Below are 72,089 nucleotides of genomic sequence, written 5' to 3'. Positions count from 1 at the left end.
CCTTCCTTTGTATCCCCAGTGCTTAGCACAATGCCTGGCATATAGTAGACATTAAAGGTTTGTTGACTGACTGTGAAAGTCATATAACCTCATCTATAAAATGAAGGATTGAACTGGATGGCTTTTCAACTCTAAATCTATGATATCCCAGGTCCTTGTAAGATAGCTAACTGGTTACATCAAGCATTTATTAAGTATTTACTATATATGCCAACACTGTACTATGCACTGGGGACTTAAATAAAATAAGAGAGTCTCTGCCCTCAAGAAACTTACGCTTTAATAGAGAAAGACAACTTAGAACTTAGGTAACTAGAAAGGGAGAGTTGGTGCACATAGGAGGCATCGGTGCAGTGATAACTGGGAAAGGGTGTGGAGACTGGGTTCCAGACAAGGTGAGGAGAACTAATAACTAAAATTTGAGGTTAGAGTAAATTGTCAAAACATAAGTTGGAAGAAGATATTGTCTATGAGAAAATGAGGGAGAGATGAAAGAAAATAGAAAGAGGAGAGAAAAGCAAAATCCAAACTGTTTAATGCTTAACAGAGCCTGGCACATAGTAGGTTTTCAGTAAATGCTGGTTGACCTGACTTTCTCATCACCAACCTGGCTACAGATTTCATAGTTAATTTAGCTGGAAGAGATAAGTCTGTTTAAACAGTGCAGGCTGATTAGATCTCCACCCAAACTGTGGCTGTTTGTCTCCATTACCACTATAAATTACTTGGTCCAATTCAACTGTGTCTCTGCTCTGTGGAATATACAAGAGTTAAAAACTGTGTGTAGTTTCTCCAGGGCAAAGCAGCCACACTACAGACATTTATTGTAACATCATAAATAGAATGTTTTCACTTCAGGTGGAAAAGTGGGAAAACTCACCAGAAGAAAACATGACTAAAGCATAGCTAACATATCTAAAACTATTTCTCTTTTATGAGAAGCTTCAGGGAGTCTGACAGTTATTAATGTCTTTTCCTCACCCAACTTTCCCAACAAAGTAGGATAAGCTACATGACAAAATGTCTCTCTTCCCTTGGTGAGAGTTACATCTGACTCTCTGAATATGGATTTAACTTAAAAAAACCACATTGGGAAACTGTAGAATTCAGAAATTCCCTTGGGGACACCTGAGTAAGAAGTTCAGGAAATTCACTACAAGGAACAAATAGAGATGAGTTATCAAAGCGAGCCTGGGGAAGTAAGCAACTCTGGGAGAAACTGGATCACAGATTTGGTCCAGGCTTGGCCAGCCATTTATTTCTATTCTGCAAATGAGTTGAAGGCTAAAGATGTCCCTCAGACAGGAAAGAAGAGCTTTTTGGGCAGGCCAACAGGAGGCAGGATCTTTGAAAGAGGAAGAAACCCAAGTTTCTTCTGGCTGGTGGAGGAAGGTGATGAGATGCAGATAGGCTCTGGAGAAAAGTAGCATTTATCTTCAAATTCACATGGCAGTTGGGGAACAAAGCCAATATGCAAACTTTGAACAATAGCAAAGAAGTCAGATTTTACGGAAAAGAAGAAAGAACCTTGACAATGGCCCAGTGAATATCCTTCAGAGAAATCAAACAGGATAGAGAAAACCAGGTTAGGGGACAGAACTGGACTTCCAGGGGGATGTGAACTATCGAGCTGAACAGGATGAGTAGGGAAGTCTGCTCTGTACATCTGGCTTCTAACAAACTGCTGCCTTCACAAAGTAGAAGAGCTTCATAGCTGATCTAACTTTTCTGGCTTTTTTTTTTACCCTAATTCATCTTCAAATCTGTGTTCGCCTTTGCTCCCATACTTTACATCACAGACTTGGATTTAGAAGATCTGGTTTCAATTCCCAGGTCTAACCCTGGTCAAGTCACTTACCCTCAGTTTCTTCATCTGAAAAAAATGGAACAGTACTTCCATTCCTTAATCTGAATTTGAATCATTACTCAATGAATTAATTACATTACTTATGTCACAGTTTAAGGAAAGCACTTTATTAAACTTTAAAGGACTGTACGAAAGTGATTTTCTCAGCCTTCACTCCTTGCCTGGCTCTGCTGATTCCTTTTGATACTATGACATTATCATTCTATCATTTCTGATTTTATGTGACCATTTATTTTGTCCCATATTTTTCATCCCTGCTCCTGATTCAGATATCCAGATCTGTTCTGAGAGGATGAGCTCAGACATTACCCTCATCTGGCTATCACTGTTCAAAAACAGCAGTCAGTTCAGAATGGCCTGAATCCTGGGGTACAGCCAGTAGGACAAGGCTGTAAGAGTAAGCAAAGTAGATTTTTTGTTAGTATTTTTTGGAGTTTGGTTTTCCAGGATCCATGGCCATAACAATCTCTTATTCCCAGGTGTTAGATATGAGTTCTATGGTTCAAAACATCTGGGCCAGGTATGGCCTGTTTAGATTGTAAAGGCCAGGACCCTGGTGGGGTGGAGTATAAGTATAAAGCAAGTGGGCACTGGTCAGTGAGTGGGGAACCTTTAGGGTTGAAATGCACAAACTAGTATGCTGTGTGTGCCTTGATCGGCCCCCATCGAGGCTCGGGGGGAATCTGTATTTGCCTCAACTGGCCCCCACTGAGGCTTGAAAGGACTTTTCCCTGGCCTCTGTGAGAAGGGTGATAAGGAAATGCCATAGGAGTTGGTGCTCAGCAACCCTTGTGAGAAAGTTAGATAGAATAAAATCTGTACTGTTTAATTAACCCCTTTGAAGCTGTCTTTCCTTTATAAAAGCAGATCAAAGAACCTGTGCTGGTAGGCCATCCTGGGTATGCTAGGATGCTTGCTAATACAAAGGCCCACAGAAGTGCTGAGAAGTACAGTAGAATCTGGAACTGGATGAGGGGTCCACACCTACATTGGGAGATGGATTCTGGAAGATAATGAGAATTCTACCAGACCTGGTTCCAACATAAACACTATTTACTCTAAATGTGTTCAGTATCTTTGCTTGACATCCAGACCAATGTAGAAATCTGCTCTCAGCAGAGATCTTCCATTTTTTAACTTCTTTTACCTCATATACAATCCCTGTTATGTGTTTGTAGCTTTTCCCCCTTAATTTCTTAATGAAATTAATCATTTTTGATCTCTAAGCCACCTGCAAGTTAATCATATTGAGGGAATAGATGTTTCCACATAGAGATCGGTGTAGCTAGATAGAAGAAGCCCTCATGGCCATAAAATTGAAGATTTAGAACTATGATGGACCCTAGAGGTTCTCAACTGTATTGGGCAGTGGAAAGAAAACTGGGTTTAGAGTCAGAGAACCCAGGTTCAAATCCTACCTCCAATGCCTCCTACATGTCTGAATTTGCACAAGTCACTTATGAACAACAAAAAGGTTGAGATTTTTTGTTTGTTTTTTAATCTTCTGGGGAGAAAAGGAGAGGATCAAAGCAAGGATAAGACTGTGCTCAGGGTGAATGGAACAGTGATAATGGATAAAGAAGAGATGGTAGTTTTTCAGCTTCTATTCTCTACCAAGGAGAATAATCTTTGAATTGGAAAGATCAAAAATGTTTTAACAGACTAGAACTTTGAGCTGAATTTAATGACATGAAATTTAAGAGGGATAAATGTAAAGTCTGACATTGGTACAAAAAATACACTTTACCAGTACAAGATGAGAGATAACGAATTTGATTCTAATTCATTTGAAAAAGATCTGGAGGTATTAGTGGACTACTTTCCACTAATATTTTAGGATGTGATATGGTAAGCCCCCCAAAGGAATATGATCTTGGGCTGAATTAAGAAAAATCTCATATCAAATAAGATCACATAACAACAACAGCTAGGATTTATATTGCATTCTAAGGTTTTTAAGTGTCATTCTCACCATTTTTGTTGTGCTTAGAGAACCGTACCACTTTTATATTCATCCTTACATGTTACTACCATGCACACACTCTATATGCCAGCCAAACTAACCACTTGATGTTTCTCATACAACATATTCCATCTCTGCCCTTGCACAGACTGTCCCCTATACTTGAAATGCACTTCCTCCAAACCTTTGTCTCTTATACCTAGTTTCCTTCAAGTTTCACATTAAGTGGCACCTCTTACATTTGGTTTTTCCTCATCTAGTGCTTTTCCCTTCTGAAATAAACATGTGTGTGTGTGTATGTGTGTGTGTGTGTGTGTGTGTGTGTGTGTACTTTCTACATATAGACTATAATTTCTTTGAGGATAGTTCCAATCCTGTTTTTTGTCTTTGTATCACCCACTGCCTAACACAGTGTCTGTACCACAGTAGGCATCGAATAGATGCTTTTAATAGATTGTTGATTTGTTGATCCTCGTTTATTTGACCATGTTTTTTGCATTGTCTTTATTTGCCTTTTAAAAATCTAATTTAGTCAGGAAATATGCTGTGTATTCATATTGTTTCTTTTCTTTTCTTTTAAAATTTCCCTTTTCTTTCACATTGAAACCGTGTCTTTGTGTCTTCAGAATTTCATTCTTGAGAACTTCCCATGCCTCCTAACATGACTTCTGCTATAGAGGTTTAGTCCATGGGCCTCAATAAGAAAGTGGTCCTTCATGGGAGCTCCTCTTGTTGCTTTCTCTACCTTTTGAAGAATAAAATTATTAAGGCAAATCCAGGAAATAGAAACTGCTTCACTTCAGGCAGAGGCCTCACAGATGTCTGGGTAAATAAAGTTACCCACCACCATTATATCTTGCTTCCATATCAGGCTTATGATGTATTTCTTCAACCCTCTTCATCTCTTTCCTTTATTTAGTCCAAGTGGTTTGTTGTATACTCAGATTGGCAAAACCATTTCTGTTTTTGTTTTTTACTTCTTTGATCTTCACTCAACTGCTTCCTCCTTCTGCTTTTTGGATTCCTTCACATCAACAAATCTTCTTAATATAGAATGTTACTCCCCCATCCCTTTTATCTATCTGTATCACTTAAATATGTGCAAGTCAAACATCACCCCATGATGTTAGTGGTCTTCTTAAAAAATGAAGGATGAATAAAATTTTTTTAATTATGTATACTTTCCCTAGAACCAAAGTCCAATCATATCCCTAGTCCTCATTAAATGAATGAATGAAGCATTTATTATGGAAATGGAAAAGGAAGACAGCTCAGCTTTCAAGGAGCTCATATTTTGATGGGAAAGACAACACATATGGGAGGTTTTGGCAGCAAGTCAGATGGAAAAGTTCCAAGGTCTTTAGGCTATATTGACATAGCAGATGATAATGCCTCTTCTTTAACAGTAATATCTGTGAAGTCACATTTGCTTCCTTGCAATAGGAATTTTAGTTGACCTAGTTTATCACCTATGCTTTAGGCATTTAGGTATAGACATCTGAGACAATGGATTTTATTGATGGTTCATTTATTGGATTTTTGTCTCCTTAGATTTACTGAGGATCTCCATTACTTTTCTTCTTCCTGCTTGGAAGTTACTCTCTTTATGCTACCTAGCTTCAAATATATACAAAGTTGGGTTTTTTTCATTCCTTCTCTCTTTCTCGTTTAAAGATATTTTGATTAGAATTGTTTGGCTCTGGACAAATGCATTTTACTAGCTGTTTTTAGATATATTCTATATCTGCCAAGAACCTATTATTCTATATTTTAAACCATGATCTAGAAATACTCTTCTACCTCAGATTATTTCCTTTCTTTATCAAATAAAAATAAGCTACTTTAGGTAAAAAGAGAAAGAAACAGAAGACGACACTTAAGAGTTAACAGAATCTCAAGTTAGGAGCCTAAGGCATGATAAATTAGGCTATTGGAGATTAAATGAGAATAAAGTCACTTTTTAATAATGTTGTGCTGGAGACTTTAAAAAAATCCATGAAAATTATTTGAGAGATAAATGAATTTGTTCTGATTGTCAGATTAAAATGAATTATAATGAATTAGTTTTTCATTTTTAATCCCTAAGGCAAATATTTATATATGCATTTCTAAAGTCAATTCTTTACCCAAATCCAAAGCATATTTTTAAGGTGACCGATAATAAAACAAGAAAGGAGGTTTTTTCTTTTTTTCCTCCAATAAGTCTGACAATTTAATTGGTTCATTTCTGCTTAGTGAAGTATTTTTCTTTTAACCTCTGAGCTTTAAAGAAAGAGTTCAAGGGGATGGGAAGGGAAATGAGTCAGGAAAGTTTTAGTACAAAGAATCGAATGAGGGAATTGGGGCATTGAGGTTTAGACATGAAGCAGATTAACTAGCTGTGTGAACTCATACAAATGACTTCATTTCCCAGGGCCTCCATTTACCTTGGCTTCAAAAAGAAGGGGTTCGACTATATCGCCTCCAACGTCCCTTTTGGCTTTTACATTCTATGATTCTCTAGGGTCTATTTCATCCATTTTGGTGTTTTGTAGGAAAATAGTACCCATCTCACAAGCACAGCTCTGAACCTCAGTGGTTACTGTTCTCCAACTTAGTGAACAGGCTGGACAGTTTTGCCTGCTTCATGGAATCTGAAGGGCCTTTAAAATCCCTAGCCTCCAAATATCGCCTACATTGGCACATGGAATTTGAGGCATATTCCATATCACTACTAGTAGCTTAGGAGGCTGATATTAAACTTTACCTGTCGTAGGTTGAAGCAATTAACCAATTAATAGACATTAACAGTTAAATGAAATTCATTTATAGAAGAACTAGCTAGACCTCTGGGAAGTGGATAAATCATAGACATGTTTTAATCTGAGGACAGCAGAAAGGGGAAGAAGCATTATGAAGAATAATTCCAATTGATATGTTTAGCATAAACGAAACTGCTTGCAAATTTAAAGTACATTTCTAATAGGCAAGTAGCATTGTAATGTAAGTAGTACATTTCTAATAGTTAAGTAATCAAGTTGGAAATTAATTGGGAGAAAGCAACATAAGACATGGAGTAATAAGAGAAATGAGAGAATTAGAAGGAAGAAACCACTGCTTGGGATAGATAAGATGGCAGTTAATAGTGACATAGAGAAGGCAGAGCTGCTAAATATATTTTTTTATTTTCCCTGTCAAGGAAAATGATCTTTGTTCCAGAAATGATAGAGTAAAAATGGCTAATAGATAGTTGATATCAAAGGGAAGTAAAGAGAGAAACTAATTGGTCTTGATAAATTCTAGTCATTGGCTCATCTGAACCACATCCTTGGGTACTCAAACAATGGGCAGATGTGATTACTGATAGATTGTCAATGATATCTGAAAGATTATGGAAAACAGCCAAAGTACTGTAGGACTAGAGAAGGGCAAATGTGTCTCAGTTTTTAAAAATGGGAAGCAAACAATGCTTGCAAGCTATAGGCTGAAAAGTTGGATAATTCCTGAGCAAATTCTAGAATAGCTCACTAAAAGAGATCGTTAGTAGATACCTTGAAAAGGAAGAAGTGGTTCAAAAATGCTAGCATAGCTTTATCAAGGGGACATCATGCCAGACTAATTTTACTTCCTTTTTTTGACAAGGTTAATAAAGTGATGGATCAGGGGAATACTGGGATATAATTTACCTAGATTTTAGCAAAGCATTTGATAAATTGTCTCATACTATTCATGTAGAAAAGATGAAGAGATACAGATTGGATGATAGTACAGTTAGATGTAGTGACACCTGGTTGGATGGCCCAACTAAAGGAATAACCTTGATGGTTCAATGCCAACTTCGCAAGAAGTCTTCAGTGGAGTGCCCATACTGCCTCACACTTTTACTACTATATTATTTCATTTAATGGCTTTACTTTGAACTAATTGGGCCTTCTGGCTGACTGGTATAAGTCATACCTGTGAGGACCCATTTCCTTAGATACAGACCTACATAGCACTTTGAACCTTTGTTTGGGTGATTCACAGTGGATATTGGGACAGTCCTTGTGCTTGCCAAGGGGAAGTATATATATATGAAGAATCATATATTCTATATATGAAGAAACCTCTGGAGAAGACTGATTACAGTCCATGAAAGCTCTGGTTTCTAGTAGTGGGCCATGGGTTATAATTTAAAATGAGGATAATACAAACACACTTCCCAGGGTTGTTGTGAGGGTCAATCGTGCTCATAATTGTAAAACATTGAGCACAGAGACCGACACATAGTAAGTACTATATGAATGTTAGCTAATAGCTATTATTAGTACTATATATATATGTACACATACATGTATATACAAGTTATCATCACTGTTACTAAAATATTAGCTGTACTTTCTACCCTTCAATACTTCTGTGATTTCACTGACATGGATACACCCTATACAAATACAGATCAAAACTCTTCTGTACCTTAGTAAATAATCTCATGAGTTGCTCGGCCAAAAAATTCACTTTTTAGCCAACCTTTTGGTGATGAGCTTCCTCTTCCTCACGTAGCTAGGTTAATTCCCAATAGAACATAAGCTTCTTCAAAGAAGGGATTGTTTCATTTTTGGCCTTTATAACCCCAATGCATAGCACAGGAGTTACTTAATAAATCCTTATTTATTGATTTATTCATCGGTCCTCAAATGATAGTCCTGCATGGTCAGATCACCATTTTAAACCTTTTCAACTTCAGTAGGCTTCCTGGACCTTGTGCTTCACAGCATAACTTTCAAGAATCCTAGATCACCTTCATGAAGCCTTGGAGTAGGACATTATTTTCCATGGTGAATGAAAAATAGGGTTATCAGAAATCAAATCACTTAGCCTCAGACAGTCTTCAAAAACGGTTGTGCTCAAAACATTCTCGCTAGCCACGAAATCTCTACTGATACTGTCTGTATTCACTAAGGAGCATTTCTCAGTCTGGTAGTCTTAAGGGACCAAATCCAGAGGCCATCTGATCAACTCCTTCCCCTTACAGAGGAGGAAACAGGCCCAGGGAGACTGAATGACTTTGCTAAGGTGACTTGGGCAGTGAAAGCATCAGAGAGAGGATTTGAACCTAAGGGCTCTGACTCCAGAGCCAGTCTCTGCCACTGTGCCTCATTCTTCAGATGCCTGTGTCATCTTAGTCACAATTGTTCAGTTGTTTCAGTTGTGTCTGACTCTCTGACTCCATTTGGGATTTTCTTGGCAAACATACTGGAGTGGTTTGCCATTCCATTCTCCAGGCCATTTGACAGATGAGGAAACTCAGGCAAACAAGGTGAATTGACTTGCCCAGGGTCACACAGCTAGTAAGCATCTGAGGCCAATTTGAAATCAGGTCCCCCACACTGTGACACTTACCTGCCCATCTTCATCTCAATAGCTTCATTTAAAAAAACCCTTTAGTTAGCTAACAGTACTTAATTTATTAAGTACTCTTACAATGTTCCAGACGCTGTGCTATGCACTAAGAAACAAAGAAAGGCAAAAACAAACAAAAACCAATCCTGGAAGGTAGGTATTGAAAATATTATTCTCATTTTACAGATGAAGGAACTGAGAGTCAAGAGACTTGTCCAGGACCCCCATGGGAGAAAGGTAGTTCAAAGGTAAGAAAAAAAAATTTCTTCCTATAGCAAACATATGCAGAGCTCCCTGAAGATATGAACAATCTCAGTGTCTTCCTTCCAAAATTATCTCCAATTTATGGTGTATATATCTTGTTGGCACATAGTGTCTACGTTGTCTCCCCCACTAGATTATGAGCTCCTTGAGAGCAGAGTTTGTTTGTTTGATTTTTGACATTCTTTGCATCCCCAGCACTCTTAGCACATAGTAGGTACTTAATAAACTCTAGTTGACTTAACAACTTAAATTGGAAGGACATGCCAAGATCTATTATGGCATAGTTTTTGTGATGTCTTTAAAGCCCCTTATCCAGTTTTCTATAGGTCCCTTGCCTAGTTTCCTTTTGTTTGAGCCTAATTTCTCTTACAGCCTATGAATGATAGGCCTTTTAATATGTGGTCTAGTGAATCAGTCAGGATTACACACTTTGACAGAAGGAAGGGATGTTCTTCCTTCTCTTCTGGACAAAGGTCAACTGTAAGACGGCTTAGGGTTATGTCTTCCCTTTGTGTCTCAGGCCTCCTGGCTCTGCAACAGAGCTGATAAGGAAATCATTCCATTTTTCCATGAACAAAAGCTACCCTGACCCACCGAGAGACCAAGCTTGGGTCTTTTTCCAGTTGACAACTTGATGTTATCACTTTAATGCTAACCCAGCCAGCAAAGGTTTTGTCCCTAGAGTGGTTCCTGTTGTAAGTTCTTGTCCTACCAAAGGTCATAGGTATGACCATACAGACTCCAGATGAATGAATGAATGTCATAGCATTATGTGTAACACAAAAGGGTTGTGGGTATGATCTGATTTATAGATACACAGTACAAAAGGGCTTCTGGGACCCAACTGGGGTCCTCCTGGAAAGCCAAAAGCAGGAGAATCACTAGGGCCCCTTGGCATGCATCAACTTCAGCTGCAGAATGGCAAAGACACCAACTAACGTTATTTCTTCCCTGGTTGGCAGGTAGAGAGGCAAAGTGAAAACAACCCTGGACTGGAAGCTCTGGCTCTACTGCTTATTAGCACTATGGCTATAGGCAAGTCACTTTACTTCTCTAAGACTCAGTTTCCTCATATGTAAAAAGGATGGCTCAGTGGATAGAGCACTGGGCTCGCAGTCAGGAAGACCTGAGTTCAAATTCAGCTTCAGACACTTACTAGCTATGTGTCCCTGGGCAAGTCCCTGTTTACTTTAATCCACTGGAGAAGAAAATGGCAAACCATTCCAGTATCTTTGCCAAGAAAACCCCATGGACAATATGGTTCATGTGGGGTCACAAAGTTGGACACTAGTGAAAATCAATAAAAGAGGGATAATGTTGCCTATCCTACAGATTCGTTGTTAAGATTAACTATGCCTTCTTTCACTGGCTTTTAAATCACCTGCAATCTGGCTTCTGATCTCATCATTCAAATGAAGTTGCCCTGTCCAAGGTTCACAATGACCTCGTAATTGCCAGATCTAATGGCTCCCCGCCCCCAATCATTGTCCTTTTAGACTCTATCTATAGTTTTAACACTATGGATCACCGTCTCCTCCTGGATTCTCTCTCCACTCTGTGTTTTCCAGACATCTTCTCCCCTGGTTCTCCTGTCTGACCACTCCTCATTCTCTTCCATTGCGTCTTCAGCCAGGTAACACTTATTAATCACCAACGTATCCTAAGGCTCTGTCCTGGAATCTGTTTTCACCTCCCTCTATACTACCTCCCTTAGTGACCTTGTCGTCTCCCATGGGTTCAATTCTCGTCTCTATGTCAATAATTCCCAGATCACTTTATCCAGTTCAAGTGTCCTTCATAAGTCTCAATCACACAACACCAACTGCCTTTTGGATATCCTAAACTAAACGTCCCAAGGTCATTGTGAACTTGACCTGTCCAAAACAGGACTCATTATCTCTTGCCCTAAACGCTCCCCTCTTCTGAACTTTCCTATTACTATCAAGGCACTACTATCTTCCTAGTTCCCCAGGTTCCCATCCTAGGCGTCATCCTCTATTCTTCACTCACATTCACTCTACACCTCTAACACTCTCTCCGTTCTTGTCATTTCTACTCTCACAACATCCCTCCTTGTATATGTTCTCTTCTCTCTACTTGAGTTGCCACCATCCTAGAACAATCCCTTATCACCTCTCACCTCCCTGCTTCAAGTCTCTCCCCACTCCTATTCATCCTTCTTTCATCTGCCAAAGGGATTTTCCTAAAACACAAGCCTATATCACTCTGCCCCATTAAGTAAAATCAAGTGTGTCACTATTACTTCTAGGATCAAATATGAAGTCTCTTTTCTAAAAAATTTAAATCCCTTCATAACTAGGCATGCTCTTACTTTCCAGTGTTACACGTTCTCCCACCATGTACTTTATGATCCAACCACACTGACCCATTTGTCTTTCCTAGAGCATAACACCCGATCTCCTCTCCCTAAGCCTTTGCAACGACCCTCCCTGAAATACATTTCCCCCTCATCGCAGACTCCTTGTCTTCCTTGAAGACTCAGCTTTCCATATTTCTCTAGCTCTGTCATAGTCCTAATTTCATAAGATTGTAGGCTCAGTTGAATTAGAAGGGGTCTTAGAGGTCATTGACTCCAACCCCTTCATTTTACAAATGAGGTAATTAAGTCCTGGAGAGATTAAGTGACCACTCTAGGATCATACTGCATCCTGGGCCATCACCAGTCATCTTGACTTTTGTTGTGCCACTGGACTCTGATGACTCTAGGGGAAAGAAAGAGGCTGATGACTTTGCACAGCTCTGCCTCAATGAAATGAATTCACTTCAAGTTAAGCCATCCCCCTCCTGATTTCATTGGTCCTCTTTGAGAAGGGAGGACCAACAACAATTCTTACCTTCTACATGGAGGCCTTTCCTGACCCCCTCCCCATCTCCCCTCTCAGATAATCTTCCATTACTCTATCTCTTCCTTGTAGGTACATATTTATTTGCATGTCATCTCTCCTACTGGAATGTGAGGTCCTTGAGGCAGCAATAGTGCAGTTGCCTTTCCTCATATCCCCAAAACAGCACATTTCCTGGCACATAATAAGCACTGAATAAATGCTTGCTGACCATCTGAAAGCATCTTTTAAAACAGAAAAACAATACAAAATGTATGATACTATCTATCTATCTATCTATATATATGTGTGTATGTGTATATATATATATATATATATATATATATATATATATATATATATATATATATATATATATATATATATATATATACATTTGTTATTGTTGTGCCTACATGAAGGTAGAAAATTGCCCTGGTGGAGATCATGTCAAGACAAAATAATGGAGATACCAGTAACTGACTCAGTCTTAGCAACTTTACCTTGATTACTCTTAAATATGATCCTGTTTTCCCTGTCATGCTCCAGGAAATATTTTGATTAATCAGAGGTAGAGGCCTCCAAGACTAATCACAAGTCCTTTATGTTACACTTTATCAACCCAGTACCCTCAGAAGATGAGAGACCCTTAATCTTTATTCAACTAAAAACACAAGATCAGTTGGTAAGGCTCAAATACCAAAGCAAAACAAACTAACAAAATATAAAAAAAACCAGTAATGTCGTGTGCTGCTTTCCTTTAGAACAGGGTATGTGCTCTGGATGAAGGTGGCCAAGTAGGTGCTTCTGGTTCATGGAATGGGACAAGGCTGGTGCTCTGAGGTAATCATCAATTGTAGTAAACTAATTGGATGAAATGACATCCTACATCCCACATTTCATATGGCAGCTATGCAGCACAGTGGATAGAGCACTGTTGGACCTGGAGACAGGAAGACCAGATTTCTAATCCATCCTTAGACATTTATCAGCTAATGTAACCCAGAGCCAGTCTCTTAACCTCTGTCTGTCTCAGTTTATACATTCTTAAAATGGGGATAATAATAGCACCCAGAGTTGTGAGGCTAAGATGAGATAATAGTTGTAAAGTGTTTTGCAAACTTTAAAACATTATAAAAATATTATTAATATAATTCACAGGTAATCCCAGCCCCTGTTCTAGTCTTAGAAAATTTTGGAATGTGGTTCCTTACTATCCTATAGCAGAAAAAGCAAAAATTTCCTGTGACTCCCTATTATTTAAGTACAAAATGCAAACTCCTCATTCTGTCCTTTAAGGCCCTCCATAGTCTAAACCCAATCTAACTTTTCAGACTTTTTCATATTTCATTTCTTTCAAGAATCCAACATTTCAGTCAAAATGGATGACTAGTTGTTCTCTGAGACCAACTCTCCATCCCAGTCTTTTTGCATCTGGATGTCATTCCTTGCCTAGGATGTTCTCCCTTTTCATCTCTACCTACTGGTTTCCTTATTTTCCCAGGCTCAGGTATCATCTTCTATATGAAACTCTCCCTGATGCACCCAGTTAGTACTTTCTCCCTTCTCAAATCAATTTGTTTATGAACCCCAAATCTCTCAGTAGAATACAAACTCCTTGAGGTCAGGGACTATTATTTTTTTCTGAGTATATACATCATACTGTCTTGCATTTAATAAATATTTGTTGAAATAGGTGTTCAACAAATCCTATTATATTAGAAGAAATAAGATGTGAGAACTTGTTAGTTCTTTTTTCTCTCCTCTTCACTGCTCAAGCCTCAGACACTCACTGTAACATAACCGTGGTATGCTTAGTCACACTGGTGGCCCTCAAGCCATTGGTTTTTTCCTATTCCCTCCCCACACCCATCCCTGTCCTGTCCTTCTTCTAAGATGCCTATATTTGGTGGGAAATGCCCAGATATAACTCAATGAAGGTAGATTTTCCAAACCCAAGGGGCAGCTTACTTCCCCAGTCAATTAACATGGACCACATAGCAATTTCATCCAATCATCATCTCAGGACCATCTTGTCTCTCCCTCTCTCCAGGGGGTGATAGAATAAGAGGTCCCAAGCCTCGGTTAGATCTGTGAGCCACAAATAGTCAATTATTCCTGATATGTACTTGAACGTTCCACAGCAAAAAGGCATCTTCTTTTTTAATATGGAAGATAAATGCTGCATTTCACACTAATGCTATCCTAACCTGTCCAGGAAAGTCAATGACTGGAAAGTCCAGACAAGGATGGGTCTCTCCCTCTTTCCCTTTACCTGACTGTCCTGTTGTTTTTCTTGGCATTACTTCACATACACATACAAAGTGATATGCATGTACACGTGTATGTATATATATATGAAGGGATGTACTGGAGACAACTTGAACTAACTTGAAAGCTGAATGTTAAATTTATCATGTGAGCATTTATACCCCAGAAACTGGCAAATACTACAAACCAGGCCCTAGTTTTGTTTAGTTTTGTTGATTGCCTAGACTTAAGAAAGTAGAGAAGATGTTAATAATGCACATTGAACTTAAAAGTGTATCATGTATGCAGTTCCTTCCCCCCCAAACACAAAGAGCTGGTTGTTAAACATTTGCTAGCACTCCCTTGTCTTTATGTATGTGTGTGTGTGAATAGATTGATAGATTCAATCCTGGCAGGTTCTACCAATCTACTACCAATCTAGAAAGATTTTAGGTCATGTCCTTGCTGAACGAAATTTAGGAAGCCTTCTTCCTAGAATGCTGTCTGACTTCCAGCTAATTCTATAGATACATACATTTATGGATATGTATGTGTATATGTGCATGTACAGATATACGTATACCTATGTGTGTGTATGCATATGTAGTCACAGCAATTCAAGCAACCTAAGGCAATGAGAGGCTTGGGATCTACGTCGGCAGAGCAAGTACCTATATAAAACTGTCATTCTTTTAGAATAACTATGTAAAAGAACTTTGTAAAATGCTATGCAAAACCAAGATACTATTCTCTAGAATCAGTGGGAAGAGTCCTGTACTTGTTTAAAGACCTGTATATGACCTTCATCAAGGTATATGACTTTAAAGACCTAGCTGTGTGACCTTAATCAAGTCACTTAAGACTGAGCTACAGTTGCTTCATCTGTAAGATGGGGAATGATACCTGATCTTCCCGCCTCATGGGGCCTTAAGGCAGGTTCAAATGAGGTAACATGAGAAAGAACTCAGTGCCAAGAGCTACATGTATAGGAGGCATTATTAGCATTATCATTATTAGTTCCAAACCTATAATCAAAGAACATCTATTAGCGAGTTAATTACTAACAGATTTGTTTGTAATTCTCTTATGAAAGATAATTTATGAATTTGCTTTGGTAAGAACTGTCATATTATTAAAATGTTGTGAGAGCCTAGGCCCTGGCTAAGAAATATATTACGTGCAATCACATACCTCTCTGAACTTTTCAAACACATTATGTCCTTACAGGTCCTAATGATGATGCCAAACTAAGGAGAACCCAGTTCAAACAAATTCTTTGGCTTTATATTAGCTAATAGTTGTTTCCCGTTTTAGCTAAGTCAAAATCTATACCCAAAAAAGTCTACCCCAAATGAAGTAGAAATTGACAAGTTAAAAGGAAATTATCTTCCTCATCAGATTGTTGATAGATGGGGCAGGGGCACCCATTTCTGTGATAAATGACTCTAAAGACCAGCTTGGATTTTTGTTTACCTTTAAAATGTAACAGGACAAATGGTCTGTGATTCTGTGATGGGACAATTAAAGGTGACTCTGCATTCTGAGGTCACCATTGCTCTTTTGTCAGATGTGTTCTATTTTAATTATTTTTAAAAAATATCATGGCATAGTAGATACAAGTAAATGCCAGACTTGGAGTAAGGAAGACTTAAATTCAAATTCCATCATTTATCTTTACTAGTTTTGTGATTATGAGCAGGTTACATAATTTCTTTCAGCCTCCATTTCCTTACTTGTAAAATGGAGACAAGGCAGTAGGGCTATCATAAGGCTTAAGTGAGATTATATATGTGAAACATTTTGTAAACTTTAAAGTCTTTTGAAAAATCAGCTATTATTATTACTATGTTAAAAAGTTGTGCAGTTAAGTCTACATATCCTTGCTAAGTTTTCTCTCCCCCAAAATATAAATAAGGTCAAAATAGCAATAAATAATACAGTCCATGCTTCAGGGCTAACATAGGAACTTGCCAACTCCATGTGTTCTATCGGTGATCGACAAGCCAATGTAGTCCAGGTATATACCTAGCCTACAGTATGGGTTACTCATCTTCTTATTTCTACTCATTGTCTTCCTAAATTCTGAAACAGCTTTTGATTTAATATCTTCATTATTATCATCCAGTGAGTAATACCAGTACTCAAAGCCAAACTGTGGAGCTGCCAAAATCCAAGAATCCCAACATGTGGCAAGTTTTCAAAGAATGAAGGGATTTCCACATAATGACCTTCCAGATTTTGTTCCCAAAAATAAGAATTGTGTACACACAATCTTGGGATGGATCTTCAATTGAGCTGATGCATTCCCTTTTTCTTTTTTGCCATCTTTGATTAGCCAAGAGTGATTTGTTTCCAAACATTCCTGCTCCATCACTGACAACCTGGAAACTAACGATTGCTACATGAGACTGGTTCCTGTGGGAAGCCACATTAAGACAATGGGCATCTTTCCAGAGACAACATAGAGAAAGGTTAGACTCCCTTTATAACTTGGCTTGGAGTTATGAACATCAAAGCTCTTCAGTGGGTTAACTTGCATTTCTTCAGCAAGCAAGGCAAGGGTGCCAACATGCAAACCCTACTTCTTTACAATCTGGTCTGTCTTCCAGCCTCCCTCTCATCTTGTTCTTATAATTGAGAAAGACTTGAATGCTTTGGTTCAGCTGATTTTGCAGGAGACCAGAAGAGATTATAACCCATAAAAATAGAGCATGGCAGATTCATCTCTGGAAATGACCCCTTCTAGATGGGCCTAGGGTATATAGATATGCATGTTAATGTGGAGGTATGTATGAGAGAGAAACAGATAGACAGATAGAAAAAGACAGGGAAACAGGGATAGAGAGTCAGAGACAGAGGGAGAAAGAGAAAAAGAGAGACAAAGACAGAAAAACAGCCAGAGGGGAGAGAGTGGGAGAGAAAACAATAGACACAAAGATACAGAGAGAGGGAGAGATACAGAAGGGAGAGAGACATACAGAGACAGAGAGAGAAAGGAGAGAAAAAAGAGAGACAACAAAGAGAGACAGAGGGGAGGGTGAGGAAGAGGAGAGGAGAGACAGAGACAGACAGATAGACAGAGACTGAAATAGAGAGACAGAGACAGAGAAAGAAAGGCAGAACAAATAGACAGAGGCAAAGAGACTGAAAGTAAGAGCCAGAGACACACAGAGATAAAGACAGAAGGAAATAGAGGGGAGAAAGAAAGAAGGAGGAGGGGAGAAGAAAGAAAAAGAGGGAGTGGGAGAGAAGAGAGGAGAAAGATAGAGAGTGGCAACAAAGGAAGGAAAGAGCTAAGAAGAGAGAGAAAGTAGAGAAAGAAAGGAGGGAGGGGGGAAATAAGGAGGAGAGAAGGAGAAAGAGTGAATATATATATATTATATATATTTATATATATGTATTTCAAAAGAAGGAAAAGGGCAGGAGGAGTCATATTCTGACTGAATTCCTTTTGTTCTCTCCCTGTAATTAAACAGGGGACATTAGCCTTGGTGTCTGTCTGAATGGCAGAATTCTGTCACATACCTTTCATGGTAATGAATTCCATTTTCCTTCCTAGAGCAAAGAAGGTGGAAAAGGGGGTAGGACAGTGCCTCTCGGGATGCTTGGAAAAGGGCTTTAGAGACTTCTAGAAGCATTATAGCAGCTCTTTTTGTGGTGGCAAAGAATTAGAAATCAAGGGGATGCTCATCAACTGGGGAATGGCTGACCAAGTTGTGGTATGTGAATGTAATGGAATATTATTGTACTATAAGACTTCATAATAATATGGAAAGACCTACATGATATGATGCTGAGTGAGGGGAGCAGAATCAGGAGAACATTATACATGATTACAGACCCATGGTATATGTGATGACTAACTTTGATAGACTTGGCTCTTCTCAGCAATACAAGGTTCGAAGACAGCTCCAAAAGACTCGTGATGGAAAAATCTATCCACATCCAGAGAAAGAATTACAGAGTCTGAATGTAGATCGAGGCAAACTATTTGCTTTCTCTTTTTTTTCTTTTTTTCTTCTTTTTTTGTTTTGTTTCTTCTTTCTCATGATTCATTCCATTGGTTATAATTCTTCTTTACAACTTGACTATTGTGCAAATAAGTTTAATGCAAAAGTATATGTGGAACCTATATCAGATTACAGGCCATGTTGGGGGGGGGGAGGGGGAGAAAATTTGGAACTCAAAAACTTGTGGAACTGAGTGTTGTAAATTAAAAATAAAAAATAAATTAAAAAAAAGTCAAAAGCCAAATACTGACAAGCAGGACCCCACCCTTGCATGGTTTCTTTCCACAAAACATAATAGGCTAGAATGGAGGGCAGGTGAGGGAATGGCAGCAGGGCAGGCAGGATAAAAAGGAGGTAGGTTCTAGTATGCTTTCTTCTAGGATTCATGAAAAACAAATAATGGATCCCAAATAAAGCACCACCACCCTCTTTGACAAAATCTAGGCAGACGAAGGAAAAGAAAGCCCAGAAGATGGGAGGTTGGAAGGAGAAGGCAGGGGGCATAAAAAAGAGACAATCTATAAAGAAGTATATCCTAAACTGTAAATCTGGACCAGGGAAGAATCACTGAATGGTGGTGGTGAGGGAACAGGCCTGATTGTTAATCCTCACTATGTTCTTCAGCCTTTGTACAAGAGGTGAGGAGCCAGGTGAATGGAGGCTGGGACTTTGGGGTGCCTAGGGAAAAGCAGGGCATAAATAGCATATCACAGTTCTGCCAGGGCCATATCATTTTTTTTCAATTCTAATCTGTATTCACAGTCAACAGGGCTTTAACTTTACAGCTGCAATGTTCTTGTTTCTTCTGCGGGTCCATTAACACTGTGCACACGCCACAGTCGATACCAATTCCACCCGGCACTTTTCTTCACTCACAGCTCCTTCTCCGTCTGCCATCCCCATTATTCTCCTGATATGATCCCTGTTTGCTTATAGCTTCAGTTTAAAAGCCTAGCACCCATGGCTTTAAAGGAAAAAAATAAAAACAAAAGCAGAATATAGAAACAAAAACAAACAGCAAAGAGGGAGGGAAACACACAGGAGGAAGAGACTGGTGGCAAAATTTTTCCTACAGACAGGTGTGTCTCCTGAATGTCTGAATGACATTGGGGGGAGGGATGGGCTTCAATTCCTTTCCTTCAAAGAAACCAGGGTAGGAAGGAGAACAGAAGAGATCCTGCACATGGCATGAGAAAACTATTCGCTTGGCAAGGGCCTCCCCCACCTCGAGTGAAAATGTGGTCTACGGCATCACACAGATGGGAGCTGTGGGCATCGACTCCAATTTATTAAGAAAGGTGTTTGAAACCAGAATGATGGAGAGTCTTCCCTTGCCACTTCGGTAGCCGTACTTCTCTAGGCTGGTAGTGACCAGAATTGGTGATTTTCCCATAAGAAAAAAAAAAAGACTATACTTCCGAGACAACAAGATCTCATTGTATTTGAATAATTGCTTAGAGGTTTTAGTGAGAGGTTTTATGCCTGGGATGAAGGAGGTGGGGTGAGACAGAACTCACACAGAGGCAGTGGAAAGAACCCTGGAATCAGAAGACCTAATTTCAAATAGTATTGGACAGTTAAATGGCAGTGGATAAAGCCCTGGACCTGGGTCAGAAAGATCTCATTTTAAATCTGGCCTCAGACACTTACTAGCTGTGTGACCTTGGACAGGTTTTAACCTCTGTTTGCCTTAGTTTCTTCAACTGTAAAATGGGGATAATAAAGGCACCTACGTTGTGGGATAACTGTGATGATCAAATGAAATATTTGCAAAGCGCTTAGCACGGTACTTGACACATAGTAGGTACTTAATAGATGCTAGTTCTTACTATTAATTATTCTTATTACCTCTGACTCTTTAATATCTGTGTGGCTTTGGACAAGCCACTTAGTCTGTTTCAGGAGAATGAACTAGGTGGTCTCTGAGGTTCCTCTCTAACCGAGATCTATGCATCTATGGCGAATGGGAAGGAAGTATAACTGTACAGCACAAGCTTTCTTTGGTATAGAAGGACTGAGGGCACCACAGGGAAAGAATGCACCCAAGACAACACTGTAGATGGTCTCTGGATTCTTGGAGCTGGGACAAAGTCTGAGCTGCTGCACTATCGTTGCAATGCCAGTGAGAAGTGGTTTAGCTTTGCTCCAAACTCCCTGGATTCAACAATATGGCAGTTCTCCCTTTCCTCATGCCAGCCCCAAGGGCATGACCTCTCATAGACTTGCTAACTTTCCAGTACAGGATGTCGGTCAACAAGTACCTACTATGTGCCAGGCACTACGCTAAGGGTTAAAGACACAAAGAAATACAAAACCAAACAATATAAGAAAACAGTCTCCCAGCTCTCAAGGAGTTCACAGTCTAATGGGATAAGCCCCCTTTACCTCGTCAGATGTTACTGGACTAGAGTAATTCATGGGCACTAAGTAAGATGGTGAGGGCAGAAGGGCAACTCTTGTTAGTCCCCCAGATCCATCCCCCACCTTGTCTCCATCAAGAAAAGTGATTCTTAGTTCTTCCCCTCAGCTACCCAGAAGCCTTTAACTACTTATCTGTTTGATAATGTCCACCTCCTCAGGGGGAGCATGCTGCTCTTGACTAGAATAAAAGTTTTAGTTATTAAAAACGCAGCTGGTGCTTATAGCCATGTCTGCATTTCTGAAATTAATTTGAAAATGATCCTTTTCTCTCTCCCTCTTTCTTCTGTTTCCCAATAACCCTTCTCACAGCCTTCTGTGTTATAGTTTTTCTAAGTAAAGTTTTCTTGGGATGACATTCATATATGACTGTGGTCAATAGATCAAAGATCCGCAATTTCTTCTGTGTCAGATCTCCTTCTATTACTTTTGTAAAGTTTATAAAACTCCAATAACTTACAATCGTAGATTTCAAGCTATAAGGGAACTTTGAAGACATCGAGTCGGACTGCCTTCTTTTGCTGGGACCTAGAGAGGTGAGGTTAACTTGTCCAAAGTCACACAGACATAACTAGAACTCAGGGCCTCTGCCTCCTAACGCTTGTGCCCCCTGCACCACTGTGCCTCCCTTAGTAGATTAAAAAAGTTTAGGTCTGAGGTTGAAAGGTAACACAGAGGCCATCTAGACCAATCCCCTCATTTCACAGATGATGAAAGTGCAGCACCTGGACAAGAGAATGAAAGTCTTTTGACTACGATCAGATATCAAGTTTCAGAAGAAGGACTTGAACCCAGGCCTTTGTGACTCCAAGTCTAGTGCTATATCCACTACACCCAGCTATCTCTTTACTTGATCAGTGAAGGAAATTTTCCATGCCACATCACAACTTGGTGATTCCCTTGTTGCTAGAACCACAGAAAGGAAGAACTAAGAATTTAGGCAGATAGGTGGCTCAGTGGATAGAATGCTGGGCCTGGAATCAGAAAGACTCATCTTTGTGATTTCAAATCTGGCCTCAGACACTTACTGATGGTGTGAGTCACTTAACCCTGTTTGCCTCAGTTTCCTCATCTGTAAAATGAGCTGAAAAAGGAAATGGCGAACCATTCCAGTACCTTTGCCAATAAAACTGGGATCACAAGTGTCAGGCACGACTGAAACACTATTGAACAACAATAAGAATTTAGTGATACCTTGAAGAGTTGTCCCTCTTTCTGCCTCCCCTAGTTGCCACTTTATTTTTTAATTTTTTTCCAATTAATGAAAATTGACTGTTTCTCTTTCCCATTTCCCTCCCCCACACCCACTGAAAAAGAAGGGAAAACAAAACCCTTGTAAAAAGTATGCATAATCAAGCAAAACAAATTTCCACATTGGCCATGCCCCCAAAATATGTCTCAGTCGCATGCTGAGACTGTCAACCCTCAGGAGTTGGGTAGCATGTTTCATCGTGGTCAAATCACCTTGGATGCCAGTGTTGGAGAGTCCTAAAATGGCAAGGGCAGCTGGTAATTGGGCTAAAATTTCCAAAATTGGGAGTCCCAGACTGGCCACACCAGCTTTCATCATCACTTTATACAAGTTGAAATCTGCATCTACATATGAAATAACGGCCTTCTGTTTTGTTTTGTTTTCTTTCAGAATTTGTGATTATTGTGTCCATTGTGGAAGTACAGGTGTTGTGCTCAATGAGCTAGAAAGTATTTGTGTTCTTGTAGGCGCTCTGTCTTCTGCAGTAGTGTGGGCTGGGGCTTCTCCTCTGAACACTTTTTCAACAAATCCCAATAAATTTCTCTGCTCTTGCAAAAAAAAATAAATAAATTTAAAAAAGCTTGACTGGGACATAAAGTAGGGGAAATAGAGTTTTGTCATAATGAAGAACAAACGTCATATATAATCATTGGCCTTTGAAGCTCCTCCCTCTTCCAATTAATCCTGTACCTTAAACAAGGTCATCCATGAAGCAGCAGCAACAAAGAGAAGCATAACTGAATAGGCTTCTCTTCTACTTCATCTTTCATATTTAGCTCTCTTCTCTGGGACAATTTCTTCTAATCATCACCATTACTTTGGTGGTAGCATATTGAATTTCTCCTAAGAATCACATTTCAGCTGTCTCCTTGCACTAACCCTATCTCCTTCAAAAAGTTTTTATATGTACCACCATTTGGAGTTCATGTTAGAATAATTAATTCAGATCTGAGAGAGGTTTCTTCACCATATACATTCCCTTACATGTTCATTTTCGAGATTCAAAATTAGACTCTGACCATAGGTACAGACTGTGAGGATATTAGAAGGGCTGGAGAGATAGTTGAAAGCGGATATCACAAAGACATTTAAAGGAAAAAGAAAGAAAGGTGTCATTGCTCTTCACTTCTCATTGTTGAGGTCATCAACAAATATTTACTGAGCATTAATTAGTGAGAGGGTACTATGTTAAGTATTAGGAGGGATAGCAAGAAGCATTAGACACAGATCCTGTCCTCAAGGAACTTAAGGTCTGTTTGAGATGAAATACAATAACACAGGAAGATAGCTAATGAGACATGGCAGTAAATGATCACTACCAGACATAAATGCTATAGGAATCCAGAGAGTCTTATACAAAGAATCATGCGCCCAAGAGACAATAGTTTTGAACTGGAGCCTGAAATCAAACCATAACTGTAGAATCTTGGTACCAGAACTCTACGGTGAGTACCACATTCTCCAAAGGGAAACTAGCTCATTAAACCCCTTGAGATGGAACACAACTCCAAACATACAGAGTTAATGTGCAGTACATTGCAACTTGACAAAAAGTTCTAAATTTATGCATTTGATATTTCAAAAGCTCTGCCTGTAGTTCAGGAACAAGGCATAGTGTAGAAAAGCTCCCTACAGCCTTGAACTCCAAAGCCATGTCCACCAATCAACGGCTATCAAGGGAGTTTTATTATCACTGAGCTATATTACAGCTGAGGAGGAAGAAAAATAAACAAATGGAGCAAATCTGAAACCAACTTGCATGTGGAATGAATAGTTCTAATCTTATTATTATCCATTATCTCCCCAGGGAAAGAGTTGGGATGTGCTTATTTCAACTATTCTCAAGGAAGAGGTCTGATGCCAGTGATCTTGAAAATTTTCCATGGTTCCCCACTGGCACTCAAAAAGCCCAAATTCCTGAGCCTGGCATTAGCGACCTCCACAGTATGACTCCAAACTACTTATCAAGATTTGTATCTCACAATTTCCTGTGATATATTCTATGGTTTAGCAATTCTGAACTAATCATAATCACTATCTTTGAACTCGTCCAACATTCTAGCACCTTTAGATCCTTGCTCACGCTCTTCTCCATGCCTAGAAGATCTATCTTCCTGATGCTCACCTAGCAAGATTTAGCTCAAATGGCACTTCCCCAGTGATACTTTCCAAATATTTCAAGCTGGAAGTGATCTCTTCAACCAAGTTCCTAAAACATTATACTCAGTCAATCATCCTGGTATACTGTAAAGAACACTGGAGCTAGCACCAGAAAGCCTGGATTTTCATCCTGAATCTAACATTTATTAGCTATGTGGCTATATTAAAGTGTGCATCTTTAAAAGTGTGCATCATCATCATTATCATAATATTTCTTAGATTATCATTCCTATTATGCTCTTTGCCCATGTCTAATCACTAGTGCTAAACTGTAGGCTTATTGAAAGGAAGCACCATGTTTTATTAACGCTTTTATTTTCTCTGGTACATCTACATGATAAACACTTAATTAAATAGTAATAATACTAGCACCTACTTTACAGGGTTGTTGTGAGGCTCAAATTTGGTAATTTTTGTAAAGCAAATAGCACAGTTTCTGGTACATAGTAGGTACTATATAAATGCTAGCAGTAGTAGTAGTGGGAGGAGAAGGATGAGGAGAGAGAGGGGAGGGGAAAGAGGAGGGGAGAGGGAGAGAGGGAGAGAGGGAGAGAGGGAGGGAGAGAATGTCAATGGACTAGGAAGATCTTTCCTGTCCATCAGAGCCGTGATACATCCTGAGTCACATAGAGTCCACTGGAGGGGCAACTTGCCTAAGGAGGAACTTGCTTAAAGGGGAGGCTTGCTTATGGGAAGCCTTCCTCACAGGAAAGCTTTCACACCTCTTGGTACTAAACCAATTAGGCACTGAATCAGGAGAGTTGTGATACCTTCCAGCTCTGAGAAGTGTACATATATTCTGAGGCTGGTATTTTGCTTTGGGGGCCTGCTCATGAGAAGAACCTTTTGATTTCCTAGACGGGACTCCCCCTCATCTCACGACCATTCAGATGTAGTGGTGCTCCCCAGATCTGGTGGTATGTGTAAGTGGTTGGATTACTTTGATGAGATAATTGGAGCCCTGTCTGTTGATCTTTGTGATAATTTCTCTGCTTGTATTTTCTCTATGTTCAGGGGTGCTGACCTTTCCCCTAAACTAGTGAATGTAATTAAAGTAAGATTGTTGACCACTTTAAAAAGTTGTCTTTCCTCTAAAAGCAGATCAAAGAACCTGTCCTAGCAGGCTACCCTGGTGTGCCAAGGTGCTTGCTGTTAGAGTGAGGAGTTGTCATTGTTATTTTAATATTAAATAAATCAAGTAACAAAGGACTAGTATAGTTTCATCAAGAATAGATCATTCTAGATTAGCCTTTAAGTATAAGCTTGAATGACTGAACCCCAAAAGTGGTTTCTCCAGGAATCTGCCACTACCTGTGTGTTAATTAAAACTTTTATCAGCAATTTGGATAAAGGCATAGATGGCATGCTTATCCACTTTGTAAATGACACAAAGCTAAAAGGGATAGCTATCAATTTAGATGACAGTCGGAATGCCGAAAGGTTTTGACAGGTAAGAATGTTAGGATGAATCTAATAAGATGAAATTAAATAGAAATGATCTTGGGTTCAAAAAATCATTTCAGCAATTCAATAAGAATTAATTATGTAATAAATTACAGGTACTATACCAGGCATTGGGGATACCAAGACAAAATTATAACAACTCCTGACCTCAACAACCTTATGTTCTACAGGGAATAAACACAGATAAGGAAATGTAAAATGTGTACAAAGTAGATACAAAGTATTTAGAGAGCAGGCCCTATTTAGGAAGTGGCTCTTCAGCTGAGCCTTGGAGGAAGATAGGGATTCCAAGAGGTTGAGACCATGAATGAAAGTTTTCATTGCAGTCATATGCAAAGGCAAGACAGAAACTAGCACACCCGGAGACTAGCAAGTAATCCAGTTTAGTTAGAATAGAGTATCTGAAGAGGAGTAAAATGAGACATTCTGCAAAGAAACGTTGGAACCAGATTGTTAAGGGCTTTATGTGCCAAACAGAGGGGTTTGTATTTTATCCTAGAGATAATAGAGAGCCACTCATGCTTTTTGAGCTGATAAGTAACATTATAAGACCTGTGCTTAAAGAATATTAATCTATGTGTTAAGCACACAATAGTTACTAAATATTCTTAGTTACTACAACAAAACAGTATAAACAACATGCTACTACCTGCACAGAATGCACAGAACAGAATAAACTTTGACCAATTCTAAATGTAAAAAAAAAATAATAATAATTTTGCAGTTCTATGGATAATGGATCGAAATGGGGAGAAACAGGAGAGAATTTTACAAGTCCAAGATGGGGGGAGGCATATTCAGAAAGTATATATATATATATATAATATATATATATATATATATATATACAGCATTTTTGCAGACCTTAAAGTGGTATAAAGTTGTTGTTGTCATCCAGAGCAGTTTGATTGCAATAGATAAGGTCAAAAAGCAGACCTGAGATTAGGCTAATTAACCTCCCAAGTTCCTTCATCTCTACTATTGAGGTAAAATTGTCAGAGAAAACGATAAAACCATCTTATAAGGTAGAGACCCAGTTCTCTCCACATAGTCATTGGATTGTTTATACAAATTTCCATTCACCAAATCACTGTCCCTGTACTCCCTGAAACTAATGTTTCAGAGTGCCAACTCTTAAACCAAGCATTTAATCATCCTGCTTAATTCCTGGAGCCACTGACCTTGTGGAATTGGCTGCTGCTATTTCTCAGACTTCATCTCCTTTGCTTTTTATTTTTTTCTAAAATAAAGGTCACAGACAGACATTCTCTTTTGCACACTTAGAGCTCTGGCCAAGGCTGGTTCCCAAATCTGATCTAGAAGCCAAACTTGAAAGTAAGCAACTGCATTCCTAGTGAAATACTGAACTGAAACATAAATGAGAAAATAAAGAAGATATGGGGGAATAAATATGGAGGTAGCATCTATGAGAAGGTTGAAAATATCAGTGTGGTCTTTATACTTCGAAAAAAATATCACAACCATCTATTGCAACATTGCAGGGACAAAATACAGACTGCTTGCCATGTTTGGTATAATTTCTTGCCTGAACAAAGATCTTCCAAAGGCTGCTAAATGCTCCCAACTCCAACCCCACCACCCCCCGCCCCAACACCCTCATACTAGTTACCTTCTTTTTATCACTTTGCCATCATCACTGATGAAAATGACCCATAATGCATCATTTAATTTTGACAATGAGCTACTGATGACAATTCTTTTAGAATGCCCCTCTAACCAGCTGTGTGCTCTTCTAACAGTCATGAAGTCTAGAAATCATATTTACTAGGCTTATTGATGAGCGTTTTATGAGGACAAAAATCAAAAGCCTTGCCAAAGTCAAGATTCATTATAACAATTGCTTCTTCTCAGGCACCAGGAGTGTTACTCTGTTGCAGAAGGAAATGAGACAGGTTCAATTTGTTCTTTGGAGAGGGAGAGTAATAGTAGAAGTAAAGGAAGGGAGTGAAAAGAAAAGATGGAGAAAAGACATTAAATTATGTGTTCCTGAAGGAAGGAGTAAAGTGAAAAGAGAAGAGGGAAAAAAGAGAAAAATAAAGTCATGGAAGGAGAAAACAAAGATGTAAAAATAAATAAATATTTCATTTGGCACCTCTTCCTCTCTCAGGGAAATATTCCTTGGTCATCAACCCATTAGCATCAATTCCCATTTACTGCAAGTCTACAGGGGGCACAGCATATTAGGCAAAAAGAGGTCTCGTTAAAGCCAAATCATCTCCACAAGCAGGGATTTATATCCTGTGTTCACTGCTCTGTCATTTCCACTTATAATTTAGCCACCTGGCTTTAAAGAATCATCCCTGCCTCTTGCCAAGACCCTTTCTCATTTATCACTGCTCAAGAGGCGGCGACCAGCCAGGATGGACGATGTGCAAAGGCCTGAAAAGGCAGTCGTTTCCACCAGGGATGGTTTTTCTAAGAAGTCATTGCATACCAGCAATATCTCTGCTTTCAGCAACCCACTTTTCTTATCAGATGATAGCTGTCCGGTCCATCACTCAAAATGTCCAAGAGCCAACTTCATATTTTCATGTGGGAAGAGTCAATTAAAAGTCAGTCACCAATGGCAAATTTACTGTCAGGAAATAAATAGAAAAAGAAGGGGAAAAAAAGAAGACAAAGAAAAAGGGCACGAGATGGGAGGGCTGTGTGATTGCCCACCTCTCACCTCAGGAGGACTGAATTGTACTAGTCAGAGAGAGAGAAAGAGAATGGAGAAAGTAGTGTGTGTGTGTGTGTGTATGTATGTGTGTGGGTGGGTGGGTGAGGGAGTGGGGTATGTGTGGAAATGAACATGATATAGAGAGAGTAATTGGTAGGGATATCAGAGAGAGAGAGAACACTGAGGCGAAGCTATTCTCAAAGATATTACCACCAGCACCCCAAAGTCAACAAGATTATTTCAAATATTTGGGATGATGTCTCACGATGTTTTAACCTGCTCCTCCTTGGTCAGCTCTTCACCCACCAATTTCACTTCATCATTGCCCAAGGCATCTGTTCTCTTTACAATAAATTGAATATGGCCTCTTTCCCGGCAGAGTAGGTGAGGGCAATGGAAGCAACAAAGATCCCAGAGCAACCAAGTCCTTTACACGGCATGCTCCTGGAAAGTCCATGCCTTTTCATAGCAGATGAACCAAATTAGGGGATTGAGCATGACCAATGTCAAAAGAAACAAAGCTCTCTCTGGACAGAAGGTCTTCCAGACACCGGTAGAAAAAGAATGTGGGTGGTGAAAAGAATCCCATGCCAAATACTGTGCTTGATGACCCAGATACAGGTATTCTGTTTTCTCTGGGATATGTGTCTAACAACTGTGAAGTAGGAAGAGGTTTGGTTCCCATCTTTCTTGTTCCTTGTCCTGTTCCAACCTGGGGGGTCATCTTTCCCAGGTACCCAGTGTGCTCAACCCCATATTAAAATATGCTTTCATATATACATATTCTTGTGTTTGTCCTTCGTTCTTGAAGAGGACCATGACATCAGGGAGATGATGACATGACTTGCAGTTGACTTGGATTTGAATGAGGGAGGGCTGTGCAAGGTCACCAGCCTCACTTTCTCCTCCAGAGCCATCTGGCCTGATATTCATTAGGATGACTGAAGACGGCCCAAGAGGCATTGTGAGACCCTTTCAGCCTAAGGTCTTTTCAGGTTCTCACTTTGAGTGAGGTAACCCCCATTCAGTGATAGGCCTCTTTAAGAATTTAATCAAGGGATGGGTCCTTTAATCAAAACTCAAAAAAAGAAAATTAAACTGGGAGGGGAAGATCCTCAGGGTTGCTGGCCAAAAGAGAAACAGTTACTATTTACATGTATGTATGTACATATGTATATGTGTATATGCATATGTATACATGTATGTATACATGTATGTAAACATGTTTTAAGCATTATAATACATTATATATTATGTATTCCATGCACATTGGGTATAAATGAAGCCCCTGATTTCAGACAGCAGTTCAAAGTGTTTCCTTTTCAAATGATATTTGTATTTTAACAGGGATACTGAAGCAAAAAGCAAAACAATCTGGAACTTTAGGCATCCTTAGTCAGAGAGAAGGGAAACTTGAGATCCTTCTTAGACCTTGAAATCAGTTGTATCATGCCATTCATTTACCAAATAAATGAAGCTACTCTTAAGGCCAGTTCTGTTTATATGTATGTTTGGACAAAACAATGGGCAGGAAAGAAAAGACTAACAGGAAGTAGCCCACACTTCTTTATACCTCTATGCTGCTCTGATCATCCGCCATCACCCTCTTCCTCCTCCCTTCCCCATGACCAGCAATGCCAATGTACCTGGCTCATGAAGCTAGTGGCTATTCTAGCCTTGACATCTGTACGTATCCCCAAGCTAACTTTAAGTGGCTCCCTCCCTGCTCATGCAGATGATCAAGAATCTGGATGTACGGACCACTTCTTTAAACATCTCTTTTTAAACAGATGTGTCGATAATGTAGGGTGTAGATAATGAGATTTTCCAGGCCATAAGTCCCTAACTGTGAATTAATTGCCTAGCTTATTTGCAATAAATAAAGGGGTTATTACATGTAAAAATCACAAGGGCCCACTGAGCTTTTGCGAAAAATGCTGAAGCTTGGGTGCATGGGCATACAACATGTGGCTCCTCGTGGTTGATCAGGTCTGGCAACAACACTTGCTTCACTTATTCCTGACTGCATTTAAAATACAAATGGGAGGCCCTGGGGCATGATGGAAAGTGCACTGATCTAGTTCAGGAAACTTTCGTTCCTATCCTGATTCTGCTACTGACTAGCTATGTGACTGTGAATGAGTCACTTAGCTTCTCTGGGCCTCAGTTTCTCCATCTGTAAGAAAAGAGGTTTAGATAGATAAGACTATCTCTAATGGTGTCTCAGTGACTTAAAAAAAAAAAGTCTGATTTTTCTGTCTGCTGATACTTAGCAACACTATGAATTTCAGTCACTTGGCCTAAGTATTTTTATGGACAAAAAGAGGCTTATCAAGAGTTACCAATACTCTCAACAACACTGTGAGGTAAAAACTGCAAGTATTTGGACTGAATCTGTCATTCCACTGTTATTGGGAATTCTGGGTAAGAAAACTCCCTCTCCCAATACAGACTGGCCCCTGTTCTGCAATTTATAGCCTTAGAGAGTTTCCTGGGAGCACTCAGAAGCTCAGTGACTTGTTCAGGGCCACACAGTTAATAGTCTTCGGTGGTACTTGAACCCAGGTGGCCCTGACTCTCTTTATCTACTGCACTAAGCTGCCTCCAAACCATAGACATTATCATCCTCATTTTAAAGTGGAGAAATAGGTTCAGAGAAGAATGAAGTAGCTCTCCCAGAGCCTGAAGGAAACAAAAGTGAGATTCAAACCCAGGTCCTCCTTACACTAAGTTCAGCATTCTTTCTGTTTGGTTAAAACACACAATGAGCCATTCAACCTAGAACTATTCTGGAGAAGAAAACACACCGATTAGGTCCCAAATGTACTACTAGATTCTACTCCAGACACATAAAGAGTTAGGAAATCAGAGAGCACATATACACGCCCCATAACAACCATATGTACAATTTTATAAACCTACAAGCCCAAGGGAGTCAAGCCCTGGGTGATGATGTGAATCCCACTAATCCCTGGTAAGTTCACTTAATGGAGAGTACCTAACAGCTGAATGGGCACAGAATCACCCACCAAATATTTCTGTCCAATTTATAGCTTACAGTAAGAAAACAGAATATCAGAAAAAGAAAAAAAAGATGGGGGGAGGAGAAGGAGGGGCAGAGGAGGTAAAGCACAAATTATTTCTTTCCCCCAATTTGCTTTCCATATTAGCCTTGTTTTTCAGGTATCCAGAAATGGAGCTTCCGTGGGTGATAGGGGATTCTGAGCCGCTCTAGGGAAAAAAAAAATTCATTACAATGGAGGTGATATAAAGGAATGCTGTAATAGTGACAGTAGGAGCACAGACATGTGGCCAATGTCGAGGGTATCTATGAAAAACAGGTTTCCGCCATGTGCGAGGGCATTGAGAGTCAGCCAGTATCTCCAAACCCAGAAATGAAGGCATCACATTGGGGGTGGGGAGAATGAGACTACATCAGAGCTGTTTTATTTTCTTCATAATATAGATTATGAATCCAGCTGAGATAAAGAATGTCCTGGCCTTGGCCAAGGCCCATCTGTTGCCCTAGGCAGCAAGCCACCCATGTAAAATATCAATATTAAAATATCAGCAGGAGGCAAAAAGGGAGCTATTGGGGAAAGGAGTATGAGGAGAATGGAGGACGGAAGAAAAAGATGGATATCTGAAATGTTTTGGGTTTTCTTGCTGGGTGGGGGAAGAGGCAGGAGAATGTGCTAATGGTACAATTTTATTAGGTCTCTGATTTACTGTCCCCTCAGCAGCCGCTGTTGAGATCTGTCACTGATGAAAATGCATTGCTGTAAAGGTTTTAACATGCTAAAGACCATGAAATGATCTCCTCTAAGAATGATTTCATCCACTTGCCTAGAATTAGCCAGCCTGACAGCCCACAACACAGGGAGGGGATGCTTTCAATGCTTTCAAAGACTGAGTATAATACCAAGCTCCCAACCCTGAGTACCTGTTAAACTCCTCACTCACTTACAATGTCCTCCCTAAAGGGGGCTGGCTGACATTCTGCTTTACTGTTTGGAGGAGAGAAGGGACAGGAAAGAAAGAAAAGAAAAAAAAAATGTACCATTCCTTCCCCTGGTTCTTCTTGCCCTTTGAATCATTTGTTGTTATTCAGTTGTTTCCAGTCAAATCTGACTCTCTGTGACCCCATTTTGGGTTCTCTTGGCAAAGATACTGGAGTGGTTTGCCATTTCCTTCTCCAGCTCATTTTACAGATGAGGAAATGGAGGCAAACAGAGTTAAGTGACTTGGCAACATTAAAAAAAAACACATCTTTTGTTTTGTTTCGCATTTTTCTTTTGTTTTGTTTTATCTTTTGGTATTGGACAACAGAGAGACATCATGGCAAAGTAGATAGCCTTGAGGGCAGGAAGACCTGGGTTCAAATACAGCTTCTCTGACACAGAGGCTGTGTGACAGTGGATCACCCACTTAACCTCTCAATGCTCCAGGCAATTCTCTTAAGACTGAACATTGTGGAGGAGGGGCTGACCTGCGTCAGTAGAGGGAGTTTCGTCAGTAGAGGGAGCTCTCTACACCAATTAAATCACAGGTCCTGAGTCTGGACTGGGGGTCCTTGGGGAAGGAGGAGTGCGGCTCTGACAAAGCTGGCACCTCCCCCCCAAACGTAGAACATAGAACTCGTTAGTCTACAAGCAGTCATACCCCACTGAAAAACTCAAGGGTCAAGTTAGTTGGTTGGGAATATGGCCAGGCAGCGAAAACGCGCCCAGATTCAGTCTCAGACTTTGGATTCTTTCTTTGGTGACAAAGAAGACCAAAACATACAGCCTAAAGAAGACAACAAAGTCATAGAGCCTACAACCAAAGCCTCCAAGAAAAACATGAACTGGCCCCAGGCCATAGAAGAACTCAAAAAGGATTTGGAAAAGCAAGTTACAGAAGTAGAGGAAAAATTGGGAAGAGAAATGAGAAGGATGCGAGAAAACCATGAAAAACAAGTCAATGACTTGCTAAAGGAGACCCAAAAAAATACTGAAAAATACACTGAAGAAAACAACACCTTAAAAAACAGACTAACTCAAATGTCAAAAGAGCTCCAAAAAGCCAATGAGGAGAAGAATGCCTTGAAAGGCAGAATTAGCCAAATGGAAAAGGAGGTCCAAAAGACCACTGAAGAAAATACTACTTTAAAAATTAGATTGGAGCAAGTGGAAGCTAGTGACTTTATGAGAAATCAGGATATTATAAAACAGAACCAGAGGAATGAAAAAATGGAAGACAATGTGAAATATCTCCTTGGAAAAACCACTGACCTGGAAAATAGATCCAGGAGAGATAATTTAAAAATTATTGGACTACCTGAAAGCCATGATCAAAAAAAGAGCCTAGATGCCATCTTTCAGGAAATTATCAAGGAGAATTGCCCTGATATTCTAGAGCCACAGGGCAAAATAGAAATTGAAAGAATCCATCGATCGCCTCTTCAAATAGATCCCAAAAAGAAATCTCCTAGGAATATTGTCGCCAAATTCCAGAGCTCCCAGATCAAGGAGAAAATACTGCAAGCAGCCAGAAAGAAACAATTTGAGTATTGTGGAAACCCAATCAGAATTACCCAAGATCTGGCAGCTTCTACATTAAGAGATCGAAGGGCTTGGAATGCAATATTCCGGAGGTCAATGGAGCTAGGATTAAAACCTAGAATCACCTACCCAGCAAAACTGAGTATCATGTTCCAAGGCAAAATATGGAGTTTCAATAAAATAGAGGACTTTCAAGCTTTCTCAGTGAAAAGACCAGAACTGAATAGAAAATTTGACTTTCAAACACAAGAATCAAGAGAAGCATGAAAAGGTAATCAAGAAACGGAAATTGCAAGGGACTTACTAAAGTTGAACTGTTTTGTTTACATTCCTACATGGAAAGATGATGAGTATGATTCATGAGACCTCAGTATTAGGGTAGTTGAAGGGAATATGCATATATATATATATATATATATATGTATATATGTATACATATATATGTTTATGTATATATAAGTGAATGTGTATGTATGTATGTATCTATGTGTATATGTATGTATGTGTATGTATGTGTATATATATATGTGTTTATATATATATATATATGTAAAAGAGAGAGAGCAGACACAGGGTGAGTTGAAGATGAAGGGAAGATATCTAAAAGAAATAAAATGAAATTAAGGGATGAGAGAGTAATATACTGAGAGAGGGAGATAGGGAAAGATAGAATGGGGTGGATTATCTCCCATAAAGGTGGCAAGAGGAAGCAGTTCTATGGGAGGAGGGGAGAGGGCAGGTGAGCGGGGAATGAGTGAACCTTGCTCTCATCAGATTTGGCCCGAGGGGGAATACCATACATACTCAGTTGGGTATCTTACCCCACAGGAAAGAAGAGGGAGGAAGATAAAAAAAAAATAAAAGGGGGGGGGGATGATGGAGGGGAGGGCAGATGGGGGTGGAGGTAATCAAAACAAACACTTTGGAAAGGGGACAGGGTCAAGGGAGAAAATTCAATAAAGCGGGATGGGTTGGGAAGGAGCAAAATGTAGTTAGCCTTTCACAACATGAGTATTGTGGAAGGATTATACATAATAATACATGTGTGGCCTAGGTTGAATTGCTCAAATTCTTAGGGAGGGTGGGTGGGAAGGGAAGAGGGAAGAGAATTTGGAACTCAAAGTTTTAAAATCAGATGTTCAAAAACAAAAAAAGTTTTTGTATGCAACTAAAAAATAAGATACACAGGCAATGGGGCGTAGAAATTTATCTTGCCCTACAAGAAAGGAAGGGAAAAGGGGATGAGAGGGGAGGCGGGGTGATAGAGGGGAGGGCTGACTGGGGAACAGGGCAACCAGAATATAAGCCATCTTGGAGTGGGGGGGAGGGTAGAAATGGGGAGAAAATTTGTAATTCAAAATGTTGTGAAAATCAATGCTGAAAACCAAATATGTTAAATAAATAAATTGCATTTAAAAAAAAAAAATCACAGGTCCTATCTCTAGCGCAATGATACGTCTTAGCTCCACTCAGAATCATCAACATCTTTCTCTCATCACTTCTATTATTTATTGAGGTAATAGAACATATGCATCTGTCTTTAGCTAGGCAGCTGATGACACAGTGGATAGAGAGCTAAGCCTGGAGTCAGGACAATGAGTTCAAATACAGTTTCAGAAACTCACAAACCTGTGTGACCCTGGGCGAGTCAGTCTGTTTGCCTCAGTTTCTTTGACTGTAAAATGGGGATAACAGCAGTCCCTCCCCTTGGCCTTCATGTTCCCTCATAAATAAAAATGATGTAGCTGTACTCAATAAGATCCCAAGTCTAACTTTCTATAATCCCAAGATCACCTCATGGCCTGACTTTTACTGGACCAGCCTTGAGTTCCACTAAGTCTTGAAAACCTACCTTACTTTTTGGTTAGCGTCTACATTTTCTCTGTTCCCAAAGACAGGGAAAATATATGCCAATTCTCCCCTGATGTCTGTCTGTGGTGAAAAAATGAAGGGAGGCCAACCAGAAGGGATAGAGAGAAGGGAAATTCAAGCTATGGTTTTTTTTTCCTAGTCTCCAATGAAAATATCCTTCAACTTAGTTTCAAAACCAAATATAAAAAAAGACAAAGTAGGCAATACAGTTGATTTTCCCATATGTTAAAACTTGATTGATGTAGCCATTGTTGTGTTTGTCCTTCATTTTTGAAGAGGACCATGACCTCAGGGTGATGATGACTTGACTTGCAGTTGACTTGGATTTGAGTGAGGGAGGGCTGTGCAAGCTCACCAGCCTCACTTTCTCTTCCAGAGCCCTCTGGATTCAACAGGATGACTGGAGGTGACCCAGGATGCAATGGGAGACCCTGGCCCTTTTAGGCTCAGGCCTTTTCATGTACTAACTTAAAGTGAGGTAACACCCATTCACTGAATAGGTCTCTTTAAGAAGTGAGTCAAGGGATGGCCCCTTTAATTAGAAAAAAAAAAGAAAAAGAAATCAAGCTGGGAGGGGAAGACCCCTAGGGTTGCTGTTGCAAAGAGAAATAGTTACCATTGACATTCACTCTAAGCCGGGAGGGCCCAATATACAGCCATTAGGTGGAGCTAGGGCAGGGACCTATTATGGCCCAATCTCCAAGCTTCAGAGTGAATAGGAAGGAAGGAAGGAAGGGAAGGAAGGAATGAAGGGAAGGAAGGAAGGAAGGAAGGAAGGAAGGGAAGGAAGGGAAGGAAAGAAGGAAGGGAAGGAAGGAAGGAAGGAAGAAATCTAGCCAGTAAACCCCAAGTTAAGTGGGCAGCTTCTGGCCATCAAAATGTACCTTCCTTTAGAGAGGAGAAGGACAGGGAGAGGGAGGAGAGGGAGATAAATGCAAAGGACTACTAATACAATATAGCATCAACAATTTGGAGCTGAAAAGGACCTCAGAGACCATCTAGAGATTGTAGACCAACTCCCTCATTTTGAGAATGGGGAAACTGAAACCCAAGGTCACCTAGGTATAAGGTATCAGATGCAGGATCTGAACCCAGGTCCTCTGATTCTTTGCCATATTACTTCAAAAATCCTTCCTTGAAATTGGAGATCACCTAGGCACCGGCCATCAATAAACACTCAGATTTGCTTGGTGTGAAGAGGACAGCTGGTTTTGTGACTTGTCTCCTGGAAGAACCTCCTAACTTCAGGCTCTAACCTTGAAGCCCAGGCACCTAGAAAGAAGGCTGTAATACTCTCTTTTGCTCTGTGATTCTGTAGCATTTATGTCCCATAATTTAGAAGCATCTCAGCTTATTGCAGATACAATGGGCAGATGTAGGCTGGCACTTAAGCAGCTTTCAGACAATGTTGCAATAAAGGTACTGAGTATAAAATGTAAGCCACAAACCAGCCTTTGCCAGCCAACACAGCCAGCAGCAGGTGTCAGCCTTCTTCTAAGTGATGCGAGGCATTGCAGGGAATAGAGTGCTGCTCAACTGCACACAGCTCCAGGCAAAACCAGAAAGAGTTCCCAGGCACTACTCCCTTCCTCTTCTCTAGGAGACTTTAGAGTCACTGCATGCTGACAGAGGACTACCTCCTCCTTTCTTTCCCACCATGCTCCAAGCCTCTTGTTTGGTCACTGGATAATTATGTTAACAAAAATCGTAATTGCTATTTGTATAACTAATGTTTTAAATCTCACTTGATCCTGACAATGGTCCTAGGAGGCAGACATTACATGTGTGATTATTCTCATTTTATAGATTGGGGAAAGGAGGTTCAATGATCTCTAAGTGTTAGAGAAAAGGTTTGAGTCCAGATCTTCCTAAAAGCATCAGAAGCTGACTCTATACTGGTGGGATTCCATGCTCCTTCATCAACTATGAATTTTCTAGCACATCCTTCCCTCTTAACTCTTCTCAGAGAAGACACAAGCACAATCATCCTCCATCTCCCTATCCAAGACCATCACCCAGATTAGGAAAGCTGGACGACTGATCTGCAGAGCGGGAAGATAGGAGCCATCAGCTTTAACCTTGATGACGTCTCTGGTTTTTCCCTGCCTCTGAGGTTGTGTCTTCTGCTAGCCTATAAAAACTGAACTGGCCCGCAAACCATAGAGAAGTAAGAGAGTAAGGAAACTCCTTGCAACAGGGCAGTCAGTTCTGGGATGTCTGATTGCCCAAGTGGCTTTCACTAGGTGCCCATTTGTGTTCCATTGAGCGTTATGTTTTTCTCTGGAGATGATCTTATGAAGTTGGGGCCCCTGAACCTGCTGGTTATGTTAAGACACAGCATGTACAAAAAGGTTTGCTTGTGCAGTGATGACACTGTGTGCCACCGGTGAGGATAGAGGAGGCACCACTACCGTCACCATTGATCCCATTCCTCTCACCTGGGCCACAGCTCCAATCTTCGAGGGATTGTGCTGAAGGACGATGGAGAGAAGTATTTGTGTGGCACCCACAGTCGGTGCCCTCTGCTACACCACCTTCTCCCCTACCTTTATTATCACTTCTCTTTCTCCTATCCAATGGTTAGTCAATTTCTACTTTCCACCCTCATCCCTGTGATCCAGTTACTAAGGTGAAAATATGATGCCTAATATATGCAAAGCACTTTTTTAAACCTTAAGGAACTGTGTAAGTGGTAGCTATAATAATGCTAACTAGTATTCCTGAAGCACTTTAAGGTTTGCAAAGGACTTTAACTAGGTTCTCTCATTTGATCCTCATAGCAACCTTCAGGTCAATACTATTTGTACTCCCATTTTATCAATGAAGAAATTGAGGCTAACAGGTTAAGTTACTTGCCCAGAGTCACACAACTAGATGTGTATGGGCAGGATTTGAACTCAAGTCTCCCTGTCTCCAAATCTACCATTCTATCCACTATGACACCAAGCTTCCTATTCATGGTGGTAACCCCATAAACACTGGTCTCCTAGTTCATCAACTACTTCAACTTTCATAGTCTACATTGACACTCTCAGAAACCCTTTATAGTGGTAACATTGTAGACTTTATTGTCACTCCAAACTATGATTCTGAACTCTACATTTCCCATTTCTCAAGATTCAGTTCTCAATTCACTGTGCTACTTAGCTGCCTGGCAAAAAGTAGGCACTCTATAAAAATGCTTATTAATTTTTTTCTCTCCCTCTCCTCTCTCCTCCTCCCTCCCCCCCTTCTCAATTTTCCCCTGTCTATTGGCTCTTATACCTTCAAAAAAGGCTGCATTTGATTTCACTTCCTTCTTAAGTCATTGTCCTATGTCTCTCCACCCTTTCACTGCCAAATTCCTAGGAGGTGCTTACACTTACTGCTTCTACTTTATTTTGACCACCACTCACTACTTAATCCTTGAAATCCTGGCTTCTAACCATTCACACTCTAATGGAACTGCTCTCTCAAAAGTTATCAGTTCCAAGTTGTGGTATATAAATGTAATGAAATACTATTGTTCAATAAGAAATAATGAGCAGGCAGACTTCAAAAAAACCTAGAAAGACTTACGTGAACTGATGCTGAGTGAAGTTAGCAGAACCAGGAGAATATTGTACATAGTAACAGCAACACTGTGCAATGACTAGCTTTGGTAGACTTAACTCTTTTCAGTAATTCAAGGATCTAAGATAACTACAAAAGACTCATGATGGAACATGCTATCTACATCCAGAAAAAGAACTATGGAGTCTCAATGCAGATCAAAGCATACTATTTGCACTCTCTCTCTCTCCCTCTCTCTGTTTCTTCTCTCATGTGGTTCCTCCCATTGGTTCTAATTCTTCTTTACAACATGACTAATGTGAAAATGTTTAATATGAATGTATATGTAGAGCAGATACATTATGTATATACATATATACATAAACAAAATATGTTTAATATGAATATATATCAGATTGCACACCATCTTTGGGAGGGGAGAGTAAGGGAGGGGGAGAAAATTTGGAACTCAAAATCTTGTGGAAGTAAATGTTGAAAACTAAAAATAATCAATTAAATTTTTTAAAAAAAGTTATCAGTTCCTTCTTAACTGCTCAATTCAATGTTCTTCTCTCAGTCCTTCTCACTAATTTCGCTTTAGTTTTTGATCACCTTCTCCTCCTGAACACTACTTTCTATTTCCTTACCTTCTGTGGCACTCCTTTTACCTAGTTCTCTACCTATCTATCTTAATGCATCTTCTCAGTCTCTTTTATGGGATCATCACCCCTCCCATACATTCTAAATGTGGCTATACCCCTAAGGTCCTTGTATCTTCTTTCATCATATTTTCTTCCCTTGTTGAACTCATATGCTCCCAGAAATTCGGTTATCATCTCTAAGAGAGATGACTCTCAAGTCTGTCTTTCTGTCTGTCTGTTGACCTACTTACCTACCTATCTGTTTGGTATAGGCCTAATCCCTCATCCAAATCCCCAGCTCGCATATTTAGCTACCTGCCTCCACTGAGATATTCCATTAATATCTCAAACTCAACGTGTCCAAAATGGAACTCATAATCATTCTTCTGAAATCTATCCCTTCATCCAAACTTCACTATTTCTGTTGATGTCCTCACTAAAATCCTAGACAACCAGGGGCTAGACGATCTTAAAGCCATTCATGATACTTCCCTAGGATAACTATGAAAATATAAAACAGAGTAGAGATGGCAGCTATAGCTGTGAAATAGAACAAATCCATCTAGCCTACAAAAATATACAGAATCCCAAAATTTGAAGTCGGAAGGAAGGGATCTCAGCAGTCATCTAGGTCCACCCATACCCAAAATTAATCCCAGCTTAAACATAAGCTAGAAATTGTTGATGTTGTCTCTAACTTAAGACCCTCAAGGAGGGGAACTCATCACCTTTCAAGGTAGTCCATTCCACTTTCAAACAGTTGTTATGGTAATTAGGGTGGGAATTTTTTGTTGCCTTCTCTTTTGGAATGCTAAGGCCTTTAATGAGTCCTGTCTTTGTTTCAATTGGGAGTCTTTGATGACTTGCTTAAGAAACAAGAAAGCCCCAGACCCTAGAACTTTTTGCTAAGTAGGCTCTGAGTCCTCAGGGCCCTGAACAGGGTAGCAGAAACTCTGGGTAGCCACTGAAACCAGAGGCACACCCCATCTCTCCCCTTTACCTCCTCTCTCCCCTTTCCTCCCTCTTTGAAAAATCCAGATGTTGGTGCTTTTCTGCTAACTATGTATTGTGATTTGGTCAGACAGAAATCTGTCTGTTGATCTGTTTATATTGTCTCTGTTTGTAATTTCTTTTTGTATTTGCTCTGAAGTTCAAGGTGCTGACTTTTTTCCCCTGAACTAAGTGAATGATACATGTATGTTTAATTGAAGTGAGACTGTTAACCCCTTAAGGTTGCTTTCCTTAGAAAAGCAGATCAAAGGACCTGTGCTAGCAACCCTTCTGTATGCTCTTGTTGTTGGTCTTTCACCCCCACAACAGCTGCTAGCAACATTGTTATAATGGCTCTGATTGGTAAGAATTTTTTTTTTCCTTTCTAGGAAAATATATTTTTTATATAGGCTTTATATCAAGCCTACATTTGCCTTTGTGCAACTTATATCCATTGTTCCAGCTTTTCACTCTGGGGCTAAACGAGTTAAGTCTAATCTATCTTCAGCACAGCAGCCCTTCAAATACTTGAAAAAAAGCCATCATTCCTGCCTTGCCCTCCACCCAGTGCCAAGTCTTGTCGTATTCAGGTTAAACATCCCTAGTTATTTTAACCTTGCTTCACATGACATGGATTATAGGCCCTTCACCATTTCAGCTTGCCCCTCTCTGGATTCCATCCAGTTTATCAATATCCTTCTTAAACTGTTGCACTCAAAACTGAACATAACACCCTAGATAGGGTCCAGCTAGGGAGAAATAGAGAGGCATTATCATCTCATTCCTAAAAAACTATGTCTCTCTTAATTCAGCACAAAATTGAACCTAGATCAATACAATGCAAAAACCACCTGGATTGGAGTCCTAATTCTGAGCATGTAACAGCTATTTATTTAGTTGTTTTCAGTCATGTCTGACTCTTTGTGACCCTATTTGGGGTTTTCTTGGCAAAGATACTGGACTGGTTTGCCATTTCCTTCTCCAGCTCATTTTACACATGAGGAAACTGAGGCAAGCAGTGTTAAGTGACTTAGTGTCACACAGCTAGTAAGTGTCTGAGGCTGGATTTGAACTCAAGAAGATAAGTCTTCCTGACTCTAAGACCCTGCACTCTATCCACTGTACCACCTAGCTGCTCTGATAGCTTCCTATGTTCAGGTAAATCATTTCACCTCTCAGAGTCTAAATTTGCTTTGAGTTTAGACCTGTAAACTCATATATGCTGTTTACCTCATTGGAATATAAGCTCCTTGAGAACAGGGACTGTATTGACTTTCCATTTGTATCCCTAGAGCTTTACATAGTGATTTGTACATAATAACTTAATTAAGGGTTTCTCATTCATTCATTCACTTCAGCACTAATATTCTATGATTCTAAAACTCAATCGAGCTAATTTGCCACAGATGTTAGGTGCATAAGCACTGAAGAGAATGTTTTGTTCATGGCCCTGGGGCCTCTTGGAGCTGTTTACAGCTCCTTGGAAGACATCTGCAGAAGAGACAAACAGAAGCCACAATGCTTTTAGGGGAAGAGAAAATGCAGAGTTGCTTCCACATAGTGTCCATTGGCCTGATATCTGTGGAACACAGTTTCAACCAAATTAAACTGGCAATAAAAATGCCCATTGAGTAGGGATCAAAAGCCCACCAATCAAATAGCTGTTGCTGGACCACTGAGATAGGTGGCAACATCATTTGCAGTGACTCTACCTCATCCCAGGTATACTCTATAACCTACAAACCTGGTCAAGTCAAACTGATGAGACAAAGTCTCCTATTGAACAATTTGATATGCAAGGTCAAATTAATGACTAGGAAACTACTTGTAGAAGATAGGCATCCTTGATTAGGGGGAGCACCTTCATGGAACACATATCCTTAAAATTGCAATAGGCTAGTCAAGTTCAAATGAGTGGTACTGCACAAGAGGTCACTACAGATAGTTGTGTGGACTCAGTGTAGTATGTTCTCCATACCCAAGATCACCTGGACATAGCAGCCCACAGAAATGTTGGTATGTCTATGTGGCCTGTGTTGAATTGCTTGACTTCTTAGGGAGGGTGGGTGGGAAGGGAAGAGGGGAGAGAATTTGGAACTCAAAGATTTAAAAACAGATGTTCAAAAACAAAAAAAAAGTTTTTGCATGCAACTAGAAAATAAGATACACAGGCAATGGGGCATAGAAATTTGTCTTGCCCTACAAGAAAGGAAGGGAAAAGGGGATGGGAGGGGAGTGGGGTGACAGAAGGGAGGGCTGACTGGGGAACAGGGCAACCAGAATATATGCCATCTTGGAGTGGGGGGGAGTGTAGAAATGGGGAGAAAATTTGTAATTCAAACTCTTGTGAAAATCAATGCTGAAAACTAAATATGTTAAATAAATAAATTTAAAAAAAAATTTGCCCAAAGCCAAGCAGCTATTGCATGGCATCTGGTGTAAAAAAAAAAAAAAAATAAATGTTGGTATGTCCATGATCATACTCCAGCTCCTCTCAGTTTCTAAAGCACAGGTGAGAGGCAGGAGGTACAGCATGTACGGTATACCTATTTATTGATAGCAAGAAGTCTATGGCAATGTCCCAATGTTTCTACATAGATTCTGACTTCCATTTAGGTATTCTGAGGTAGAACAGGCCATACCCCAGTCTCTCATTTCTGTCCCTCAAGAAATAAGAAGAATCAACCAAAATCTAGTCACAAAGAAAACAGACTACCACATTTTCTGTGGAGCAATACCCCCTATTCCAAAATGGCTTACATGTTTCTTTCTCTTCCAATCCGAAAAGATAAGGAGAATTACTGGCATCAGGGTCCATAAATAGGAAGGTGGGACAAGGAAAGCACACAAGTGACAAGTGACGGAACTCAAAGAAAAACTGCTTTATCCCCATGGTCATATATCCCCCACAAAACTGAGTTCAATGAAGAAAATGTTACCAATGGGAATTTCCATTTCCTTTGTTTATTAAGCTGGGTGCCTTTATTTTTGTACTCTATCAGTTCATTCTAAGCATAGTATCAAGCATAATGCAGGGGGCAAAAAGCAATTGATGCAATCACCTGAGATTTGCAGCATATAGATCAAAATGTCTCATATCGCTAAGCTCCTTCTTATTTGGCCCAGAATGGATACGTCTTGGCTGCACTGTAGCGGCAATAATTGTCTCTCATATATCCCCAATCAGGCTCCTTTTAATGACTAGTCAGAAGTGACAATGTAAAAATGTGCAGTGACTTTCCACTATATTTGGCAAATCTTGGACTGACTCCCATTGGTTTGCCCTTGAAGAAAGTGATCTTGAAGACACCTTGCTGGTGCAGGCTATGCTACCTGCTGCCTGTCCCCAGAAACCCTAAATGGCAGAGAGAGGTGCAGGATCCAGAGAAAAAGACAAAAGAAGTCTGCAGTGACCTTCAGCTTTTCCATTGTCTTTGAAGGAGGTGGAGCAATCTAACTGGTACCATAACTGTTTTGTGCATCTCCGAAGACAAGTAACCTCCCTATCCTCCCAATTGAGTCACTATACTACCAGGAATAGACCACACCATAGGAAGATCTGAAGAAATGCTAGTAACTTGGCAAATTAGCCAGCCCCAAGTCATCTACTTGAATTCCAGGTCAACCCCACCACCCCATCAGTCTTTTGTTTTTATTACTTTAATTAAATCAAATATTTAAATTCTATAAGATTTAGGACATTATCTCCACCTTTTCTTCCATAATCCTTGTCTTATAGCCTGACAAGATTTCCTAGCTCTCATTGTTATCAAATGACATCTGGAAACCTATGTTGCACTCATAGAAAATCAAGTGATAAGAGGCAAACAACAGTCCTTGTTCTCCAGGAGCTTACAATCTAATGGACTCAGATAATCCAGTTTAAAGCCCGTGGCTGCATATAAAATTGCAACCCGCTACCAACTCTCTAGTACTTAATCAGATCTACTCATCAATGACTTTAGAAGATGAAATCATTTATTTTTTTCCCATCAAAACTACTCTCCTTCCCATATTCCTATAGAATTTGCAGTCCTTGACACAAAACTTCATACTTGTATTGTCCTCTTATGATTTCCTGTATTTCTTGCCTCTCCATCTAGAAATAGATGGTAAACTACTGGAAGACAGGAACTGTCTCCCACTTTTTTGATTATTTTAAATCCTTAATGTCCAACACAGGTAAGCTACCATTCGACAATATACAGTTAACCACAATCTCCATTCTGCCCAATTAACTTTTCATTGAATGTATCCAGATTTTACTTGTATGTCAGAGTTTCCCATGCCCAAGCCCCTTGTCTTCTTCAATAATTTTCTAATTCAGTACTGATACAAGGAGTCTGGGTAGTAAGAAGAAAGAAACTACATAATACTGTGGTTCTAAAGGCCCAATTTTGGCCAATTTATTCAGTGTACCCAGATATCTAGTGCGGGGCTGGTATTAGCTTACTGTTACTACATTCTTGAATTTTTTTGTGCTTCGTGCTAGATTATTTTTTAAATCACAACTTGAAAGAAGATAGTATTTTCCCTTCTGGACATCCATTCACAGCAAAGCAAATCCAAGAATCCAGAAGCTGGAAGGAAGATACCTTAGGAATCAGCTGGACCCATAGATGGCACCAGAAAAAGCTCATATCTGAGAGAAGGGCGATTTTATTTCTAAAGTTAATGATACTTAGGAGATATTGCCCAGTGTAGGACTACAACCAGCTAATCATTTGCCAAGGGGAAACTTACCCCGCTCACATGTTCTCCCCCAGTAGCCGGTGCCAGTGCAGTCACAGATGAAGCGATTCCAGCCATCCTTACAAACTGCATTGTTTTTGCAGGGGTAGCTGTCACATTGCTTTGTGCTAAGCCTGGAGCAGGAAGACTTGACCCCTGCGGCATTCTGCACTTCTGCCAGCTGCCGGATGTTCTTGCTCCGTCCGTCGATGAACAGGTCTCGAATGCAGCCCACGTAGCCATAGTTTAGCATAGCAGTCCAGAGCTCTGTAGGGAGGATGAGCCCCGCACGGTTCTCTGGCAGTCCACCCAGGTACATATCCCCCTCCAAGTCCAAGATCTCACTCTCTCCACTGGCCGTGAATGGAGTACGCCTGCTGTTCACTGATATGGTACCTAAGACAAGGAAGAAAAGGAAACAGACATGAGTTAGCAGTTTAGAAGGTAGCTCAGGCACACCAGACATTCAGTGAGTTAAACAAAAGGTACCAGGTAGGTGGGCCCTGGAGACCAGATCCTGGCTTGCCAGAAAAAAGAACAATATACAATGATAATAAGTAGGAAAGGTACTCTTCATGGGACTGTTTCCAACCTTTGGCAGCTGGGACAGGGTACACCAAGTGGGAGCTGGGAGAAATCTCAGTGACTTGATAACAAGTATATCCATTAAGCGCTCATCAGTGATTCAGTGTAAATCCATGATCACACACACACACACCCTCCGTATACCTGGCGACTGAGGCTTTGTCAGCAGTCATCTTCAAACAAAAGGCCAACTAACTTTTCTTTTTAAATAGTGTCCAACTGTAGCAAATGACCTACTCTTTTTATGAAAATGGAAGTATTCCTAGTTTTCCTTCTGAATGATTAATTCAGGAACCAGCTGAGATGTAATAGAATATCTATTATAACCAGTCTCTAGTTAATCTAGATTGTAGGATTTCTTCCTCTACAATGCTCCTTCCTCTGAGAGTAATTATTACTGTGAATGTGGTTGAGTCTAAGAAACTGTCTAATGGTTCCCTTTTAGCAGACACCAAAATATCCAAAGGATGTGGAAAATTTCAGAGCAGAAGTTCTTAGCCTTTTTTGCGTCATGATAGACCTTTTATGCAGTCTGGTGAAAGCTTCTCAGAATAATGTTTTTAAATACATAAAATTACAAAGGAAACACTATATTGAAATACAGTTATCAAATATTTTAAAAAACAAACTCATGGCTCCCCTAAAACCTATCCACAAATTTCTTGGATGGTCAATGGATCCCAGATTCAAAGCCTCTATTTTAGGGGAACTGGATCTTTGATTTCACTGGTAAAGGGAATTGCCCAAAAGAAAGCTCCCACTACCTCTGCATATCAACACCTGCTTTTCAATTTAGTCTTTGAAAGTTTCTGGGACAGTGAGAAATTAAGTGACTTGTCCAGGGTCACACAACCAATACATGTCAAAGGTGATGGAATATGAACTCCCAATCTTCCTAACGCTAAGGCTACCTACTCTGGCATACTATCAATAGTCCTTTGATTTTCACAAAAAGTCCAAATCGTGGAACCACAGAATCTTATAGTTGAAAGCATATCCTATAGTCAGTCAATAAGCATTTATTAAATGCTTACTATGTGCCAATCACTGAGCTAAGTGGGAATGGGGTGGGAATAAGGATACGAGAAAGACAAAAATACCCCCTACCTGAAGGAACTCGTTCTAATGATAGGAATGACATGGAAAGAATTCTACATAAGAGATAACAGAAGATAACCCCAAAGGGAAGGTAAGATCACTCTATACAGTGTTCCTGACGAGTATTAACCTAGACTTTTTCTTGAGTATCTATCGCTAGTGAGTGGGATCCCAGTCCCTTCTAATGCTAGCTCTCTTTGGAAATTGGTTTTGTTTCTGCTGCTGCTGTTGGTGTTTCAAAATATTTATTGATTGAACAACTCTACACCTTCCTCTCTTTGCCTTCTGTCCATGATCCTAGTCCTATTCTTAGTGGCTAAAGAGAAAAATTCTGATTCCTCTTCCATACAACAGCCCTTTAAATATTTTTATTGGTGGCTCATTTTTCTCTATATTGCAAACATTCCCAATATATCCTGCCTCCAAGGGATCCTCCCTCATAACAAAGAAAATCTTAACAAAATTGACTGATGCCACGGAAGCTTTCAAAAATGTATGCAACATTCTGCACTTGAATTCTACCACTTCTCAGAGAAGAGGGATGTGTGTTTTGGTATCAGTTCTCTGGGGCAGAGATTTAGCCACTTATTTTCAAGATGTTCATCAATCATTCCTTTTATAACACATGCTAGAATTTTCACTAAGTCAAATTCACTGGCCTATCAATTGCAGAAGCCCCTTTTGATGGAAAAGTGGGACGTTTGCCCTTCACCAGGCCTGAAAGACTTCCGTCATTCTCCATGATCTTGCAAAGATCATAGATGCTCAGTGGCTCAGTGATCATATCACAGTCTTTCAGTGCCCTGGGATCTAATTTGTCTTGGCCTGGAGACCTGAATGCATCAAGGGTGGGTTGATGTTCTCTTACTATCTCCTGACTTATCTTGGTTTTCCACTCCCTATTAGCCATTTTTTGTTCTGACCTTTGAAGGCCAAAGATTATTCTCTTTGTCAGAGGAACCAGAATCAAAAGAAGAGTTGAATAGTTCTCTTTTCTCCCCTTTGTCTGCCATCAGCAGCCCATCCATCCTGGGTGGTAGTCCTGTCACTTTGATCCTCTTCTAAGCCCCAGTGGAACCTTGGTAATTTTAACTTTCCTGGTTGACATAGCAAACTAAATTATTCAAACATCAAAGAGCACATTGGGGGAAAGGGATTTTATTGTTTTTGAGGCACATGCTGATTGTTACCAACCACTTGAGCTAATATTGGACATTAGTCCATTGATTAAAAAATGGCTATGACATGACTACCATGTACAAAACATCATCTACTCAGCATCCATGAAAATATAGTCTCTGTAAGGCAATGTTGTATAGTGAAAAAAACTCTGGATAACTTGGACCTTTCCTACCTTTCCAGTCTTCTTACACTTTATATACTTCACATGCTCTAATATGGCTATGCTGGCATATTTGAAGTTCCTCAGACAGGCCACTCCAATTCCCATCTTTGCACTGGCTGTCTCCCCTGCTTAGAATGTTTTCTATATACATATTTATATATGTATTTGTGTGTATGTGTATGTGTCTTCAAATACCTATTTACATATCGTCTCTCTCATTTGAATGTGAGCTCCTTGAGGGCAAGGACTGTTGTTTGTTTCATCTTTTTATTCCTAATGCTGAGCACAGTGCCTGGCACATAGTAAGAGTAATAAACACTTATCGACTAACGGACTGATTGGAGCCAGCAAACAAACGTCAGAAAACTAGTTTCTAATCAAAGCACAAGTCCTACACGGTTTCCAGACTCCATGAACAATATCAGAATCACAGAATGCCAATTGGAGAGAGCCTAAGACATTGATTAGTCCAAGGCATACCTAAACAGAAATTCTTGTATTTACAATAGGCCTATCAAGGAATCATTCTACCTCTATTTAAAGTTTTCCAGTAATAGGGTAATTCTTTGTTTCCTGAGTCAGTTCATTCCATTTTTAGAGATTTCTACTCTATTTCTATTCTATTCTGTTAATTTTTAAAAATTTGGGCCCTAAACTGCCACATATAATATCATTTTTATCCCCTGGGCAACTTCCATTCCGTTACTTATATACCTTTCTTGATTTAGCATTTCATTATAAGTAGTTTCCTTCGCAACTCTACATATTTTATTTTATACACTTAAAAACAGTATTCTGAGAAGAGGTCCATAGACTTCACCAGATTGCCAAAGTTGACCACCACATATACACACAAAAAGGTTAAGAATATCTGTCATAGAAGCAATTTGCCATCTAGCCAAAAGTTATACTTTGTACTATGTAAACATAGCACTATAGAAACATTATTTTATTTGGATCCCTAAGCACTTCTCAACATTTTCTTTTATTTTTAGTTTATGAACTGTTCAATTTCTGGCCTTTATTAGCAAGATTCTCTAGATGTGTATATTATCTTAAGATTAAAAGAATCTCAAAGTAGGACATAAACTTAAGAGGTACAACTTGTAAATTATTCCATTTGGATGGGGGGGAGTCACATCTAAATTACTCCACTCTTAAGATTTACTAAAGAAAAAAGACTCTACATTAGGGAAAGAAGGATGGAGGGAATTACAGGATAGGGAATTGTAGGTGCCTACATTTTTATAAAGATTGTAGAGATTGATGAGGGACAGGAAAGCAAGAGCTAGACCTGGAATAAGGAAGACTCTGACACTTGCTAACTGTTTATAACAAGGGTAAATTATTTAATCTCTCTGATCCTTCTGCAATTTCCTAAGACTTATCTACTTAAAGATAGATTGTTATCTAATCTTTTTGGCAGCTGAAGGTCCCAGAACAGAGAAATAATAGAGCCTTAACATATTAGAGACTAGCATTAAACACTATCTAATACCCAAAAGAAGGAAAACATAATTGAAAATTTCACAAATTGTGTTTCTGATTACTGTTATTTATTTTCTTAAGGCCAGTCATTTATTGGTCTAAGTAAGGTTTCATACCTTGATTGTAATTATTAACATACAAAAATATCAGTTGAACCTTACTCCCTTGTGTGAAATGCAAATCAAATTTGGGAATGCTTATAAAATAAAAATACACTTTTCATTAATCAGTGACCATAAGAAGTAAACAAAGTAGAATTTCTTATTCAAAACAAATAATTACCCTTGGGCATAAAAAGTATAAGGAGAAATGAAATTAATGGGTTTATATTTGTTCTACCCTTACATGTGACAAAGATTGTGTAAGACCCCAAGCTGACATGCCACAGAAGACATTAATCATGAAAAAAAAACCCTCCAGTGCCATAACAGATAACATCTACGGTCCCTTCCAGGTCTGAATCTATGTTCCTATGACAGCCAAGATTGTGGATACTCAAATACCCTCTTCTTATAACAGTGTTTCCCTCTGCATTGCCTCTATCTCTGACACGCCTGTATTTTATCTTCTCTATGGGAAAAGAGGAGGTTTGAACCTTCAGATAAGTTAAAATTTTTGTTGTTTTTTTTTCTTTAAAGCATAAAAACCAAACTGTTCATTCTTGTTCAGAAAAAAAAAGACATTTAATTTGAAGTCTCTTATCTCCAATGAAGTCGCCGGCAATCAATAAACCTTCCTGCTGAGCATCAAATAGTCCAGCATTGCAATCTGCTGCCCAAATGTCCTCTGTGCATAACACATCCAACTTTTCCTATGGGCAACAATACTCATTGCTGCTGCCATAAAGCTGTCCCATCAAAACACAGCCACCCTAAATAGGATAGCTATGAATGCCACTGGGCGGAGCAGGGCTTGCTCTCACCATACCGAATGCATAAGTCTGCCCGTAGAATGAAAATGACCACAGCGTTTTGCACATAGGGGATAATTAGTGCATGTTTGTTGATTTGAATGGAATGAATAAGTTCTCACTGGAGGAGTTGGTCCTTACAAACCACTGTAATTTTAGTGATAGGAGATCATTATGGTTTGGGGCTAGCTAGGATGCAGCAGACGTGCATAATAAAGGCAAGAATGTGGCACTAGCCAGCTTCATGCAGCTTCTCTTCTGTCTCTTACCTTTATTTGCATGCCATTCAAAGAGGATCATGGGAATGAATTCAATGCCCCAGCCTCCATACCTTTCCTGTGTGTGTGTGTGTGTGTGTGTGTGTGTGTGTGTGTATGGGGGAGGAGGGCTCCTTAAACAGAATTCCCAGAATAAGTTTTGGGGATACAGGCTCACAAGCAGGGATTGAATGGAATAACAAGGAATTTTACAGACAGCTCCACAGGATTATGGACATTGAATCTACATCAGACAAAGAATAATTATAAAGAACAGATGATCCTAGTCTGGGAAATCCTATTGGCTTTATTGGATGTTTCCTGTCTGGACATGTTGGCTCACAGCCTCAGCTAAATGATTGTCAGCTAGCCCTTATAATGAAAAGGTCTTCTAGCCACTGCACACAAGCAGGTAGATGTCCCTGAAGAACTGAAGCCAAGCAGATAGTACCAAGAGAGAGCTTAATAACTCAATAACACCGCCAGTAAAGGAAGATTCCCAGCACAGTGGAGACATGATGCCTAGTTCTGTGTGGAAAGCAGCATGAGGACATTCAGCCAGGCCAGGGGTATCCCTAAATGCAAATCTTCTGCATATGTACCTCAATCACACAGGTTCCTAGCATGTACCCCTGCATGCATGTTTCCTATATGTATGATTTCAATGCATATAAACTAGTGAGGGGTATTCTCTGTGTGTTGATCTTTGCTGATAGTAGAGTAACCTAGGGAAAGTATATCCTATGTATACATGGAGAGCGACCTTATTGTCACTTCCTTGCTATATAAGTTGATTAGTCGTCATGTTTTTATACGCTTTCACAGGCTTGTGTGCTATAGTTCCGAGTGGGCACTGACTCAATGAATTTCTTCAACCTAGGGTAGTTTATTTTTTTTCTGGATGCTCATGTGTAAAGTGGGACTCCAGGAGCCATATGAGTGACCCATAAATAGGACTTCCTGCCTCTATGATACTTGAATGAGAAATTAGGTCAAAGTAGTATGAGATTCATACGATTCAGATCCTGGGGAAAGGATTACCTTTCTTATAACATTTAGCAAGCCCTTAAGTTTGTAATGGCCCAGAAGAAGCCAGAATAAGACGGGTCAGGTATTCAGAAGCCCCAGATTCCATATTAGCCTCTTTTTTCCCTTTCTTTGTTATTGTTCCAGAGTGACTGTGTATTGCCCCAGGCAGGCTTGTTTGATCTGAGGCTGCAGAAACAAGCGAAGCCAGTTAAACTAAATGTAAAAGGTTATGAGGAGGAAGGGAGAGTTAGTGAGGTCTGAGCAAAGAGTGAAATATAGGCTTTCACTCTAAAGCAAGGCTTTAAATTGAACATGACTTCAGGAAAAATCAATTTGCTTTTCCCTTTCTTGTCATAATTTTCTTGACAACATGACTTTTGCCAATTATTGAGGGATATATCTGTTGTATAAACCACTACACCGTGAAGCCACTGTAAGGTAAAAATCACCTGATCCCACATCTGGAATCTCACAACTGGTTTTCATAGCAATGAGAAGGGGAAAAGAAATCAACATGAACATCATGGCATTCTCTTTGCAGTGGGGAATGTATATATAGCATTTTAAAATTTATGTCCAGTTGGGGACATAGCTAAAACTGGAGAGTGTAATATGTGACAGGAAGAAGGAGAATCCAAGGTGCAAATGGGCCAAGGGTCCGGTTCAGAAATAAAAACCTAAAATAATACTCAAAGAGAACGTGAAAAACCAGTGAAGTGAACAAAGGATTGGGGAACACAGCCAGGAGGCTCTAGATCAGAATGACCATTTACACTTTGCTCTGAACCTCACCAACCACTTGCCTTTAGTTTCTCCTACCTGATCTGCCATCTCGTTGAATGTCCACATGGTACCATTCTCCATCATTTGCTTTCTTCTGGGTGGCTTTTACTTTGATTGTGCCAGAACCCATATCAAGGAGCAGGTAGAGGTTCCCATCTAACAGCTCAACAGCAAAGAAGTCTACTTTGGTGTTCTTTTGGCTCCTGGAATCCTTTCTCTCCTGGGGCTTGCCATGAGTGAAAAGAATGAGGCCATTGGGTTCTGTTGTACGGAAGTCAAAGGAGATTGAGCCCATCCTCTTGGTGTTCCACTTGGGAAGGCTGATGTAAGCCTCAGGGGTCTCAAAGTTGATGGGGTCCAGTGTGGCCACATTTTCACATTTGAACACCACCTCGCCATATATTTTCATCTTGGTGTCACCAATCCTGGCCAAGCGAGACAGCTCCAGACGGATATCGTTATTCTTATAAACAACCTGTCAGAGATCAAACAGAAATACCACGTGAAGCAGTCTTGCAAACAATAGTTCTCTATTGCTAGTTAGGCTTCGGAGAGAAACACCTAGGACGAGGCTTTAGGGCACTATCCTCCGCAATGATATTATACAAGGACATAAAACAGAGTCTTAGGGGACCTTGGAGAGCACACCAAGCCTTGAATCAATTTTCTCAGTCTCTATTTTTCCCTCTCCTTTCTACCCAATTCCTTAAACTCCTACAAAAGGTCAGAACATAACACAAAAGACAAGGTTCATGTATAATTGGGATGCTTTACTTTTTGCCTTTAGCAGTGTTAGGAATAGCTTTGGGGCTACATGGTGCAGTGTATTGAGTGCCAGGCCTGGAATCAGGAAAACCTGAGTTCAAATCCAGCCTTAAATACTTACTAGCCATGTGACTCTGTGGCAAGTCACTTAACTTCTGTTTGCCTCAGTTTCTTCATCTGTAAAATGGGGATAATAATAGTACCTCTCTTCCAGGAGTGTTGTAAAGATCAAACAAAGTAATGATTGTGAAGTGTTTAGCAATGCCTGGCAAATGGTAATAGTTATTATTACTGGCAATATTATTGTCATTGTTATATTCAGAATTAGATTGAGGCAGGGTCACTGGGGCTTTTTGCCCCAGAATGGTTAGAAGGGAAAAGAGTACTTCCTCACAGTAATGACCCTATTCCCTGGAAAGTGGAAGCGAATAAGTCTCCTAGGGAGAAAGTCTCCTAGTGACTGAATAGTGAGTCTTGGAAAAGAATAAGACAAGGACAGTAGCCTCACAAAAAATGCTTCTCTTCCAGACCAGGTCCAGCCCTGGCTATGAGGGCAGCACAACTCCCAGGCATCCCAGAAAAGTAGTGGGCTGAGAAGCAATTCCTAAGGGTACTTACTACCCAGGACACTTCAGGGGTATCAAGATCCATGAGAGAAAAAAACAGTCTACAGTAGACTGGGAGTTGGGTTTCCCTACTACAGTTAGTCTGAGTTGAGAGGTAACGCAGCTATTAGACAGCTCTGGGAGGAGCTGTCGTTAGACTCAAATCCCACCGGAATCAACCAAATAATGGAGTAGTAGATAAGAGTTCTGGATTTACCAGCATATGACACTGAACAAGTCACTTATTCCCTGTGCCTCAGTTTTCTCATTTGTAACATGAGGGTGTTGGATTCTATAGGCCCTAAGGTCTCTTCTAGCTCTTAATCTGTGATCCTATGACCTTTTGGACTGAGTTTACCCCAGGGGCCACAATTCCAAGAGCCAGAATGCCTCTGGTTGTATAAGCATTGTATTTGTATGCATCTACAGCTTAAAATGGGGCAGCTAGGTGGCAAGTGGATAGAGTCATAGAAGTCAGGAAGGCTCATCTTCTTGAGTTCAAATCCAGCCTCAGACACTTACTAGACACTGGGCAAGGCATTTAAGCCTCAGTTTCCTCATCTAGAAAATGACCTGGAGAAGAAAAAGACAAACCACGCTAGGATCTTTGCCAAGAAAACCCCAAAAGGGGTCATGAGGAGTCTGATATGATTGAAAAATCACTAAACAACAGCTTAAAACGTATTTCCCAAAAAATTACTAACTCCAGTCAAAGCCTGATTAACTACAAAGCAGTTACCTTTTATTCCTAATCCGCCATAGCAGCATCATAGAGAGGTTTTTCTGCATATACCATTCTGTGCAGCAGACCATTCTGACATAATACCCTTGGGTATAATGTGAGTCATTCATGACTATATTCTTAAAGGAAAGAGAGTAACTTTTCTATCCTTTGCCCCAACTCACCCTAACTTGGATGTTACTATCTGTTCATCTTTGATAAACAGAACTTTGAGGAGGGAGACAGAGTCCATGTGGGGCTCTTCAATGAATCTCTAACTTCAAACTGTTGAATCATCAATCCTCTCCAGGATGTAGGCAAATGAAATATATCTACTGTCTTAAATCATCCAATATAACAGCATGGGGATGTTTACACTGAGCCTTACTCTATTTCCTTACTCTATTTCCACGAGCTGAAAGACCTGACATTATCATTGAATTCAGATTTTTGAGAAATTTCATTTTCAGTAGCTCTGAGTTTACTATTAAGTGTCAAATTAAAATCACGCATAAAAAGGTCCCAGAATCTTCCTATTCTAAAGTTTTGATAGGTTGACCACATGTAGAGAAGACACATTGTAGAATCTCACTACAATTGCACCAGCAATGCAAAAACATGGGGAAAAAATATTAGAAGTGAGCTCCAGTTCCTATCCTTTTCATCTTCCTACTCTGCAATGTTATCTTTTGGGAATAATAAAATCTGATAAAATAACAAAAATAGTAAAAAGTCTATTATCTTCCCTACCTTTATTTTGAATGCCTACTGCTATATGAAAACATTGAGAGCAGCCAGGTGGCACAGTGGATAAAAAGAACTCCAGACTTGGAGTCAGGAAGACCCAAGTTCAAATCTGACCTTAGACACTTACTAGCTGTATGACCCTAGGATAGTCACTTAACCCTGTTTGCCTCAGTTTCCTCATCTGTTAAATGAGCTGGAGAAGGAATGGGCAAACCACTCCAGTATCTTTGCCAAGAAAACCCCAAATGGAGTCACAAAGCGTGGACACAACTGAAATGACTGAACAAAAAAAATAATTAATTGTTAAAAGTTAATGACCAATGAATAATTAAGGTGCCCATAGTGGATTAAGAGCTAGATCTAGAATCAGGAAGACCTGGGACAAGTCCTGCTGCTGACACATACTGGCTTGAGGACCCTGAACACGTAAGTCACTTAACCTTAGTATCTGAGGAGGATCTCTAAGATTCCAAATTGAAGAGGAAGTGCTGACTTGTCCTGGTTAGAGATAGTGTCCTCCCTGAAAGTTCCCTACATAAATGGAATCACAGGTTTGGTCCAAATGATGATGAGTACTGAATAGGGAAAATTACTTTTTCTGTCCCACCACAGAGAGGCAGTTTGAGGCCCAGTTATAGGATTATAGGATTTGAAAGCAGAAAGAAACCAGAGGTCATATAGCTTAACCCCTTCATTTTGTCAATGAGGAAAATGAGGTCAAAAGAGGTTAAGTGATTTGCCCAAAATTAGGGGCTTGGAGAAGACCCCGGGAATAAATCAAAGGGGTATTCAGGACCTCTGGCCAACAACAAATAAGAAAGGGGTGATTTCAGTAGCAACTAAGTGCTGGAATAGAGGAATGAATTACTATAGCTGGAGAAAAGGGTATTCACTGGACTGGGAGTAGAAAAGATTTGAAATGTAGAACACAAATCTCTTAGAGATGACTTCATGACCTAGACCAGCAAAAGACTAGAATCAGGTACCTGGGCCTCTGAGGTTATACAGACAGGAAGATCTCTAAGACCTGCCTCCTAAACTGATATTTAATGTCTCTAACATAATGGTTTATAGGCAGTGCAAACTCAGTCCTCTACTCTGAAATCCCTCGCCCTTTTATCCTATTGTCAATCATGTCTTGCCAAACCTCGAACCTGGATTATTCCTACCATCTCCTTCCTTCATTCCTATCCATGTACTGCTGAATGGAACTGAAGAAAATCATGAAATTATCCTGATTAGGTCCACTACAAATTTTATGTTATTATCTAATTTCAACTTGAACCTCACTACATTCTATTTCTCCCTAATTGAGTCAAGCCTCCCACAGTCCCTCTGCCCTCCATCCACTCAGATGAGGACCTTCACAGACACACACACACACATATACACAAGACATTTATAGAGAGTCCTTCCTTTTCTCCTCCCTTTTTCATATCATTTAAATAACTTTGCCACTAACTCCTCCTTTAGACCAGTCTCAGATGAAGAAGTGTCCTTTGTCCTTGCCAATGCCAATCTCTCTGCATGTATCCTTGATCCTATCTTCTCCAACAGATTTCCCCAACGGTAATCCTCACTCTTTTATCTGTAATCTCTCCAATCTATTGGATCAATTCCTGCTGCCTACCTCCGCAATACTTAAAAAATGCTCACTTGATCCTAAAATTCCTGGTAGCCATCATACTATATCTTTCCTCCCTTTATAGGGTAAAAGAAAAAGACATCTACACCCAGTTTTGTTCATTCATCATCTATATCATGCCTATTAACTACGGGTATACTCCAAGGCTCTCTTCTGAGTCCTCTTCTCTTCTCTTTCTATATTCTTTCGTTTGGTGAATGCATTAGCTCCCATAGGTTCCATTACCATCTCTATACTGAGGACTTCCAGACCTCTGTGTCTAGCCCTAGTACCTTTCATGATCTCTGGTCTCACTTTACCAATTGCCTATTAGGTATTTCAAACTGAATACAACCAACTCAACTGCAGAACTCATATCATCTTCCAAAAAAAAAAAACCCTACCCCTCTTTTGAATTTGTCTGAAACATCGAGGGCATGAGTCACTTCTTCCAGTCACCCAGATTCATACACTCATTTTCACTCTTGACTCCTCACTTGAAATGACCACATGCATTCAACAAATTGACAGATCATGTAGTTTTTATCTCCACGATATATCTCCTACGGGCACCCTTCTTTCCATTCACACAGTTACCACCCTAGTTCCTCATCATCTCTCCTGGATTACTGTAATAACATTCTATTTGGCCTGCCTACTTTGAACATCTTCCCAAAACACTAATCTGATCCCAGTCCTGTGACTCCCACACACACATACGCATACTCAATAACCTACACTGGAACTCTTTGCTTTGCCACTAAAATTCTTCATAACCTGTGTTCCCTCCCAAAATTACATCGCACATTTTGCACGTTACGATATTTATATAAATATGTGCAGTCTCCCCCGATAGGATATCTTAAGTAGAAGTATCTTACGGACAAGGACTCCTGTGTTTTCGTCTTTATTTCACCAGTGCTTAGCAAAGTGCCTCGCACATAGTAAGTACGTAATAAATGTTTGACCATTGATTGACCGATGGAAAAAGCGCAGGTCTGATCATGTAAGTCCCTATTTAATGGGCTCTGGCAGCTCCCTGTCACCTGCAAGATCAAAGATAAATCTTCTGTTTGGCATTCAGAGCTTTTCAAAACCTTCCCTACACACACACACACACACACACACACACACACACACACACACACTTTTCCAGTTTTCTTACACCTTATAATACCCCCACCCCCACCTCCACCTATTCTTCAATCCAGTGACACGGGTCTCTTTGCTATTCCTCAAACAACATAATACATCTCCAGAATCCAGGCATTTTCACTTGCGGTCTCTCATGCCTGGAATCCCCATCTTCATCTCTGCCAGCTGACTTGTCTTCTATAGGAGCCCTTTCCCACTCTCTCCTAATTTTAGTGCCTTCCCCTTGTTAATTATTTCCCACTTTATCCTGTATATGGCTTGTTTCTACATAGTCATTTGAATGTTGTTTCCCCCATTAAATGCTCCTTGGGAGCAAGGACTGTCTTTTACTTTTCTTTGTATCCCTAGTGCTTAACACAAGGCCCGTTGCAAAATAAATGTTGATTGACTGACTTCTATACCTCTCAGCTCAGATTATCTTCCATATTATCTTGGAATGATTACTAGATGGTACAATATTGACCTTTCTCCTTCTAGTCCTCCCTTACCTCTTATGGCTACACATCTTTGTACTTATGTGGAACTACTATTTCTTCTTTTACTTTTTCATACATTTAAGTGTTGCCTCAGCAAATAGGTTGTAATTACTGTTACAGTAGAGATCATACCATATATTTCTTTCGCATCCTGAAGTCCCAAACACAATCTCTGATTCTTTCAATCTTCTTATCCCTTATCCCTTTATCACAAACCAATTTTTCAACCTATTATCTTGAGTCCTTCTACTCTTCCTCAGTTTTCCAGACTATGAATCCTATTCATGGCCTCATGAATAATAGTACCTTCTCTTTCACACTAAAATCCTGTGTTTTCTTGGTCCTCCGCTGTTTCCACTTTTCTAACCTCCAGTCTTTGGTAACTACTAACATCTGCCTTTTCTGCTTCTACTCCTCATTTGTAGACATTTTGCTGGAGAAAATAACCACATCTTTCTGACCGAGTCTTCAACATATTTGAGTTATCTAACCTTCACTGGGCCCTCTCCTACATAGTAATCCTTTTCATGCATATCTCATTGACTTTGTCACATACTCCACGATGGTGTTGCAAACATTGATCTTTCTTCCTCAGTCACCCAACTCTGCTTCTTCACTCAACACTCTCAGCAGATGATTTTACCTCCTACATTATTAAGAAGATTGAGGTCACTTGATACAAACTCCCTCAATTCCTCAATTCTATATCTTTAAACTTCTTCACTCACCTTCTCCTTTCTTTCAGTTGCATAAAGTAAGTGTTCCTTCCTAACAGCGTTAATCCTTTCACTTCTGAACCTTATCTCATTCCCTTCCATCTCTGAAACCTAACGCTAGAAATCTTTTGCTTAATCTTACTGTCTCTATCTCTCTATATGTTGTTCTCTCTGTCTCTCTTTGTACATGTCTCTGTGTCTGTTTCTGTCCATCTCTGTCTCTCTCTTTGCCTTTCTATCTGTCTGTATTTCTATCTCTTTTATGACTCTCTTTCTTTTTGTCTCTGTCTTCTTGACTCTGTATTTCTGTGTGTGTGTGTGTGTGTGTGTGTGTGTGTGTGTGTGTCTATCTATCCATCTGCCTCTGTCTCTGTGTTTCTCTGTTTCTCTCCATGTCTCTGTCTCTCTGTGTTTTTCTCTGTGTGTGCCTCTCCCTCTCCTTCTCTCTCCTTCCATCTTCCTCTTTACTGGTTACTTCTCCTCTGTCCACAAATACATAAATAAACCTTTTATTATCCTGCTACTTCTCAAACTTTTACCTTACCTCTCTTTTTTTCTTTCACTGTAAGGATTCTAAGTTAAATTATCAAGTCAGCAAGCATTTGTTAAACAAAATTTGTTATGTGGCAGGTACTGTAATAGAAAGGAAGGAGGAGAAGAAGGAGGAGAAGGAGGAGGAGAAGGGGAAGTGAAGGAAGAGAAGAAAGAGAAGAAGGAGAAGAAGAAGAAGGATAAGAATGAGAAGAAGAAGAAGAAGAAGAAGAAGAAGAAGAAGAAGAAGAAGAAGAAGAACAAGAAGAAGGAAGAAGAAAAAGAAGGAGGAGGTGGAGAAGAAGAAAGAAGAAGAACAAGAAGAAGAAGAAAGAGGAGGAGGAGAGGAAGGAGGAGGAGGAAAGGGAGGAGGAGGAGAAGGGGGAGGAAAAGAAGGAAGAGAAGGAGAAGGAGAAAAAGAAGAAGAAATGGGGGGGGGCGGAGCCAAGATGGCCACATGAAAATGGTGTCTTACCAGAGCTCTCTCACAACTTCTGTCAGATTCCTATAAAAAAGTGAATTTGAGCAGATTTGAGAGAGTTAGAAACCGCGAGCAGTCTGAGTAGGACAGATTTCCCAGCCAGAAGAGTCTGAAAGGCTGAAGGAACGAATCTGTGGGCTAGGAGAGCACTCAGCGTGGGGAGCTGCTCCAGACGGGACCAAAGTGGAAGTAGCTGGTCAGGGAAACTCATGTGGGAGACAGGCTGGGAAAAAGCCAGGCGCCCGAAACCAATGGAGATCCCCAGGCCTCCCAACACAGGACGGCACTCTGTGGAAGCAACGAGAGGCAGCACAATGCCACCGACTGTGAGATCATGAGACTTACAGCCCAAACGTGGCTTTTGGAACTTCCGGGAGACATAATGGCCAGGTAAAGTACTCTAATCCCTCCCCTCCCCACCCAGAGAAGTTCTCAGGGGAAAAAAATGCTGGAATAGAGGAGACAGAAGTGGGGCTTCAGTGGCCGAGTAGTGGGAGTACCTGAGTCCCAGAGGGGCAGAGCCAGCAGGGGTCAACACCAGGAGCCCAGATGTACACTTGCTCCCCCAGGGGAAGTGCCAGACACCCAGCTCAAACAACAAAGAGCTGAGACCATTGCTGAAGAGCAACAGTGCTGGAAAACAACCCCAGGGGAAGAAGCGATTTCAGGCAGCCAGACCCCCTCCCCCACACCTCAGGAAACTGAAGGCTATAATTCACAAAGCCAACAACTAGACTCACAATGCTCAGAATAAGAAAACTGGGACAGAGGGCCCTGAGCCTCAAAAGCAGAAATTTATTGTAAAGCTAGGAAAAGGCTAACCAACATGAAGAACACACAAAAAAACAAGGACCATTGATTCTATTTATGGAGACAGGAATGATCAAAATACCAATTTGGAAGAGGATAACAATGATACTATAGACACATCTGATACCTCAAAAGGTAGTGTGAACTGGTCTCAAGCCCAAAAAGCATTACTGGAAGAGCTAAAGGAGGACTTTAAAAACCAAATTGGAGAAGTAAAAGAAAAAATGGAAAAAAAAAATCCGCCGACAAAATCAAGTCCCTAAAGAATAAGATTGGTGAAATGGCTACAGAGATTCAGAATCTAAATAGAGAAAATGACACCCTGAGAGGTAAAATCAACCAATTGGAAAAGGAGACTCAAAATCAAAATTAAGACAGTAACTCATTAAAAATTCGATTTGAGCAAATGGAAGCTAATGACTCTATGAGGCATCAAGAAGTAGTAAAACAAAATGTAAAGAATGAAAAAATAGGAAAAAATGTGAAATATCTGATTGGGAAAACAACTGACCTGGAGAATAGATCCAGGAGAGACAATTTAAGAGTTATTGGTCTACCGGAAATCCATGATGAAAAAAAGAGACTTGACAGTATCTTCGAAGAAATTATCAAAGACAACTGCCCAGAGGTCCTAGAACCAGAGGGCAAAATAGTCATTGAAAGAATTCACCGATCACCCCCTGAAAGAGATCCCAAACTGAAAACTCCAAGAAATATTATAGCCAAATTTCAGAATTACAAAACCAAGGAGAAAATACTGCAAGCAGCCAAAAAAAATTAAATTATCATGGAACTACAGTCAGGATCACGCAGGATCTTTCAGCTTCCACTTTAAAAGACAGGAGAAACTGGAATATGATATTCCAAAGGGCAAAGGAGCTGGGACTACAACCAAGGATCAACTACCCAGCAAAACTAAGCATAATTTTTCAGGCAAGGAGATGGACATCCAACAAAATAAGGGAATTCCAGACCTTCCTGATGAAAAGGCCAGAACTCAATGGAATATTTGATTTCCAAATACAAAACTCAAGAGAGACATAAAAAGGTAAACAGGGGGAAAAACCCCCACAAACCTTATTAATCAATAAGGGCAAATTATTTGCATCTTTATATAGAATTATATCATCTTCAGTATGTTTTATATGTATACATATATATGTCAATCTTGAGCAGAGTACAGCTATTATGACAATTGAAAGGGATACACATAGACTGTGAATGTCTGTATAAAATAACTGATATAAGAATAAAAAACATAATTAAGAGATGTAAAGGGAGGGCTTTGAGAGAAGAGGTAAGGAGGTAGTAGAAAAGGGTAAATTACGCCAAATGAAAAGGCACAAAAACACATTTTAGTAGAGGGAAAGAAGGGAGGGAGAAGAGCAGTATTTTATCTTTACTGTCATCTGATCTGGTTCAAGAAGGAATAACATACCCTGACAAGTATAGAAATCTAACTCGTCCTACAGGAAGTAGGAGGGGAAAGAGGGGAAAAAGGATGGGGGTGGTCAGAAGGGAGGGGAGAAGTAGCAAGTGGGAAATGGTAAACAAGGGAGGGGAATAAAGAGGGAGGGTAAACTGAGGAAGGCAGGGGTCAAAAGCAAAACTTTGTTGAGGAGTGGAAGGGGAAAGGGATAAATAAAAGCATAAACAGGGGGAAATAGGATGGAGAAAAAGACAGATAGAAATCATAACATGCGAATGTGAATGGGATGAACTCTCCCATAAAACGGAAGCAGACAGCAGAAAGGATTAAAAACCATAATCCTACAATATGCTCTTTACAAGAAACGCATTTGAAACAGGGGGATACACACAGGGTAAAGGTAAAAGGCCGGAGTAAAATATATTGCACCTCAGCTAAAGTAAAAAAAAGCAAGTGTAGCAATCCTAATCTCAGACAAGGAAGGACATTATATCCTGCTAAAAGGCACCATAAACAATGAAGCAATATCATTGTTTAACATTTATGCACCAAGTGATATAGCATGCAAATTCTTAGAGGAGAGGTTAAGGGAGTTACAGGAAGAAACAGACAGCAAAACTATAATATTGGGAGACCTCAACCTTCCCCTTTCTGAACTTGATAAATCTAACATCAAAATAAATAAGAAAGAAGTTAAGGAAGTGAACAGAATTTTAGAAAACGCAGATATGATAGACCTCTGGAGAAAACTGAATGGGGATAAAAAGGAATATACTTTCTTCTCAAAAGTACATGGCACATACTCAAAAATTGACCATGTATAGGGCATAAAAACCTCACAATCCAGTGCAGAAAGGCAGAAGTAGTCAAAGCATCCTTTTCAGATCATGATGCAATAAAAATTATTTGTAACAAAGAACCATGGAAAAATAAGCTAAAACTTAATTGGAAACTAAATAATCTAATTCTAAAGAATGAGTGGGCGAAAGAACAAATCAGAGAAACAATTAATAACTTCATTCAAGAGAATGACAATAATGAGACAACATACCAAAACTTATGGGATGCAGCAAAAGTAGTTCTTAGGAAAAGTTTTATATCTCTAAATGCCTACGTGAATAAAATAGGGAAAAAGGAGATCAATGATTTGGGCACACAACTGAAAAAGCTAGAAAAAGAACAAACTGAAAATCCCCAATTAAATACCAAATTAGAAATACTGAAAATCAAAGGAGGGATTAATAAAATTGAAATCAAGAAAGCTATCAAATTAATAAATAAAACAAAGAGCTGGTTTTATGAAAAAACCAATAAAATTGATAAAACTTTGGTCAATTTGATTTAAAAAAAGAAAGAAGACAAGCAAACTAACTGTATGAAAAATGAAAAGGGTGAGTTCACCTCTAATGAAGAGGAAATCAAAACAATAATTAGGAATTATTTTGCCCAATGGTATGCCCATAAATTTGACAACCTTAGAGATATGGATGAATATCTACAAAAACATAAATTACGCAGGTTAACAGAAAAGAAAGTAAAATTTCTAAATAACTCCATCTCAGAAAAAGAAATTGAGCAAGCCATCAATGAACTCCCTAGAAAAAAATCTCTAGGGCCAGATGGTTTTACATGTAAATTCTATCAAACATTTAAAAAACAATTAATTCCAATACTTTGTAGACTATTTGGGAAAATAGGTGAAGAAGGAGTCCTACCAAATTCGTTTTATGACACAAATATTGTACTAATACCCAAACCAGGTAGAATCAAAACAGAGAAAGAAAATTATGGACCCATTTCTCTAATGAATATTGATGCAAAAATTTTAAATAAAATATTAGCAAAAAGATTGCAGCAACTTATCACGAGAATAATACACTATGACCAGGTAGGATTTATTTCAGGAATGCAAGGCTGGTTCAATATTAGAAAAACGATTAGCATAATTGACCATATCAACAACAAAATTAGCAGAAACCATATGATCATCTCAATAGATGTGGAAAAAGCCTTTGACAAAATACAACACCCATTCCTATTAAAAACACTAGAAAGCATACGAATAAATAGAGCCTTCCATAAAATTATAAATAGCATCTACCTAAAACCATCAACAAGCATTATTTGTAATGGGGATAAGCTAGATGCATTCCCAATAAGATCAGGGGTGAAACAAGGATGTCCATTATCACCCGTATTATTCAATTTGGTACTAGAAACGTTAGCTGTAGCAATAAGAGAAGAAAAAGAAATTGAAGGAATTAGAATAGGCAAAGAAGAAGCTAAATTATCACTTTTTGCAGATGATATGATGATTTACTTAGAGAATCCTAGAGAATCGAGTGAAAAACTACTTGAAATAATAAACAACTTTAGCAAAGTTGCAGGATATAAAATAAACCCACATAAATCCTCAGCATTCCTATACATTACTAACAAAGCCCAACAGCAAGAGATAGAAAGAGAAATTCCATTCAAAGTTACCATAGACACTATAAAATATTTGGGAGCTTATCTGCCAAGACAATCCCAAGGCTTATATGAACATAATTATGAAACACTTTCCACACGAATAAAGTCAGATCTAAATAAATGGAAAAATATCAATTGCTCATGGTTAGGCTGAGCTAACTATAATACAAATGGACAATTTTACCTAAATTAATCTATCTATTCAGTGCCATATCAATTGAACTACCAAAAAATTATTTTACTGAGCTGGACAAAATAATGACAAAATTCATCTGGAAAAACAAGAGGTCTAGAATATCTAGGGTATTAATGAAAAGAAATGCTAGAGAAGGTGGCCTAGCCATACCAGATATTAAACTGTACTATAGAGCAGCAGTCATCAAAACTACCTGGTACTGGCTAAGAAACAGAGTTGTGAATCAGTGGAACAGGATAGGTACACAAGATGGAGAAGTCAATGACTATAGCAATCTACTCTTTGATAAACCCAAAGAGGCCAGCTTCTGGGCTAAGAATTCACTATGTCACAAAAACTGCTGGGAAAATTGGAAAATGGTAGGGCAGAAACTGGGCATAGATCAGTATCTTACACCATATACCAAAATAAAGTCAAAGTGGGCTCATGATTTAGGAATACTATAAGTAATTTGGGAGAGCAAGGAATAGTTTACTTATCAGATTTATGGAAAAGAAAAGAATTCATGACCCAACAAGAGATAGAGAGCATTACAAAATGTAAAATGGATAATTTTGATTATGTTAAATTGAAATGTTTTTGTACAAAAAAAGCCAATGCAACAAGATTAGGAGGGAAGCAGAAAATTGGGAGAAAATCTTTACAACTAGTGTCACTGATAAAGGCCTCATTTCCAAAATACACAAGGAACTGAATCAAAAATATAGGAATACAAGTCATTCCCCAATTGAGAAATCGTCAAAGGACATGAACAGACAGTTTTCAGAGGAAGAAATTAAAGATATCTATAGGCATATGAAAAAATGCTTTAAATCACTACTGATTAGAGAAATGCAAATCAAAACAACTCTTAGATACCATATCTCTCCTGTCATATTGGCTAAAATAACAAAACAGGAAAATGATAAATTCTGGAGAGGATGTGGGAAAATTGGAACATTGTTACATTGCTGGTGGAGTTGTGAACTCATCCAGTCATTTTGAAGAGCAATTTGGAACTATGCCCAAAGGGCTATAAAAATGTTCATACCCTTTGACCCAGCAATACCACTTCTAGGGTTGTATCCCAAAGAGATCACACAAGCAGGAAAAGGACCCATATGTACAAACATATTTATAGCAGCTCTTTTTGTGGTAGCTAAGAATTGGAAATCAAAGGGATGCCCATCAATTGGGGAATGGCTGAACAAGCTGTGGTATATGAAGGTAATGGAATAGTATTGTGCTATAAGAAATGGGGATGATATGGACTTCATAACAACCTGGAAAAACCTACACGACATAATGCTGAGTGAGCGGAGCAGAGCCAGGAGAACATTTTACACAACCACAGATATATGGATTGTGTGAAGACTAACCCTGACAGACTTTGCTCTTCTCAGCAATATAAGGTGCATAGACAGCTCCAAAGGACTCATGATGGAGAATGCTATCTACATCCAGAGAAAGAACTATGACGTATGAATGCAGATTGAGGCACACTTCATGCTCGCCTTTTTCTCCCCCCTTTTTTTTCTCTCTTTTGTATTTGTTTTTGTGTTGTGTTTATTTTCTTTTGGTTCTGTTTCTTCTTTCTCATGATTCATTCCATTGGTCATAATTTTTCTCCACAACTTGACTAGTGTGTAAATTAATTCAATGCGAAGTTATACATGGAAGTTATATGGGATTCCATGCCACCTTGGGGAGGGAGGGGGGAGGGAGGGAAGAAAATCTGGAACTCAAAATTATGTAGAATCGTGTGTTGCAAACTAAAAATAAAAAGGAAAAATAAAAAGGAAAAAAAAAGAAGAAACAGGGAGAAGGAGAAGATGGAAGAGGAGGAGAAGAAGGAAGAGAAGAAGAAGGAGGAAGAGAAGAAGAGAAGAAGAGAAGAAGGGAGGAAAAGAGAGGAGAAGAAGGAGAGGAAAAGGAAGAAAAACAAGAATGAGAATTATTTTTGGCTAGAACTTTGTGGGGGGGTGGTGGAGGGGAGAGGTGTAAAAAGTTTCCAGGGAGAAAATCTCTCTATCAATACAGATTATAACCTTCTTTGCAATTTATAATCTTCAAAAATTACCTCTCAGGAGACACAGAGAGGTAAAATAACTTGACCAAGGTCACATAGCCCCCTATGTAGAAAAGGAAAACATTTAACTCAGAGCTTCATGACTGAGACCAGCTCTCTGGCCGCTCTGCCAGGATGCTTTTTGCTGTATTCCTTTTTTTTTTTTTACTTTAATAGTGCCTTAAAGTTGTCAAAGTACTTTTACAAGCATTTTACTTGCATTTTAGTCTCAAAATAAGCTGTGAGAAAGCACAACTTGTGAGTTCCTCAAGGGCAGAAACTCTTTTCCCCTTATTTGTATAACCAGTGTTTGGCAAAGAGTAGACACTTAACAAATGTTTATTGACTGACTACAGGATATCCTCGAAGTCTTAATGAAGTTTTAAGCTATTTAAACTTGTATGAGCTTATTTATTGTTCAGTTTATTTAAGCTTAAATAGCTTAAAACTTCACTAAGGCTTTTAGGCCACCCTGTTTAATCCTTGCTTTATAGATGAAGAAATTGAGAGTCTCAGAGGTTCAAAGATTTGTGCATGGTCACAGATTCATACTTGGGTCTTCTAGAATCCATGTCCATCATGCTATCCATTTTGTCATATTGAAGCAATGTATAATTGATGCCTCTACTTCATCATCATCCACTCACTCTTCAAAGTCCCGAAATCTGGTTTCAAACTCCATCACTCTACTAAAATCACTTTTTCCAAGGTCACTAATATTGGCCTTATCATTATGTCCAATAGCCTCTTTGCTATTCTTATGTTTCTTTACCCTCTGTGGCATTTGGGTCCATGGACTACCATCTGCTTCTGGAAACTTCCTTCTCTTTGCCTTCTATGACAGTGTGCCCTCATTGTACTCCTATCTCTCTGAACCACTGCTCGCTGTTTTGTTTTGGTTTTATATTTTTTTGTTGTGGGGAATTTTTTTGCTAGTTACTTATCCTTTTCCAACCCTTAAGAGGGAGTACAACTAAAGGTCACTGCTTGACCATCATCTCTTTCCACTCTAGCTTCTTCCCTTTGGTTACTTCATTTGCTTCCATGGCTTCAAATATCTCATCTATGCAGATGAATACCAAATCTATATCTTCAACTTGTCTATAGAACATAAGTTCTGAATTTCCAATTGCATGTTTGACATCACCACCCTGATGATCTACTAATACCTTAAACCTATCAGATCTAACACTGAATTCATCATTATATTCAGCATCATGTAATAGAAAGAGTATAGAATTTGTAGTGAGACGACCTGGGTTCAATGACCAGCTTTGCTACCTACCTGTCATGTCTATGACTTAACTTCCATCGACCTCAGTTTCCTTATCTGTAAAATGAACTTGTTCAGCTAGACATCTTTAATCCATTCTACCTTTAAATTCTATGATACACCCCAGTAAAATCCACACTCTCCCTTAACTTTTTGATTGCTGTTGAAGGTATCACTATTTTCCTATTTACTTCCTCTCTCAATATATCCTCTCATCTTCCAAGTCCTTTTGATTCAACCTCCATAGTATTTCTGATGTCTATCCCCTCCTTTTAATTCCCACTTCAACTACATTCTTTGATGCTTTTATCTCTTCTTATTTGGACTATTTTAATAGTTATTTTTCATGCCTCCAGTTTGCCCCCCTGCCCAATCCATACTTCATATTCCTTTGTGGGTAATATTTCTAATGTACCAGCCTAATCACATCACACCTATACTGAATATTTGCCTCACTTAATGTATCCTAAAACTGCATTACCTTTTTTTGGCTGCTTTCACTCTGTTGTGTAATGTTGAGCTTAAAGACCCTAAGTTCCATTTCAGACAAACTGCTATCTAGCCACAGTTCATCCATCTTTATGATGCTGAGTTTTTTGGAGCCAAAGTTAGATTTATCCTTATTGCATTTTATGTTATTAGATTTAGTCCAACATTTTAGCCTGCAAGATCTTTTTGAATCATGAATGTGACATCTAACATTTTAAATATCCTACTTTTGTGTCACCTACAAGTTGTATAAGCCTGTCACTTATTCCTTTATTCAACATTGATAAAAATGTTAACTTCTAGCTCTGGGGCACTCCATTAGTGTACTCCTTCTGAGTTGTCATTATTAAATAGTTAATGAATAATCTTTGAGTTCTGGGATTGAATTGTTGTTGAATCCCTCTAACTATACCGTTGTCTAACCCATATTTATCCAGCATGTCCACAAGAACAGCATGATGTGTCAAATGTTTGATAAAAATCTAGGAAAGCTACATCTAGAGCATATGAAATTGGTCTGCCATCACTTACTCCAACAGTACTTGGTGATCATACACTCTTTCTTTACATGTTCATTCCTCCTTTTATTATGTTCTAGTAGAAAAAATGATGTCACATTCATCATAGGGGATTGGGATGCTAAAGCAGGAAATCAAAAGATAATTAGAATAACAGGCAAGTTTGGCCTTGTAGTACAAAATGAAGCAGGGCAGAGACTAATACAGTTGTGTCAGGATAACTGATTGGTCGTAGCATAAATACTCTTTTTCAACAACTACAAAGGCAACTCTACATGTGGACATCACCAGATGGTCAATATCGAAATAAGATTAATTATATAATTTTCAGCCTAAGGTGGAGAAGTTCCAAATAGTCAGTTAAAACAAGGACTGGAGGTGACTGTGGTGACACAGGTCATAAGTATCTTATTGCAAAATTCAGATTTAAATTGAAGAAAGTAGGCAAAACCATCAGATCATATAGGTGTGACCTAAATAATATCCCTTATGAATATGAAGTAGAATTGATGAGTAGATTTAAAGGATTAGATCTGGTAGATAAAGTACATGAAGAACTATAGGTAGAGGTTCACAATATTACACAGGAAACACCAACAAAAAGCATTCCAAAGAAAGAGCAAGAAAGCAAAATGGTTGTCTGATGAAGTTTTACAAATAGCTGAGGAAAGAAGGAAGTTGTAAGGTAAAGGGAATGACACACCAAACTGAATGCAGAATTCCAGAGAATAGCAAGGAGAGAGAACGTTTTCTTGAATGAACCATGCAAAGAAATGGAAGAAAATGACAGAATGGAAAAGACAAGAAATCTCTTCAAGAGTATTAGAGATATCAAGGAAATGTTTTGTGCAAAAATGAGGATGATGAAAGACCAAAAATGGTAAGGACTTAACAGAAGTAGAAGAGATTAAGAAGAGGTGGCAGGAATATATGGAAGAATTATACAAGAAAGATCTTAACATCACTGATAACCACAATGGTATGGTTACTGATCTAGAGCCATACATCCTAAAGAATGAAGTCAAGTGGACCTTAGGAAGCATTGCTAACAGTAAGGCTACTAGAGGTGACAGAATTCCAGCTGAACTATTTTAAAATCCTAAAAGATGATGTTAAAGTGCTACACTCAATATTCCATAAAATTTGGAAAACTCAACAGTGGCCACTGGATTTGGAAAATACCAGTTTATGTCCCAATCCTAAAGAAGTGTGATGTCAAAGAATGTTCAAATTACCAAATAATTGTTCTCATTTCACATACCAGAAAGGTTACATTTAAGATTCTGCAGGCAAGGCTTCAGCAATAGGTGAACCAAGAGTTACCAGAAGTACAGGTTGGTTTTTGAAAAAGCAGAGAAACTAGAGATCAAATAGCTAACATTTGCTGGATTATGGAGAAAGCAGGGGAGTTCCAGAAAAAATAAATCTATTTCTGCCTCATTAACTAGAGTAAAGCCTTTGATTGTATGGATCACAACAAAATGCAGCAAGTCCTTAAAGAGACGGGAGTACCAGATTATCCTACTTATCTCCTGAGGAATCTGTACACAAGCTAAGAAGCAACCATTGGAACTGAACATGGAACAATTAATTAGTTTAAGTTTGGAAAAGAAGTATGGTGAGGCTGCATTGTCACCTTATTTAACTTATACTCCAAATACATCATGAAAAAATACCAGCCTGCACAAATCAAAAG

The 72,089-nt window shown here is 39.4% G+C and overlaps 1 protein-coding gene across 1 annotated transcript; it reads right to left on the bottom strand.

Moving 5' to 3' along the window:
* Window positions 1-42,472: 42,472 nt before the first annotated feature.
* LOC118829883 (neurexin-3-like) lies at window positions 42,473-69,963 on the bottom strand. Its single transcript, XM_036736722.1, has 4 exons — window positions 69,868-69,963; window positions 53,375-53,813; window positions 45,856-46,239; window positions 42,473-42,603 (listed from the first exon to the last, which is right to left on the bottom strand). Exons 1-4 carry the CDS (start codon window positions 69,961-69,963, stop codon window positions 42,473-42,475), a joined length of 1,050 nt encoding a protein of 349 aa, XP_036592617.1.
* Window positions 69,964-72,089: the final 2,126 nt, after the last annotated feature.

The sequence above is a fragment of the Trichosurus vulpecula genome, chromosome 8, assembly GCF_011100635.1.
Source record: "Trichosurus vulpecula isolate mTriVul1 chromosome 8, mTriVul1.pri, whole genome shotgun sequence".
NCBI classification, from domain to species: Eukaryota; Metazoa; Chordata; class Mammalia; order Diprotodontia; family Phalangeridae; genus Trichosurus; species Trichosurus vulpecula.
This window is presented reverse-complemented; position numbering and strand designations above follow the sequence as displayed.

Excerpts from the sequence above, each read along its gene's own strand:
- LOC118829883 (XM_036736722.1), bottom strand. The coding sequence starts at position 69,963 with ATGGATGAACTGTGGCTAGATAGCAGTTTGTCTGAAATGGAACTTAGG. Across the intron at positions 53,814-69,867 it reads GTGAAAGCAGCCAAAAAAAG|GTTGTTTATAAGAATAACGA; the intron begins GTAATGCAGTTT and ends GATCTCTGACAG. Across the intron at positions 46,240-53,374 it reads TCAACGAGATGGCAGATCAG|GTACCATATCAGTGAACAGC; the intron begins GTAGGAGAAACT and ends TCCTTGTCTTAG.